Source organism: Carassius gibelio, chromosome A24, assembly GCF_023724105.1.
Source record: "Carassius gibelio isolate Cgi1373 ecotype wild population from Czech Republic chromosome A24, carGib1.2-hapl.c, whole genome shotgun sequence".
In the NCBI taxonomy this organism is placed as follows: domain Eukaryota; kingdom Metazoa; phylum Chordata; class Actinopteri; order Cypriniformes; family Cyprinidae; genus Carassius; species Carassius gibelio.
In genome coordinates, this window is record NC_068394.1 from 8,419,244 (window position 1) to 8,491,332 (window position 72,089).

General features: G+C 36.2%; 1 protein-coding gene and 1 long non-coding RNA gene across 2 annotated transcripts; one reads left to right on the top strand and one right to left on the bottom strand.

The window, feature by feature from the left end:
• Nucleotides 1-10,478: 10,478 nt before the first annotated feature.
• LOC127946443 (uncharacterized) lies at nucleotides 10,479-16,610 on the bottom strand. Its single transcript, XR_008151092.1, has 3 exons — nucleotides 16,539-16,610; nucleotides 16,335-16,460; nucleotides 10,479-10,498 (listed from the first exon to the last, which is right to left on the bottom strand). It is a non-coding gene; the product is annotated as an uncharacterized LOC127946443 (long non-coding RNA).
• A 9,484-nt stretch (nucleotides 16,611-26,094) lies between these two features.
• On the top strand, nucleotides 26,095-37,931 carry LOC127946104 (zinc finger C2HC domain-containing protein 1A-like). The gene is made up of 11 exons (XM_052542411.1): nucleotides 26,095-26,105; nucleotides 26,227-26,261; nucleotides 30,332-30,402; nucleotides 30,666-30,782; nucleotides 31,976-32,005; nucleotides 33,153-33,294; nucleotides 33,382-33,530; nucleotides 35,780-35,879; nucleotides 36,842-36,947; nucleotides 37,033-37,163; nucleotides 37,813-37,931. The coding sequence occupies exons 1-11, from the start codon at nucleotides 26,095-26,097 to the stop codon at nucleotides 37,929-37,931; spliced, it is 1,011 nt and encodes a 336-aa protein (XP_052398371.1).
• Nucleotides 37,932-72,089: the final 34,158 nt, after the last annotated feature.

The window sequence follows — 72,089 nt, forward strand, 5'->3', positions numbered from 1 at the left end:
CTACAGCAATATATCTGTTTCATAAGTCACCAGCTACCTCATATTACTGCACAGAGCTGCTCATAATTCAACATGGGAACATATTCTTCAGAGTTCTAAAGGAGGACCCCTGATATAATTGTTTATTTGTATGTTTTAAAAGCGGCCAAAGGCAACTGCACTGTGTTGTCTCTGTCAATAGAACCACATTTATTAGTGGATGTGTTACTGGCTGCAGTGAATAGACAGCTGGAGACAAGGTATAACATGCTTGTACATACAAGATCAGAAAGTCCCTTGGGGGATTTTTATTTTCTCACAAAGTAAAAACTATGAGATCGGATGGTGCTTGGTGAATAACCTAGATATTAGAATAAAGCTGGAGAAGCTGAGGATTGAACTAGTTCAGCCTTGTCTGTTATAATTTAGTGGGTGACTGAAACATTGCCCCATACATTTTTTTATTTGTATTTTTGTGTATACAGGTATGTATGACTGAAACATTGGCCAATATTTATTTATTCATTTATTCATTTGATTATTGTGTTTGCCTTCCGCACATATCTATATAATTTTTCAGGTTCATTGATTTATTGTTAATATTGAATATTATTCAAATTTATGATAATTAACTTGCCCTCATGTTATTCCAAACCTAAAAGGAGCAGTAAAGTTAATTATTATTATTATTAATTAAAAGAAAATATATATATATATGGCAGATACAACTATATTCCAAGTGTGCCACATTGACTTCCATGGTGGCACATTTGATTTAAAAGCAACAGCTGATATTTTTTACAAATAATGTTGTATTGTCTAATGGACCACTTTTATTGTGCTTTGTGTATGTGTGTGTGTGTGTGTGTGTGTGTGTGTGTGTGTGTGTGTGTGTGTGTGTGTTTTGTGTGCTTGATAGCTCTAGTCCCCATTCACTTTCATTATATGGCAAAGAGCAGCAGGATATTCTTTTAAAATTCTCTTTTTATGTTCCACTGAAAAAATCATATGAATTCAGTATGACGTACGGGTGGATAAGGGTAGGAATTTAATTTTGAGGGGTATTTTCTCACTAAGGAAATGGTGATGATAAATAAATAAACCATTAGTATAAAGGTAGTGAAGCTGAGAATTAGTGTGGAATGCAAACTAGTGAGGACAAATAGACTAAAAGTGATTTTTCTGCGTCTAAATTGATTCAATCTTGTCTTATTATTTAGTTGGTTTTGTTAAGTTTGATTGCTTTTTTTGTTGTCCCCAGATGCAAATTGCACTTATAATTCATGCAAGCCACATTAAAATTAGTAAGGATTTAAAGCATTGTTACTTTGAATCCACCGAATGCTGAAAGTGTACGACAACAGTCGATGCATTGGTCACTCGGAGACAATGTGGCACATAAACGCACGGAGACTGTGTGAGAATCATAAAAGTCTGCCGCCCTGTAAAATCTGACCCAATATGAGCAATATGCCTCACTGTAATTGTGTTTATTGGGAGAGGGCCCAGACACTGTGGTAATTACATATTGTTACAGTCTGCATCACTATATATCTGATTAATGTATTTTGGCTCCAGCTGACAGATAAATAAGAAAAATTGTTATATTAAGCGGTAATAAATATGAATCACTTCACAATCTACCAGGAAATAATATTGTAATCTGTGAGGTGGAAGGCCTGAACAATGTATGTATTTGTGTGAGTGTACAGCATGGTCTGGACTTTGAAGAGACTGATATATCACAGCCAGCTGAGACACACATTTAAGTCCTGTACAGTGTCTGCTCCTTAATACTGGCCATTATGTACAAGCTGAGGATAATTAAAGACACCGTTTTCATTGTTCATGGCTGATATATAGGAAATAGTGGGGTGCAATGTGCTACTTTTAACTAAAAGGGATTAATCGCACAAAAACAAAAATAAGACTATGTAATGAAAGTCAGTGGGGTCCAATGTTGTTTTCTATTATATTGAATATATTGAATTTCTTTTGTATTATGTAGAAGAAAGAAAGTCATAAAGGTTTAGAACAATATAAGGAAGAGCAAACTCAATTATATTTGGGTGAACTGTTCCTTTGAGTTGTTCTCCTATCCCTCTAAAAGTCTCCTATCCACAGAAATGAGAGTGCTGTAGTATTAGTTTGCTGTAACATGACAACTTAAAATATAACTAAAACATGACTCACACAATCCCATTTTAAAATCTTATTTCCCTGCACATTATTACCATTTGCATAAATCAGCCTGAATGTTTAATATTCATAAACATTTACATAATTTTATTTTAGCAGGCACTTTTATCCAAAGCGACTTGCGGTATGACAACAACAAGTGATTCATCATAAAGGGGCAATACACATGAGAAGTGCTAGTAATACAAAGTTTTAGACAGCATTTAGAATAGTAAACGAGGGAGGCATTAAAGAATAGTAAAAGGAGAGAAGAAGATTTATCTATTTTTGAATTATTTATTCGTTTTAATTTTTGGGGGGGTTGTGGTAAAGAAAACATTTTGTACCATTTGTAATGGTATTTGTTACAGGATTTCAGGATTTAAAAAGGGGAAAGATATCACTATTACTGTCTTACCATAATATGTTTATAGTAGCATATGAATACGCGAAGCATAATAAGTTTCCACAAAAAAAAAAAAAAAAAAAAATAACATACCTGTGCTGTGGCATTAGTTTGCTATAATATGCACATTTACAATCGGACTTAAATATTGTTAAAGTTGACTATTGAATTGATTAATTGGGGATTATGAAAACATTTAAAATAAACTTTATTTCCCTCATTTTTGTTAATTGAATTAAGAATTATTTCCCTCATTTTAGTAAATAGTGGCCGTGTTTTTCTAATTTGCTCCCTTGTTGTAGTAAATCTTGGCCATTTAATTTGTTTTAACTAAATCTAAGTTAAGTACAATAATAATAATAATAATAATAATAATAATAATAATAATAATAATAATAATAATAATAATATGTTCCCACGAATAAAAAAGTTGTTTAATGGGTTGTTTAATATTCCAAATTTGTATGCAGTACAGCCATTTTTGTTTTGTTGTATTTAACATTACTTTCTAAATTTAAATAGAAAGACGTTTATTTTTGTTGCTTACACATTTTTACCCGAAGAATGTGGCCCATTTTACCCCAAAGCTACTATTTGTAGAAAAAAAAGGCTACATTTAATAATTCACTGCCCATTTTTTTTTTTATAGTAGCATATAAATCTATGTGGAGCATGTTCCTTAATTTTCAGAGTGCTACGCCGTTAAAGCATGGCAAAGTTTTTCCGCCCTACTTCCAACCAATACTGTACCTCTTCGCCTCACACTCGTATGCACAGAGACAAGCAGTCAGTCCTGTCTGTCAGAGGCTGTAGCGTGGCAGAGTCAAGCTGTCTCCTCCTGAGCTTCTCTGTCCTCCTTTTGTTTAGCACTCTGTTCTCTATATAGATGTTGAGCATCAGCAAGACTCCAGCCTGACCTTTGCTGGTAATCCTTATAAAACATAATTGCATGATATCTCGGCTTCTCTCTCTCACTCCCTCTGTCTCCACATAAGACCACCCCATGGCCCTCATTACAAGCATCCCACTGCCAGCCGATGTCACTGTCTAATTACAATCACCCTTGATCTGCTAGATCATGACGTGAGACCTGCAGCTCGCTGGCGTGCAGTGCCGAGGGTCTTTTCCCCGCAGGCGGTGTGCTGAGACGGGCCGACAGGACTGATGAGGACGCCGCTTGCGGCTCTCCCTCCACGCTGCACTGCGAGCCGACAGGCGGAGGATCATTAGTGAACCAGCTGTTAACAAGCAGCGACAGGACAGCCAATATCACTTCCTGTGTGAGTGACACGCCGTGGGTGGCGACACGACGAGGCCAGGTGGGCACAAGTTCATCTGATTTAAAACATTAAATCACCTAGTTTGCGGAGTTTTTCAAAGAATCAATTAAGAATTAAGCAGCAAATGAACATATTTTCTTGGATTTGAGGGTGATGTCATGTCTTGTGAGCACACATGCTTTAAGCTTTCTTCAATAAGACTTTTAAAGAAATTGATCACCAAAATTATTATGAAATAAATTATTTAATATTTAATATTAAGATCATGCAACCCTCATGAAAATTGTGTTTGTCACCAAACCTTTTTTTTAATAAATTCACAAAAATTATAAGAATTTAAAATGGAGGGAAATATCATTATGAAATAAAGTTTTTTTTTTTCAAATACTCTTTGGACACAATTATTGGCACCCCTAGAAATTCTTATTAGTATAATATCTCTGAAGTATATTACCATTCATATTCACAATTTTGAGCACTCCAGCATGATTATGAACATGAAATTATCAAGCCATGGCTCCCTGTTTCACAGAAATATGAGGAAAAACAAAGCCCAAATTCCCTTAATCATCCATCAAAATGAGGAAAACCAAAGAATATATTTCTGATGTGCAGCAAAAGATAACTGAGCTTCACAAATTAGTGAAGTGGCTTTAAGAAAAGAGCTAGAGCAGTAAAATAAAATAAATCCCATTTCCAACATCAGGGCAATAATCAAGATTTTTCCAATCAACAGAAAATATTACGAATCTGCCTGGAAGAGGACGTGTGTCCATATCGTTCTAATTTGCGGTGAGAAGGAGAGTTTGAGTGGCTAAAGACTCTCTAAGGATCACAGATGGAGAATTGCATAAAATAATTAAACCCTTTTTAAAAATTGTCAAACATAACCTACACCAATACATGTTGTTTGGGAAGGTTTCAGGAAATATTCTCTTAGCTCATCCAAAAACAAACTAAAGCATATTCAGTTATTAGCCATGACTGGAACTTCATAGGGACTGGCTTCTATGGTCAGATGAAACTAAAAATTGAGCTTTTTAGCAGCAAACACTCAAGATGGGTTTGATGAACACAGAGATAAAAAGTATCCCATGTGTACAATTAAATATACTGCTGTACTTTTGATGTTGTGGGCCTGTATTTCTGCTGGAGGTCCTGGACATCTTGTTTAGATACATGGCATCATGGATTCTATCAAATACCAACAGATAAAAAATCAGTAAGTGACTGACTCTGTTAGAAATCTTATAATAGGCCATGTTTGGATCTAACAACTGTACAATAATCCATACACAAACCTCCAAAACAACACAGAAATGGGTCACTAATCACAAAACCAAGCTTCTGCTATGACCATTCCAGTCCTCTGACCTGAACCTAGAAAGTGAGTGGGGGGAACTGAAGAGAAGAAGCACCAACATGGAGCTGGGAATCCAAAGCGTCTGGAGTGATTCTGGATGAAGGAATTGTCTCTGATCTCTTGTTAGGTGCTCTCTAACCTCATCAGGCATTATAGGAGAAAATTTTGAGGTGTTAAACTGGTAAATGGAGGTTTCAAAAAGTATTGAATAAAAGGGTGCCATTAATTGCAGCCAATGTATATTAGAGAAAAACATTTATTTCATAATTATAATTCCCCCCATTTTAAATTCATATTATCCAATGAAAGGACACATTTCTGTGATTTTTTTTTTAAATAAAAGATAAAAGGATTAACAATGCAGAGTAATTTTCACAACCTTCTTTGATCACATTTACCAAGGGTGCCGATATTTTTGGCCATGACTGTACATTTATACACATATATATATATATATATATATATATATATATATATATATATATATATATATATATATATATATTTATTTTTTTATTATTATTATTGTTTTTTTTTACTTAGTATTTTAAATCCATACAATAGCTTTACATATATTCTAATGTCAGTGGTGCCACAAATCATTGGATCCCATGAGTCATGTGACCATAAGTCTATGACATCATTGGTGCCACATGCAAGATTTTTAGCAAATACATTCAATTTTTTTTTTCTTTTCTTTTTTTTTTTTTATGGCTTAAGAAAACTTTTAATATATTGCATGAGTCTACTGGACCACTTTCATTTTTATTTTCTTGTTATTTTTCCAGTCCCCATTCATCGTCATCACATGGAAAAGAGCAGCAGGATATATTTTTTTTAAAAGTTGTCGTGTTATGGTCCACATAAAATCATATGGTTTGACGAGAGAATTTTAATTTTTAGCTGAACTATCCATTTAAGTGTGCTGAATGCTGGTGTAGTTAGGTTTTCACAGATTAAGTAACCGTGTATTTGTGCATGAGTGTAAGCGTGAGTGTGTCTGTGTGTGCGAAAAGAAAGAGAGAGATTAGAAATGATGGTATGACACTCTCCCATCAGGACAAAATCCATCACTGTCAGATGTAGCAGACTAAGAGTAGCAGAGCTCCCAGACCAGATTCAATTTCACTCCCTCGAGCCGTTCAGCCCTGCCCACACGTTACAGACACCTTCCGTCTGAATAATAGCTCCGCATAGATTTGAATCTTCACTCTACACTCCAGAGCAAGGCCACAGTCCAAGTCTAACTTTAGGAGTTTTGTTCTTACACATCCCCCTTCTCTCACACCTATATATATATATATATATATATATATATATATATATATATATATATATGAAATGTAAACAGCTCATTTGTTACAGAGAGTTTTTGCAGGTTCATACAAGTTCAGCTGCAGTTGTAACCGCATGGAAAAGAGGTCTTCAAAATTCACGTTTAGGGTTCTCAATCACTGTAGACCAACACTGGATAGTTGTTATTTATGTTCTGTCATAAAATTATAATTTTCACAATATATGATATGATACTATGATATTAGAACTTACGCAGGCCCACGATTAGGTCCACAAATGCACCTTTGCTGCTTGGTTTCCAATCAAATGTCAACTACAGGGGCCACCAGATGCCACCTCTATGGAGTTTGATTGAGTGCAGACATGCTTGACAGATTTGAAATTACTACTGGAGTGTGTGATCCAAGTTTTAAGGCCGTGATCCCATCTGGCTTTAAACCACCTTATGTCTCTTGCTCATGCACAAGGGTCACAATTACATAACTGATCTCTCAGAAAAGCCACGTGGATTCAGTGGTTGTGAAAACTGATTGAGAACTGTGAACTCAAGTGTGGTGTGAGCCGATTAATGATTAATGTGTGGCTCTGCCACTTAAAAGGCAGAAAAGGTCAGCAGCTGTGCCAAAGTGTTCGGCACTCTCAAAATACTTAAAGAGAAATGACAGAAAATAATGAAGGAATGAAATGCTGGTTTTTCCACAGGTTTTCCCACTTGCAATTCATTTCTTCCGGTCATGTTTGAATAATCAAGAAAAGTAATTAAATTGCAAAACATTGAAATTAAATATATATATTCAAGATAAACACACACACACACACACACACACACACAACACTGGCATTTAAAAAGGAACGACTAATATTCCAAAATGGATGATGCGCACTGGCTTCGATCACTCATTAGGTGAAGCTGCGCTTGAAATAAAAGAGATTCGTGAGTGAACAGCGCCATCCAGTGGAATAACGCTGTCTCTGTCTTGATCACTGTCAGTACAAAGAATACTATGGCTGATGACTGATAAAATATTACATAGCAGCATAGCATATTTATCTGAAACCATAAATTAGTCAATACCATAATTATTAAAATACATTATAATTCACAATAAATATAAATGTATGCAAAAATGTAAAATTTAACAAATGTTTATATATAAAAACATTTGTTAATTTTTTAATTTTTGCATACATTTATTGTGAATTATAATGTATTTTATTTTATTTGTATATTTGTATACAACAGACTAAAAGCTATAATTAGGGTTAATAGGCAGTGTCAGTGAGACTTCAAATCATGCTATATATATATATATATATATATATATATATATATATATATATATATATATATATATATATATATATATGCGAATTTACTAAATATAAATAATATAATATACAATGTACACACACAGTGAGTATATGAAGAATCACCCCCCTTTAAAATGATCACAAGTTCTTGTTTTGCAGTCTGAAAGTTTTTGTTTTATCCAGCTATATTTGCTCAGTGTAATTTATAGCATCCAAGTGAAAGATAATAATAATTAAAAAATAATAATAAGAATCACTGAAGTGGAAAAAGGATCTCCCCTTTTTGTGTCATTATTTTGTTGAGCCACCTTTTGCCTTAATTATAGCTTTTAGTCTGTTGGGATATGTCTCTGTCTCTACTAACTTTGCACATCTAGACTTTGCAATATTTTCCTACTCTTGCTGAACTGCTCAAGTTCAGTTCAGTTTGATGGGGAGTGTTTGTGGACTGCAGTTTTTAAGTCATTCCACAGATTGTCAATGGAGTTTAAGTCTGGACTCTGACTAGGCCATGCGAGGACATTCATCTTTTTCTCCTTCAACCACTTTGTGCTCAGTTTTGCTGTGTGCTTTGGGTCATTGTCATGTTGGAAAGTAAACCTTCTTCCCATCGACAACTTTCCGGCAGAGGACAGCAGATTTTCCTCAAGAATTTGACGGGATTTTTCCACATCCATGTTTCCTTCTATCCTGACAAGTGCTGCAGTCCCTGCTGCAGAGAAACACTCCATAACAGGATCTTACCTCCTCTATGCTTTCGGGAATGCTGTTATTTGGATTTGTTTGGTGTTAAGGCTAAAAAATGTAATTTTAGTCTCATGTGCTCCAGAATCTTCAAAGTGTGTTTTGGCAAAGCTCAGTCGACTGCATGTGGCCTTTCCGGAGAAGTGGCTTTTTTCTTGCAGCCCTCCCATACAAGATACATTTGTGGAAAATTTGTGTCACAAATCCCTAAAACTACTTCAGAGTTCCTTTAGGCCTGTTAATGACAAGGTAATTTATTTTAAAGGACAGAGACAGAATATCAACCAAAAAATCCAGTGAAAAAATAAAAGCGAGTGAAATATGTATTTGATCCCCTACCAACCAACAAGAATTCTGGCTCCCACAGATTGTTTATGCCCATGTGAAACACAGATTAGTCCTTTCACTTTAAGAAGTTACTACTAATGTTAGCTTAGGTACCCAAAAATGAAAATATCATTATATATATTTATGCAAAAAATCCAGTCAATAATGACTGGAAGACAAAATATGGGCAGAGGTTTGGTAAGGCAAGCTCTATTGAACACATTTTCAAAAGGGTTAATAGGCAGTGTCAGTGTGAGACTTCAAATCATGCTAGATTTGATAATACAAAAAGAAGTTTTATCATAAACCAGTCGAGGAATTAGCATCACTACAAACTGCATATGTTCAGATCACAACTGATTCGTCCTTTTTGGGATGTGAACAGTTACACACAGGTTTTCTGTCAGAACTGTGCCATGCAAGACCATCACAGACAGTTTTATCTGATTTCAGTCAGTGTTTAACAAAAGTGAAACACTTACATTATGTAAATAACAACGTGATATCACAGACAGCACAATTTAATATCAAAATCTGATATTACTATTACAACACTACACGTATATATAAAATGACTGTATATTGAGTGTTTATTAGCAGTGCTACTCTGGCAGTGAATCTGAAATTATGAGTTCAGTGGGTGTTGTTCCAAATAAGATCCATGAGATCTCCAAGGAGCATCTTCGCCATTCAAATGTCATTACTTCCGACCTAAATTTCCACCATTCGCCAAACAACTACAGTGAATATCTAAGTAAAAAAGTAAAAACCTACATTAGCTAAAGTAGCATTTGCTGTCGAAAAACAGCAGTGCTGTGATTCTTAAGGCCCAGCCTTTCACAGTAACTTCCTCAAAGCAAAGTCTCCTCCATCCGGATCCTTAAGGGAGATGCTCTGCTTTTTTTAGTTTCAACTCCTCCAAGCTCACTTTTAAAATCAGCCACTAGAGGGAGCATTTCCGGATTCTGTCACTGAAGTCTTTTATGTACCTTCCCCTTTGCCTTCTTCCTGCTTTGGTTCAGAGCTTTTCTCTTCATCATTCCCGGCCTCTAAAAGTGAAAAATAGAGAGTTTTGTTAGTGAAAGCAAAAACAGAAACAAGAGAGAGATGGTTTTAATGAAAACTCGAGAGCTAAGAGTAAATACTCAAAGACTTACAGCACGGCAGGCTGTTTAGCAGTCGCTGCAATGCTTTTGTCACAGGGATGCCCTCAGCTAACAGGCCGATATTTAATAAAGCACATCTGTGTTTGTCTTGAGCTAAAAACTGGTGTGGGAAGCCACTAACATGCCGTCTAAACTCTCTAGTTGGCCAAAAGCAGACTTGTCTGATACATTATTCATGGCTAGCCTTCCTCTCAGTCCCATTATACATTAATGCAGTGTTTTGATGACACTGTATGTGCTTTCTGAAGAAGCAACACTCATTTTACTCACCTGCTTTGCTGATATTGAGCTCAGACAGAGTTTGGGACAGTCCGCTAGCGTCCAGGCCGCCGGAGGTTCCCAGGATGTTGTGTACAGCATTGCGTCTGCCGGTCCTTCCAGAGGCGATGAAGTCTTCATATGTCACCTCGACATCAGTCATATCTAATGCGTTTCAACATAGCAGTGCCTGTGACGGAGAGAGAATTTATTTATTTAGTTTCATTATTTTTTTTGCTGTGACATGCAGTTGGTTTCCAAGTCATTAAACATAAAAAAACTCTTGTGACTTTAAGAATATAAGCTCACTTTATACCTACTAAATGGAATCTAAACAGAAAGAACACAAACAGCACTCATGTTATTTTAATTACAATGCAATTATTAAAACATTCATATTCAAACAACAGCTATACATATACTGCTATTCATTGGCCCAATGGTTCTCAAAAACATTTGACATTTTTGCTATTCAGTCAAGATAGCATCTCCATTCTAATGTGCTCTGATGCAATGATCCATTATTTTAAGCAATTCATTTTTATATTTTATAAAGACACTATTTGAAATATTATAATACTATTTAACAATTATAACATTTGTAATTTTTTAATTTTTAAATATGTTTTATTCAGTGTTAATTTTTTACTCAGATTTCTTAAAAATAAGCAACAAGCTAGAAATTATACAACTGGAGTATAAACTACTGTTCAAAGGTATGGGGTCAGATTTTTTTTTTTCAACAAAACTTGATTAATTTGATCAAAGTTGACAGTAAATACTAGTGTTTTCACGATACCAAAATTTCAGTATTCGGTACCGATACCAGTGAAAATACACGTTCCTCGGTACCAGTTTCGGTATCAAAGCAAAACACAAAAATATGCTAATTAAAAAAAACACACTTTTTATCACTATAAATAAAACCAATGCCATTCTTTATACTTATTTACAATTGTTTTTAAAGTTTTTCTACAAGTAATATAATTATGAAAATGGTAAGTTTCAAGTTTAATTTGTCTTTTAATTAATGAAATTTAAACACATTTAATATTTTGGTACATAAAGGGGATTTGCCATTAAAATTAAAACATGGAAGAAATATTTTGTGATTTATTTCTTAAAAAAATAAAGTTTTATTATTTTTTTCAACAGTAGTAGCAGTATCCCATACATTCTACTAAATAATAGTAATATTTCTAGCACAATGCCTGTATGTAAAAATTAACTTATTTTGACGGGTTGCTGTGAATCCCTTTAAATTGAAATTTGTTTTACTCAAATGAAAAGGTAAAATGCTTGTGAAGTGACTGAGAACAGTTCTGGTGATGTTGTTTATGTATTTATGTCCTCATTACTGCAAGTGTCATGCGCTTCAGTCTAGGTAGTAAACAAACCCACACATTCATGCAAAACATGCAGGATTCATATTTCAACCAACTTTTGCGGCTAAACATTTGCAGATACTGGTCCATATGGAGATTTGATTTGATTAATTTATGCTAACTTTGACAAATTCCTTGACTGTTCATATTAAAATGTAAGTTTCATTTTCATGACTGGATTTTGAGATTCCGTCCATGTTTTCTGCTTTGCGGAAATCATAGCAATGTATGCGTCAAGAAACGGTTTGACCGAGTACTCTGTACCACCGGTACTTAAAGAAACCTGGTACCATCACATTTTCATTTTTTTAGCACCGACTTGGTACCGGAGTACCGGGTCTTTTGACAACATTTATAATGTTGCAAAAGATTGATATTTCAAAAGCTTTTTGTTCATTTTAACTTTTTATTCATCAAAGAATCTTTGAAAAAAGTATTTAAAAAATAGTATAACTGTTTTCGACAATCATAATGATGAGAAATGTTTCCTATTCACAAAATCAGCATTTGATTTCTTTTTTTTTTTTTTGTGACACTGAAGAGTAACGGCTGCTTAAAATACAGCTTTGCTATCACAGGAATAATATATATATATATATATATATATATATATATATATATACTTATAATTTTATATATATAACTAACTTCATAGTTCTTACTGAAAAAAATCTCCCAAATTTTTGAACAGTAGTGTAACTTTTTAGATTCATATATTTCAAACATTTTCAAAACGATTCCTTCACTGATCAACATTTGAACAAAGACTGTTCTAACCATTAGGAATCCTACGAATCCCATGCAAGTAACAATATAAAGATTACATAAACAGCCATAATCTGGCATAGATAAGAAGATACTATTGGATAAGGGATAGGGCTGGGACAACGCGTCGAGGTAATCGATGACGTCGACGCAAAAAATACGTCGACGCAAAATATGCGCATCGATTCGTCGACCTGTTTTTATTCCTTTGAAAAACGTTTGCAAAACGTTTACCTTATGTGCTCTGAATATACGCGATGGCCGGATCAACATTCTGTCCAACGTTATATAACCAATCCAGGGGTTTTTCTGCATTGATCTTTTTTTTTTTTTGGCGGCTGTCAAAGCCTTATTTGATCGCTGTGCCTGATAGGGCGCGTACAAGAGAGAGCCCCGCCTGCGCGCGCACACTCACAGTCTTCAAACAACACGAGCGCTTCTAGCTCTCTCGCTCCCTTGTACATATTAATCAAAATCATTAAACAAGATATAAAAAGGGCGACACACCAAAGTTTCACGTGCGCTCGCGCACTCACAGTAGACACGATAGAAAAAGGGCGGAATGCCAAAGACTCACGGTGAGCATTCAGAGATTTTTTTTTTCTTCATGGCAGACTGCTGGCTCCCACTGTTAATTTTTTTTTTTTTTTTTTTTTTTGGAAAAGCACTCTCTTTTTTATTGAATGGTAGACATCAAGTTGTTGTTATTTTCATCTGAAAGAACTTTTTTTCAGTAAGCTAGGCCCTATGTGTTCAGTAAGTTTGTTTCAGTAAGCTATGTGTTTTCAAGGCTTCAAGGTTTTATTGAATGCTATCTCTATACAACTGCAAAGTAATGCATTCTTAGTCAGTCTTTTATTTTGTAATTTTAAGAGCAATAAACATATATTGCAATGTTAAGCAATTCATGTTTTTTTCATTCAGATATGTAAATCAACATGTATAAATTGTTATTAGTCAATTAATGGGGAGATAATCGAAATCGAATCGGTCTGAAAAAATGAATCGTTAGATTAATCAATGCATCGAAAAAAATAATCGCTAGATTAATCGTTTAAAAAATAATCGTTTATCCCAGCCCTAATAAGGGACTTTTTATTCTGTGTCACACTCCTTATTGGAGATTCTCTTTTTGTTGTGTGAAAAAAATTATATATAAAATTTATATATATATATATATATATATATATACACACACACACACAAACATATAATAATCCTGATCAGATCATCTAAAAACAGATGTGGCACAACTCTGCAGCAAGATTAGAATTTTGTTGAACTAAATATCACTCATGAGATGTAAGGAGGACGGTCTTCCCTGAGAGCAGAGCTATATTTAGACAATGTTGTCATCTCAGCAAAGTCATTCTCAGCTGTTGCCTTCAAAATAGTGCCACTGTGTGGTGAAACACCCATAAGGAGGTCTTCATTAAAGGTCTGTTCACAATATTATTCTCACATACTTCATTTCTCCAACAAAAGTATTCAATTATTGTATTTTTTATTTTGGTTGATATATATATAATATATATATATATATATCTATATATATATATATATAGAGAGAGAGAGAGAGAGAGAGAGAGAGAGAACTATTATTTGTGTGTACTTTATTTAGTTATATGACATACATGAGCATGTGATCCACATGCAGGTCAAATTTATGCAGCAATACAGAAAATTCTGAAACTTTTATTCACCACTGTTCTTGATATAGCCTACTGTACCATAATATCACATTCTATTGAAAGGCACCTGACTGTAAACACTAAACGAATAAAGTGAATGTAAGCATGTAGGCATATATTATGTGCAAAAAAGGGTTGAAATCACATTAATTTGTAACATTGCAATCTAAAAACAAAAATAATCGTTTTACAGCAGGAGTTAAAGTTACTACACTAAAAATAAATAAATAAATAAAACTTAAAGACATATTGAAATAAAAAATTATATTTTGATTATCCCATTACACTTTACGGTTAGTGCTATCATACAAATACACTTATAGGTTTAAAATTCTACTTATGCCACATTTATTGTCCAACTACAAAAATTTTAGCAAAATTTATATTTTAGTCTGTCTGCTTGGCGTGCATATTATTTATTTTTCATATTTTTCAGTTTAATTGATTTTTATTTATAAAGTTGTATTTATTTTTTTACATGTATATTTAAGTTTACATTTATGTTCCAACAAACTTGAAAAATTCTGCTTGATAAATGCTATAAAACTGTTATGTAAATGATTGGCAGTTTTTAATTTATTTTATTTTATTTTATACTTGGTCAGTAAAATATTTTCTTTTAATAGTGTGCAGTGCACAAAAGTAAGATTCGAGAGTTAGTTCAAGTCAATACAGAGCGTATTTGTGAGCATACTTAGAACACACTGACTTGAACTAACTCTCGAATCTTAATTTTGATGTTAAGTTTAGAAATGTTGTGCATCCACGAATTATTAGTGTGGCATTTTAGCATGCAAATTAAGGGGAAAACTTCAAGATATGGGCCATAAAAATCGGCAGCACATATCGGCCATCGGCTGACCATGACCTCTAAACATCAGCATCGGTTATAGAAAAACCCATATCAGTCAATCTCTAGTTTAGAGTGACAAATATTTGAGCGTACTTTGACGGCATACTTTGAGGTCAAAATACATACAGGTTGACAGGTCTGTAAATTAATATATATATATATATATATATATATATATATATATATATATATATATATATATATATATATATATATATTTTATACATGGGAAAGAGACATAATCTAAAGCTCACTTAAGTCCAAAGAAATCAAAAGGACTTGAGTGAGCAGTCCCTCAAGGCAACATTAACAACTGTGCAGAAGAGTTGTCACAAAGGCTCACCCTGCCGATGTAGGTAGACCTCTGTGGAATCCACCAACACACCCACAGAGATCACATGCACAACATTTTGGACAAAACAGCCCTAACAAACTAAGAATTTAACAATATGTTTAACAATACAAATGTGAAGGTTCACATTTAACATAACAAAGAAGAAGGTAAGATTGCTGTAGAAAGAGTGCAGAGACTTTTTATAATGTGTATACCACTGATGTCTGAGTCCTGGGACAGAACCGGCTGCAACTTAGAAAAATAAAAGTTTATGTATAATAAATTATATATATATATATATATATATATATATATATATATATATATATATATATATTCAGTTGTGTAGGTGTAAAGGTGTAGGTGAAACTTGCTGTTTCTTCATCCATTTTTTCACTTAATATGGGTGTCAGTAAATCATATTAAAAAAAGAATATTACCTTATATTATAAATTATTTCATCAATATGTGATGGTAAAAGATACATTTGTATTCCAGTTTACTAATTTGAATCTAAATGTAGTATTGAGGTATATTCTACAAAAGACCTAGTGTTACTAATTAAAGATTTTATTCATTCATACTTACACTGCCCCAAACCCCAAGAAAAAATCACCTTATGCAAAAACAGAAACAATGCATATTGTTATGACATTATAGCTATATATATATATATATATATATATATATATACACACACACACACACACACACACACACACACACATATATATTTTTTTTTTTTTTTGCAAGAAACTGGCTGCTAACTCTCTTCCTTGGCATCTTGAGGGTACTCATTAATAATAGCATATCAAAATTCATATTCATGCGGAGTAATTATTTTATTTACAGCAAGCGTACAGCGTCTGGTCTTAGCTAAATGAAAGCAACGGGTTATGTAGATCTGACAGGCTATTCAAAGATGCTAATGAAACAGGCGCGCGAGCGACTCAACCATAGAATACAACTCAGAGGTCGAGCGAATTCGCAAATCGTACCTGTTTAAGGCTGGACGTTTCCCTAATGGTCAAGGCTTTGCAGCTTTGTCGCTCCAGTTAATACTTCAGTAGGATGCGTCGGTGTTGTCTGTGTCTGTGCTGGTGCTGCTGGTTCAGTCCATGAGTCTGCAACAGAAGAGGGAAGAGGGATGACGTATGAGGGTTGCTGAGTGCTGATGATATAATATGAGGATTATCCCAAACCATTCTATCTGTATCTGCTTATGCTACGTAACGGTGAGGCGTTTGATTCATCTCAGTGTGAATCGAGTCTTTTGAACCATTCATTGATTCTTTCTGTGACTTTGTTTTGTTTCAACCATAGACTGGACAACGTCTGTCAGAAGGTGGCGACAGTGAGGCGTTTTATTATAACTCATTCACTCGTATGATTCTTTGAAAAGACAGTTCAAATGTTGACGTTAGGTCATTATGATTTTTACACATTGTATTGTTTTCCCACCCACTTTCTCTCTTGTTGAATCCTACCGACTGATTCACTGATGTGATGAGAATGAGTTGACTAGTTTCGTTTGGTGCGAAAAAAAGTCTCTCAAGACTGATAGGGAAAAAAGTATTCACTGTATGCAAGTGAAAGAGAACGATTCATTCGCCTAAATTAAAACAATGGTTTCTCATTGACACACAATCGATTTCATTGAGTTTTTATTGTTTAATATTTTTCAAGTGAACACTCGAAAAACATTATTTAGGTAGCCTAGTACTTTACAATAAGCAGCACGTTAATACACTTTAATAAATTAACTAACATGAACTAATCGAACCTTATTGTAAAGTGTTACAATTATATATTAATAAAGTATATATATATATTATTATGTCTGTGTGTGTTCACAAAAACACTGTTAAATTAAACAGAAAAGCAAGCAGGTGTGCATGATTTGGCACGGTTGCAGGCAACACAAATAATAATCGTTTCCTTACCTAAATTTTGTTTTTGGACCAGATCGGTTGCAGAATCACATCAGTGCATTTGAACTATAGGCTCTGCGTCGTACGTGGCCATCACGCATGAAAGCACAAGTTTTACTTAAATTCTGAATATACCATCGTATACAGCATGCAAAGAGTGCTCTTTTAAAAACTGTCACTCACTCATCACGATCTAACAAAGTTCTAAAAAACAAAACAAAAAATGACTACACCGTGACTACACGATTAAGCTTTTTTTTTTAAATGTACGATGAAGCTTTTTTTAAATGTAATATATATATATATATATATATATATATATATATATATATATATATATATATATATATATATATATATATATATATATATATATATATATATATGCACATTCTGTTCGCCTCCTACGTCCCACCTTGCGGCCGGTTTCAGGTACTGCAGGGCAGTTATTTCTGCAGGGAATCGGGAAAAGGCCAATCAAAAATAAGGATACTAGCAGGTGGAGCGGCTTCCTAGAGGAAGCTTAGTTGCTACAGCATCATCCTTAGTGTCTTACCCTTCTTTTACTGCCTATGGTCAAGTCTTCTGGATTGATTTTTCCAACTTTGTTAAAAAATATTTATATCCAAACTTTTGTATAACCCCCAAAACTGCTCTTTGAATTTAGACCCTTCTCACTGTAAATTTATTATTAATTTGTTGCTTTATTGTGCTAAATTTTACATTAACAAGTGTAAATTTTCAAAGAAAACTCCCTACTTTTTTATTTTCAGGAAAGATTTTGATATGTATGTAAATTCCTTAAGAAGCTCTAATAATTCTATTGCATGTAAGACTCTTTCATGGTGTAAGTCTTATAAGCTAACATAGTCTGCTTATGGAGTATTATTTGTAACCCTCATTGTCTCTTGTTCTTACTTTGTCTTTGTAATTGTATTTGTTGTTGTTCTATTGCATAATAAAAAAAATAAAATAAAAAAAATACTGCCTATGGTCTTACCAGGCCAGAAAGATGGAGGAAATAGAAGGTAAGCCTGGAATCGATGTTGTTTGAGGTTATCACCATGGAAGAGAATGACGGCTTGTAGGAAAATAATGACATTTAACTGTTTTATATATATATTGATGGCTTGATAGCTAAAGTGATATTTTACTCTTGTGAATTAAGTTGCAGCAAAGCAAACTTAAATTACATTTCAATGATTTGTTCTGGTCTGTTTAAAATCAAAATCAAATGTCAAATCTTTTACATATCATTCAGAAAAGTTTTTTTTCTCCTACTGCCTTAAAGGGTTAGTTCACCGAAAAACGAAAATAATGTCATTAATGACTAGGGGTGTCACGATTTCGATTTTAAATCGAAATCGATCGAAATTAAGTCACAGTCTCAAACTTCGAATTAAAAAATGGAATCGTCGATGCTGCCACGCCCCCATGTTGTATGACGGCAAATCAATGACAAACATAACCGAGCATTCAACTAATGCTGGCGCGCGCGCTATATGGCTTCCGCGAGAGGAAAACTGAATCGGATGCGAAGAAACGGGAGCCCGCGAGCTCATTTCAAACTCTCGCGCGCGCGTGACATGTACTCTGCGCGCATATGGCAAGCCAAAAGGGTCAGAATTACGCCTAGATTAAACGCGTTTGCATACAAAACGCCGTTTTTTACGGCGTTTAAAACGGTATTAGCGCCGTCAAATACGCCGTCCTTATAGCAGACGCCGTAAAAAACGCGCGTAAACCGTAAAAAACGCCGCAAAAAACGGCGTTTTAGTGTTTGTAAAAAGCGCCGCTTTTAACGCCGTCGGCTTGCCACAGGACGCCGTAAAAAACGCCGTTCTGAATGCACAAAAGCGCGCGTTATTTACGGCGTTTTCCTTGTAGTATAATGAGCCACGCCCGCTGATTTCCACAGCCAGTAATAATGAACTGTTCTCACCCAATCAAAGACGAACAGAACCAGACCAGACTAATGTACCACAGATCGTTTAAGCGGAAGAAGTGCCTGTGAACTGATAGGAATATTAAGTAACTTTTTATATATTTTAATCGCTACAAACATTGAACATAGGCCGATTACACATCTTTATCCTACTTGAATGTAACTGTTAATTATTTAACAATTACAAACCCTAGTTTATATATCATTTACTACCCAAATACCTTTTATGTATATACATAAGTGCTGGTTCGAAATATTCAATTAGCTTTGAGTCATTTAATTTCCAATACAAGAAATCATACATGATAACGGAAGTCGACCAGAGAGTGTGCAAAAGCTGTGCAGCTACAGAAGTTGGAGGCAATGGTCCTAGTCTTTTTGACCACTATACACCGCTACAACCGCTGGTTCGAGCCCCGCTCCAAACTGATTCTGGTATACAGGGGAGTTTATTTGCTGTTTAACAAACAAATATACGTTGAGGCATTGCTTCCACACATATCATTTTTTTCCGCTCTCATGATAATAATGAGTTGTTTAGTTAAAACGGCATATTTTCTCGTAATAACGAGAAAATTTACGATATATTCTCGTAAATGTTACGTCCTTAAAACGACACATTTCTTTCTCAACAACATTTCATAAAAAACAGTATGATTTTCCAGTTATAGATTACATAATGTGAGCAAGCGAAGCGATTGTCCGAGCTGCTGTCGCCGTGGTCCTGACATAAAAGAGCATCTGCACGCTACTGAAATTCGAAGAATACACTGTTTTAAATGTATAGTAATATTTTTACTGTAACGTCATGCTTATTTGGATTAATCTCCAATCTTACTACAATATTCTATCCAATAACTGCATTCAGACCAAGAGGATATGACATGATCAAATCAAACCAGTTACAAAAAGAAAAAAAGAGGAGTGACAGTTTGATTCTATTATTATTACATCACTATTATTAATATTTCGTTCTGTCTGAAAAACGGAAAAACGAAAATGAAGCTATATTTTTCGTATTTTTTTGTTTGTGGATAAAAATGATCTTATGCATTTGTGCGTGAGCGGCCCTGAAACGCCACTTTTCAACTCAGCCTGTCTTCACTGTCTGTCCTAAAGCAGAATAAGAGTTCATCTGATACAGCTCTGCAATTTAGTCACATCGTTTCTTCATATTGTTTGGCTGTTGCGACTATATTTCTTGCAAATATAGATCTCATATAAAGAGCAACACTGCACTTCTAGGGTCGGTGGCGTCTGGGCTTCTTATCTGCATTGTCCTCGCCTCACACCCACGCTCAGCGCAGCCTATTCCTTAAAGCCTGGAATATACCCCATGCCCAAAGATTCGATGCGACGCACGGCTCGATTCAGGTAAAGATAGCAATGTATAGTCAATAATATATAATAATCGGACTAAAAATGGGCCTAACGCCGCCCACGCATGTGAAAGAAATATTAAAGAATAGTTTATTTGCTTATTTGTTTTTACCCACGAAAAAAACATCTAGCTTAATTTAATTTTTCCGTTTCTCAAACAAAACGAAATAACAACAACAATAATAATAGTCTAATAATTATAAAATCAAACCGTTTGTCACTCAAATAAATAAAATATAAAAAAAACATTTTTTTTAACAGCAGAGAGAAGTGCATGTGGGTGACATAAAACAATTGCATGTGCATGTCAGTGCTGCTATATTGTTAGCTAAAACTTTTTAAAGGCTCAAATGAAATAAAATAAAAATTTAAATAAAAATAAAACAAATCTATTAGATTAAAAACTTAAACTGAAAATAAAGATGCTGCCTCCACAACAAAATAAATTAAATAACTAAATTAAGTAAGTTCTAAACAACAACAAAAAATAAATAAATATTCTGTCAAATACAGAGTTTTAAACAGTATCTGCGCCGCAAAATACATCGTTGTGATAACAAACGCCGTAAAAAACGTGCGAAAATACGCCAGTGACGCCGTATTTGACGGCGTTTTAGTGTGTATGAAAACGCCGTTTTTTACGCCGTTCATGTTGCCATATGACGGCGTAAAAAACGTCGTTTTGGTTGCACAGAGAACGCGTTACGGCGTTTTGCTAATAGTATAATGAGCCACGCCCACTGATTCCTACAGCCAGTACGTATGAACGGTTTTCCAATCGGCCAATTGTAATGCTGCTCATTAAAACTGCTCGGTCGGTGCCACATTATTTTATATTTGCCCGTTACATTTTTATTTTGAGCAAATCTGAGTCGTGATACTCTGTTCGTGTTTTCTGGATAATCGCAAATGTCAGTACAATTTAAATGAATTAAAGATTGTTTAAAGCAGTGGTTCTCAAAGTGTGGTGCGAGTAGCACTAGTGGTACTCAGGCTCCCTCTAGTGCTACGAAGAGGAATCACTAAATGAAACATTAATGAACGTTAATAAATTTTAATTTGATCTTTATTTGAGTAAAGTTGTTTTTTTTGGTTGTGTTGTTGTTGTTTTACATCTAAGTACAGTACAGTTTTTATTTCACTTTTGGTACAACACATTTTAATTCAATCATTTTTTTTCATTTACCGGTATGTAAGCACAGTACAGTGTTAATGCTCAAACTGTGTATTTACAATGTTGAAGTGGCTGACAACAATAAATAAAACTGCCTCGTGTAAAACTGTGCAGAGCTGTAGCTGAATAGTTAGGCCTACGCTGCTGAAATGTAATGTTGCTCATTATGGTGCTGCTTGGAGAGCCAAATATTTTCTGAAGTGGTTGGTATAAAAAGTTTGAGAACCACTGGTTTAAAGAAATGGTATAAAATGAATTCATGCTTTTTAAGAACTTCTCAGTAAAACATTTATTCTTTCCCCTTGTAGAGTCATCAAGGATCCAACTTATTATGCAATAAATTATGCAAAAAATATTTGGCAGAAGAGCTGGGCCAACAGATGAAACTGGTTCACTTTCATTAAATGGACAAAACATAGACCTAACCTTTTCAAGTTTGTTTAGAGTATGTCCCGTTATACATTATTACTTTCATGTTTTTATTTCTTGACTCCAAAAAAAAAAAAAAAAACTGTCCCCAAAACATACACATTTTTTTTTGGGAAAGTTGGTCATGTTTTTACATTTTTATAGACCCAAATAAGTGCTGCTTGTGGCAATGACTTTAATAGTCATTATTTTAATATGTAAATATGTTAAGATGTTGTAGTAGTCATTTTAATTTTAGGTCATGTGAATCAATGTCTGTGTTTAGGTCTTCTGGAATGTTGGTGAAATAAAAGTGCCAAGTTTCCACACCAAATTTTTTTTCTGATTTATTATTTAACAGTCAAATACATTCAGATCTTGCCCCACAATTTTTAACAGAGCTGAAAGGAAACAAAAATAAAAGAAAAAAAAGGTGACGCTTATACCTTCCCAAATCCGAGAGATCCTTTTATTGCAAGGAGCATTAATTCCCTGAATTCCTCTTCTTCTGACACACCTCTTGGCAGGTAGAGAGTCAGGGCACAGGTTGAAGCATATGGAATCCTTCAGGTAGGCTCCTCTTGGTCATAACATTCCACTTGGCACTTTTGCTAAAAAGCAAATTATTAACCACCACCTCCCACAACTGGCCACAGGAGTTCAGCCCAGAAGTGAACTGCTGGATCATACTAGCCACTCAAAAAACAGTATCGAGATTACTCCAGTGAGTAATCACAAGGGTAATATACTAATATGAAAAAAAATGCTTCGTTAGTACAAAGAAGTACACAAGAGAAGTAAAAAGCATTATTTACATAATAAATAGGTATATAGTTTATCAACCAAATGTTACACTATGTCACGATTAACTCATGGAAATGAGAGGAGAAAGTTCAGATTTTAGTTTTGCTTTAAATAAGTTATAGGCTTAGCATTTAAAATAAATGTTGTTCGTAAATAATTGCAATATAATTTATTTTATGACATACAGTTAATTAAAACACGAGGAAGAGGGTTTTTCCTAATAGCAGGACCTTTGCAAATGTTTATTGAACTGAATCAATATAACAAGTACGGTATTTTGAGCGAGTTTACTATTAATAGTAACTAAAATTGTAACTATTTTCTCATTTTGCTCTATTTTGACAAAAAGAGTCCAAACAAAGCCACAGCAGAACAATGTCCTCTTCAAGCAACAGCAGCCTTTGGTATTAAATGATTCACTTTATTCCTCATTGAATGAATCAGCCATTTGAATTAATGATTTAATGTCTTACTCTAACCTCTCTTCTTTGAAAATTTACATTTGTGATTATAAAATTTGCCAAGGTAGTAGTAGCCTTAATTAAGAAGAAATTTAAAATGAGAAGAGTCTAACTTCAAATAGTCGCTAAAGAACATTTTTTGACTTACACAGAACTTTAAGGATAGATACATTTTAACAAAGACTGAAGTCAATCCAGAATAGTAGCTATGTAATATACACAAATTTAAACTAATTTAAACTGCCTAACTAAATTAAAATCCTTGCCCTAAAAGGATCTCTTGGCTTTGGGAAGGTGTAGACTAAGTGTTCTAAAACTTAATTAACATTTTAAAGTCACTAAGCCAGGGCTGTCCAATCCTGCTCCTGGAGGGACAGTGTCCTGAGAGTTTAGCTCCAACCCCAATTAAACACACCTGATCCAACTAATCAAGGTTTTTAGACCTACAGGAAATTTCCAGGCAGTTGTGTTGTGGTAAGTTGGAGGTAAACTCTGCAGAACAGTGGCTATCCAGGACAGAGTTTGGACACCCCTGCACTAATTTTGTCATATTCAATAATCCTGAATGATTAAAGGGATGGTTTACCCAAAAATGAAAAATTCTCACATCATTTATTCTAAACCCTTCTATACAGGTTTTTATAGACCTGTATAAATTCCTTTGTTCTGCTCAACACAAGACATTTGAAATAATGTCATTTAACAAACAGATCTCATCCCCCTTTGACTGCCATAGTAGGAAACATAAGTACTATGGAGGAATAAGATCTGTTTAGTTTGGTTTCTGACATTTTCAAATGTGTTGTGTTCAGCAGAACAAAGGAATTTTATGAGGGTTGAGAGTAAATGAGAGAATTTTCATTTTTGGACAAACTATACCTTTAAGTAAAATGTTACTGTTCATATCTTTGTAAACAAATCACTGAGTATTTAATGTGATTGACAGATGAAATAGAGGCGTTTAAACCCACCTGCCCAGCCCCTGCACCAAGGAATGCAAGAACTACAGAAGATGAGAGGAATGTTGGCTTTAATAACTCAAGTATACCTTTAGTATTTTATATAAAATGGATGTTCTTATGAAGTATAAAAAATAATTTTTAATAATCCAAAAAAGTATTTTTACATTTTTAAATGACAATTCCGGTAAATATTTTCTGGTGATGTACAAGTAAATCAGAGGACACTTAATGTGGGAAATAGAAACTTTTATTTTCAAGTTTCAAATGGTGAACATGCTATTAGTGATGTTTCTTTAAAATTTCACGCCATCCTAAATGGTTAGTTCACCCAAAAATGAAATTTCTGTCATTAATTACTCACCCTCATAAATGTACCAAACCTGTAAGACTTTCGTTAGTCCTCAGAACACAAATGATAGATATTTTAGATGAAATATGAGATTAATTCTAAACAAGATTCATAAAGAATTGAAGCTTCGTGAATTATTGTTCAGAGATCGTCCTTCACTAGATAGTTGAAAAAGTTGTTTTGTTTTTGCGCACCAAAACTATTCACGTCACTTTATAATATTAATGTTGAAACACTATCAATGGCTTTTAATACCCTTCTGGACCTCAAAAGATGCAGTACCGTTGCTGCTTATGTGGATCATCCTTGGATTTTACCAGAAATGTCTTAATTTGTGTTCTGAGGACAAACAAAGGTCTTACAGGTTTGGGGCAACATGAGGGTGAGTAATTAATGACAAATTTCATTTTTGGGTGAGCTAACCCTTTAACCATACTTAAATATTGTAACAGCTACTCAAAATATAACTTCAAGTGGATCTATCCACACCCACGACAAACCTCAGTGGTTGGCTCACCAAAAATTCATTGTCCATATAATTAGTCAGTGGTGACCATAATCTGTGATTACAGAAATAACCATTTATTTTTCTTTAATGTTGGGGATTCAGAGACATCAAAAGAGATTAAATGTTTTGAAGGACATCCACTCCGAGTTGTCCCCTTGAACCACCAAGTGGATTAATTTGTGCAACAAGTTGCTCTAAGGCAGCACTCTCCAATGTGAAGTCACTTTGAGGAACAGCTACTCCCTCTGGCCAGTCAAACACTGGTGCCTCCTGCAAGCTTGATTCTGCTGCCGGTGCCTGAAGAACAGGTTCATCTGCTGGTCCAGCTGTTCTGCCAAAGATCTCTTCCATTGCAGTGGTTCGCTGTCCTTGTTGTTCCAGGCAGCCTCGAACAAATATCTGCATGGGTGTCTGGTGTTGTTCTGTTCTCAGCCCATGGTTGTTCCACTGTTGAGTAAAGGCTGATAAACACCTGTTGATCCTCGGCACATAGACAAAGTGAAGAGCCCCATATGTGCATTTCTTTGTCTATGTCAGAGATACCTTCAGCCTCCAGGAAGTGAAAGAGATTGTAATATACGTTAGTCAATCCCCGCCACATGTCACCCCAGAGCCTCTCAATTCTTTAGTTGTGAACGCTCCTGCCTCTTCTCTCTGAGAAAATGTTCAACATCACACAGACATCATGGTTTTCTCCTCCATGGTCTGTTCTGACCCTAGAAGGCATTACAGTGCTGCTGTGGATGTTGTTTGAGGCATGCAGAAAGACTATGAGATGACTGTAGCCATCTATAACACCATGAATGACAATTCTCCATCTAAAACATAAGAGAAAAATGGCTTTTAAGTAAATAAATAAATATAAAAGAGACATTAAAAGACAAGTCAACTTTCAAAGTTCATAGTATTTATACTATGGAAGTCAATGGCTACCAGCATTCTTTTTAGTGTATTCTTTTGTGATCAAGGGAAGAAACTCATACAAGTGTTGAACAAATTAAGGGTGAGTAAATGTGACGAATTTCATTTGAGTGAACAATCCCTTTAACATTTGATTGTCATTTGCTGCAAAAACAGCCAAATCCAAACATTTTTTTTTCCAGAAACTCTTTAGTTTATGCAGTACTCACAAAACCCTGTCATTGCCACTGCAATGCTTTTCCTTAGCCTTAGAAGGGGCAGAATCATGAGGTTAATGTATCCCTTTTGCCAGTGACAATCTATGACGGGTTCATCCGTTCAATCATACACAATTTTATTTAGTTAAAAATCTCTTTGAAAGGATAAAAACTAGGGGTGTGCAATATTGACAAAATTACATCAATACTTTCTGAGGTTTTATTGTTAATGATAATTAGAGGATATCTTGCTGTGCGTGTTATTGTGCTGGTACCTTAACAAATAATATTTTCCATTTTCTTAAATTTAATTTGATTCAATTAGTCATAATAGGGTTGTTACCACGTGAATAAAAAAAAAAAAAAAAAAAAATCTGATATCTACCTTATCAATTTGTGGTTGCCATCTAGGTGCCACAGGGAGTTTGGACCAGCAACACTGTACAACCTTCTGTGTGGTCTTTGTGACATGTCCCGTAGTGCTGCTGCAATTGGGTTAATTTGAACCAAGCTCCTGCGTACTCTGTGTCTTTGTACACGATTTCCACCTGCCCGTAACTGTGCCCTGACAGCCTCCGATCCCAGCTGGTCATTTCCATCCACAATGTCTGTGATCTACATCGGTTATTTCAGATTAAGTCAGAGAGCGATTCAAATGGAATCTCCTGGAACAAACATGTAAACATAAGTATTATTGCTTAAACTAATTTTGAACAATTCATTCTAAATGCTCTTTTCATGCATGACAAGTCATAAAAAGCTAATTCTAAAACCAAACTTACTTCCATGCGGCGTTTGACGGTAGCCAGAGACACTTGCAGAATCTCTGCTATTGAAGGAAGACTAAAACCACATGTCCTCAGAAAGGAAAGTTGCTCTCTGGTGATGCTGTAATGGGGTGCACCTCGATCAGAGTGGAGCCTGATAACTGGAACTGGCTGCAACAATAAATTATTGTAAATCTATGATCTGCTTTAGGCCACAATAGTTTATACAATATTAGGCCAAAAGAAAAAAAAAGGATTTTAAAATGTACTAAGATTTTTAAAGTGATGAGACAATCTCATCAGAGATAATCTATTCAGAATGGCTAATGTAATAAATTCAGTTCACCATTTCAATTAATCTTCACTAAAAGTTAATATTGGATCTTTTATACTTAGAACCTGCTAGACAGACAATTTGAAAGCTATAGCTAGAAGGTTTAAAGAGAAGACAAATAGTTTAGAAATTACTTACCTTGTTGTCCATGCTGCCTATGCTTTTGTACCTCTGCTATATATTCATTGAGATCTTGGAGTAACTCGTCTGCTTCTGGTGCAGTGATCAGCCTTCCTCTCGCCCATTCAATGCTTCTCTACATTGTTTCTAGCCTTAAAAAAAAAAGAAAGCCACTTATAAGTACTGAATTTTCAGGATGCAAAATGTTCAGCAATATAATAAAAGAGATAATTAAGAATAGAATAAGAACATTCAACTTAGTGCTAAAGACAGCACACAAATCCAAGGTTCAGAAACAGGGGTGTCTTAACTCAGTCGTAGAAGATCACTGTCCTGCAGAGTTTAGCTCAACTTGCAATACACCGGACTAGAAGTTTCCAGTATGCCGTTGAGGGCTTGATTAGCTGAATCAGGTGTGTTTAATTGCGGTTGGAGAAAAATGGTTGCAGGACAGCGCCCATGTTTTATATAATCTGAAACAAAGCAATCCTTACCTCACTAAAGTTGATTGTAGTACACCAGAATCTTCTGTCAGCTGTCGAGTGCAATTGTTCAGCTTCTGCTGACAACGCAAAATAAAGATTCTCCTGGCCATCTTCATATCAACCAACCAACCAATCGAGTGATTAAAATAACAATCGAACTCGGATGTAAACTAGTCTGGTCTGAGTCAGGTCATCATTGATTGGGTGAGAACAGTTCATTATTACTGGCTGTGGAAATCAGCGGGCGTGGCTCATTATACTACAAGGAAAACGCCGTAAATAACGCGCGCTTTTGTGCATTCAGAACGGCGTTTTTTACGGCGTCCTGTGGCAAGCCGACGGCGTTAAAAGCGGCGCTTTTTACAAACACTAAAACGCCGTTTTTTGCGGCGTTTTTTACGGTTTACGCGCGTTTTTTACGGCGTCTGCTATAAGGACGGCGTATTTGACGGCGCTAATACCGTTTTAAACGCCGTAAAAAACGGCGTTTTGTATGCAAACGCATTTAATCTAGGCGTAATTCTGACCCTTTTGGCTTGCAATACGCGCAATACAAGCCCTCGCGCGCGCATTCATTCCCCACATCCTCGCGCTCGATCATCTCACTTCTGCTCGCGCGAACAATTTTATTTTTGTCAGTCGTGGGGCGGGGCTTGCTGTTTTAGTTGTTATGTCAAATGTCATTGGTTATTCCCCTTTTCCTAAAGTCAGTATTCGACGCCTGTTAGAAAATGATTAATAATTCACTTGACTTGACCCATGACTTCATCAGTGGACCAGATACATGTGAGTAATCATTTCTTTTGCTTGTTTAATTTTTTTTGTCTTTAATGTAATTTAATGCATTGTTTATAGAGTAGGTCTTTTGTAGATACTTGATTAACTGGAATTCTTCTGATTGCTAGTGATTGCAGTCTTGTAATAAGAGATACACATATTTTACAGACTGTAATGATGCACACACACACACACACACATACATACATATATATAAATCTAAATCTAAATGAATGACAGTGAAGTGTTTAACAAGTGTTTTATGTTTAATCTTTTAAATAGATACATTGTAATATCTTTTGTGGAGAAGACTGCACTTACAAAAGAGAAACTGGATGGCAGTTTATTTTAAGTTTTCAATTGACTAAAGATATAAGTTATTGTTACATTATGTTGTTAATAAAAGTTTTAAATTTGACAATGTAGTGTGGTACATTGCAAACAAAGGTCAAATATTATATTGCATAAAAGTCTAGTTTGAAAAATGACAATCTGTGCTTTAAAAAGAATAAATGTAAAAATCGAGAATCGAATCGAGGATTTGGAGAATCGTGACACCCCTATTAATGACTGACTAAATTAAAACAAACCAATATCCCGGAGTTATTCATTTACTCAAACAGTACACTGACTGAACTGCTGTGAAGAGAGAATTGAATAGTAACACCGAGCTGAGCCAGATAACAAACAAACGATTGACTCGTTCGGTCTAACCCTAACCCTAACTCTGGGATATTGGTTTATTTGAACTCCGATGGAGTGTCAGCCACGTTAAAAAAAACACTTAACAGCTTAAGTCATTTGTGGATTAATGCTTATTGGAGACGCGAACCGTTTCAAACGATTCAGTTCGATTTGGTGAACTTGTTCAAGAAGATCCGGTTACATCGAGTGATTCATTCGTGAACCGGATATCACTAAACTGCAGTGTTGAACTCACTCACAACAGACCCGGAAGAGAAGGCACTGCTGAATAAAGTCATAGTTTTTGCTATTTTTGGACCAAAATGTATTTCCGATGCTTCAAAAAATTCTAACTGACCCTCTGATGTCACATGGACTACTTTGAAGATTTTATTACCTTTCTAACCATGAACAGTATACCGTACATACATTTTCAATGGAGGGACAGAAAGCTCTCGGACTAAATCAAAAATATCTGAACGGAGGTCTAATGGGTTTGAAACGACATGAGGGTGAGTAATAAATGACATAATTAAAATTTTTGGATGAACTATCCCTTTAAGTCCGTCCCTAAGTTATTTTGCATGGACTGGCTGGAGTGACCTATTTACACATACTTCCGCTTGATCTGTTCTCATTTGTTTCGTTTATCTAAAGCCACTGTATCTGAGTGAACTGGTAGGCACACCCAAATAGACAGAACTATTGATCTTTATCACTTGTGTGTTTGTGCTTCTTCTTATCCAGTTTATCATGTTGATCTGTTACTATTTGTGTTTTGTATACAGAATCTCCTCCTGTTTCTGAAGACCTGCTGCCCTGCAAAATATGTCTAAGACATTTTTTTTCAAGGGTTCTTGTAAGCATTTCTGAATGGATGATGAACTGACAGCTGGTTGTTGATATAAATCGTCTTGCCATTCATATGTGTGCACAAACATAAAAATTACAATCCCAGTGTGACATTCTAAATTAAACATAACTATATAAATGATCATTTTTACTTTGTTAGTAAGCAAGTTGCAGTAAACACAAAACCTGGTATTATTACTCAGTCAACACAGTGCTGTCATAGTGATTTGATACCTGCCCTCCTTATTACTGCCTTATTACCTGTTGTAGAAAAAGCATGTGCCAATCTGCCAGAAGACAGCAGCAAAGAAAAGGAGGGTGTTTGACTCCAGCAGGCAAAGGGCAGAGGGGACCGATATTTCAACAGTCAAACCCATAAAACCAAAGGTGAGGAAACAACCCCATTTAAGCATTACAGTGGCACCTTAATACTAGTTGTTTGGGCCTGAATATAGTTTACCTTGAACTGCATATGTTCCCTTCCTGTTCACAGTTGATGGGAAGTGAACCGTGAGTGATTACCTCCAGTTTATTGTTCAGACTGCTATAAAATCCTTCTGCAGTGTCACAGCATACATTGGCAGAAGTGTGGTTCACCAACTTCATCTTAGTAGTAACAGAGAGAAATGAGTATAAAGGCAAAGAATCCGTTTGACTGGCTTTTAAATCTCATTGCCTAGTAACACTGTTAACAATTTCTATTTATGTTTAGCTAATAATAATGATACAGTTAATAAAGATATTTTGTAAGGCTAAGGTTTACACTGCCTCAACATGCTAACATCCAATAGGCATCTGCATTAAAATTCTCAGAATAAATACCTCAATGCTAATCTGTGGTAATTACAAATAATTTCCCCCTCAATTTATGGATTACAATTAAATAATGCTCTTTGACAGAATAGTTCTAAGTTTCACTTTGAATAAATGCAGTTAATATTAAACTGAACTGTTAAATAGGATGCTCTTATTCAAAATGACTGCCAGTAATTTCAATATATATATATATGCACATACACACACACACACAAATATATGTATACATTACATTTACATTTGTCAATTTTGACCATGACCTTAAACCTCAATGTTTGAATCTCTTGTTCTCCATGAATTACTCCTTAATTGTTTAATTATTTACTTTTTGGTTGCACATTCCTTGTTGCTTACTTTAGACGATGTGTGTTCCTGTGAAACCAAGCCCATGACCTCTCCCTTGTTCGTGCAATTCTTTATCAGTTAGTATAAAGGAATATCATGCTTGGCTTCCCTCACAACCTCATGCTTTTTGGTGCAGTGTGAACATTACAGTAGTTTCTCAACTTTCTGAATACACCAGACAACTTGTTTGAAACTTCAGAATTTATGTGTTTGGCGAGGCAGTGTCAACTCACCTGTTGACATGGCTTTTATTCAAAATAGCCAAACTCTGATTTGGCTTCAAGTAAGTATACCAGATGTGAAAAATACCTCAGTCACAAACAGAGCCCACTATTCAGGGCTGTTATATTTCATGGCTACCGTCATATATTACCACAATGTCCTGAAATATTCTAAAAACGCTTTTGGTTATGTTTCAGTTGCAGAGTTCTTCCATCAGCTCTAATAAAGTAAGTTGAATGCTTGATTTTGTTCTTTTTTTTTCTGCATCACCGAATTGTTCATCTCATCTGGTAACTTATCATTTGAAGCCTCAGTGTTTGATATTTGCTTGCTTAAAAAATAAAAAAAAAGAGTTACAAGTCCACCAAGGAAACCCACCTTAATTTTAGTCATTTCTGTAAGATGAGAGCATTATGATGCATGCATGAAGTCTCCAAAATATTAGATCAGGAAAGTAATGGACCATAATGAATATCTGTACTTCTGTCAGGCTTTCTTATCCTCAAAGAAGAGCTGTTTTATTTATTTATATTCCAAGTTCACTTACTTTCACAAAAGTTCACAAAAATTCAAGTTTACATACTGGGATCAGTAAACAATATTTATCTACCTGTGCTGACCAACAAAACACAGATATTATTGTTAAAACAGTGATTCTCAACTGTTATCTAATGCAATATTCATGACATCTCCTATTTCCTCTATTATTTCTGCTGTAATGATGGTTAAGTTTGCTTTCAAACTTTTTTTAATAGATTAAAATAAAACATGATTAATTTTGTAATTCCAGTACCAAGAACTGCATGTTATTATTTATTTATGTATTTGTATTTTTTGGTGCGTGTGGGTGGGGGTAAAATCAACAGTTGTTGATTGGAAAAATAAATAGAATTTTTTTTTAGGTAAATTAGATTATATTATTATTCAACATTTTTAACACTTAAAACACTTATAATAACACAATCACAAAATGTAAATCAAGTTTTCATACTGTGCATTGTAATATTGTGGTGTCTAAATTCACTTGTAGTCTTTAAAGGTATAGTTCACCCAAAATTGATGCCCTGAGGGTAAGCAGATAAACATCAAATTTTCATTTTTTGGTAAACTATCCATTTAATATGATTTATTTTAGGTTTCTTTGTTTTTTAAAGACAAAATGTTATAGAATTTTATAATTTCTGGTTATAACATTAAAATTATCGGAATTTTAATAATGTTTCCTCGAAGAAAAAAAAACAACTCATCTTATTCTCCCTTTGAAGGTTATGTAGTAAGTGATTTAGGAAATGTATATTATCCTGCTTTCCTGTCTGATTTCATAAAAGTTGCGCTTATTTGCCTGCTGTTAAACTAAATGTTTGTTTTAAACAGCCTGAACCACCGAAGAAACAGTCCAATTGGCGCCGAAAGCATGAAGAATTCATTGCCACCATCCGCGCTGCTAAAGGTTTAAATCAGGTCATGAAAGATGGTGGACCCCTTCCTCCACCCCCTCCACCATCTTATGATCCAGGTAAAAAAAAAAAAAAAAAAACTTATTGACGCTTGGTATAGTTAGACTAAGATCAGTAAATACGTTAACAGCAATTTACTTTTCCAGATTATATCCAGTGTCCCTTTTGCCAGCGACGCTTCATTGAGAATGCAGCAGATCGCCACATTAAGTTCTGTAAAGAGCAAGCGTCTAGAATCTCCAACAAGGCCAAGTTTCCTGGAAGTGATAAAGCAAAACCGCCAACCAGGACTCAGGTGAGGGTTCAGTGAAGATTACTTGGGATCAACAAGGTGTTTTTTTTTTTCTTTTTTCAGTAACTTAGATCCATATACTATTTTAATGTGATAGACAAATACGAAAACGCAAATGTCTCTTATCACGTTAATTTATGATACGCATATTTTTGATTTCATCAAACATTGAGTAGTTTGCATCACTATAGATGCTGTGGGTGTGTTCAGCAGGGCCATGGCCAATTTGGTGGCGCTGGAGTGCCACTTAACCCTCTGGAGTTGATCCCCACGTATCCCTGCTTTATGAGGCATTTTATCCTGATAATGCAGAAGAGAGCTTAAATTACACTTTCAGTTTTGATCGTACAGATAAGAGCAATACATCAATCGAATCTGTAAAGGGTCTACTTTTATTTGTATACATACATAAAAACAACAAAACTTTGTGCATTTATAAAATAAAGAAAACAAACATGGTGTGTTGTCTGCAACCTTGTTCTGCGGTGATCTTCATTTAAAAATGCGTCATTAAATGAACTGTAACTCAGTGAAAACTCAACGAAGAGACATGAGAGATATACTGTATCTATACAAAGCTTGACATGTCTACTTTTAAACTAAGCAAGTGCTACCGAAAACAAATATTCTGTGATAAAGTAAGTCTTTATTTATTCATTTATTTATATACTAGTATTAGGTTTCACATTTTACTAGTTAGACTTTTTCTAAACTATAATTATTGACTAAATGCATAATCAAGTGAAAAATTATGAAGTTTCATTCACATAATCTAAATGTTCTACTGTACTACTAGTATCAGTGACCATCACAATAATGTTAATAATGTAGTTTATCATTTAGTTTATTTGAAAGCACATAAACAATATACACTTTCTATTTGAAAATATTTTACAGTTTTATTTATTCCTGTCATCAAAGTTACATTTTCAGCTTCATTACTCCAGTCTTACTCCAAGTGTAGCAATATACACTCTTACCGTTCAAAACACGTGATAATAAATAAAAACGATTGTACTACGATAAATGTTACAATTCTGTTTTTTCAATTTATCAAAAAAAAAAAAAAAAAAAAAAAAATATATATATATATATATATATATATATATTCTCAGCTCTTTTCAGCATTAATAATAATAATAATAATAATAATAATACAAATATTTTTTGAGTAGAAAATCTGAATATTAGAAGGATTTATGAAGGATTGTATGACTGGATTAATGATGCAAAAATTCAGCTTTGAAAGTCAGCTTTGATTGTTCCTAATAAACTGTTTAACTGCACTCGAATTATATTTTAATTATATATAATTTTATTTGTGACATTGTCTTTTATAACAGTAGCTGGCATACAGCCAAGCACTTCAATAGGTGAGCAGGAGTAAGTAACTCATCGTGCGGTCGTTGGCTGCGGGTGTGTGCTCGTGAATTTCTCTTCGTACACATATCAAGGCAGAACTGAGACGGATGCTCCCGTATCCACGGTTAGCTTCACAGTTGCAAAGGAATTTGGCATTTGAATGCCCACAGCACACTGAATATTATTTAGTGTGCTGGATTCTTGGATTAACAGTAAGACAACTTCTCTAACGGTGTGTGTAAGAGTCAAACAACACATGTGTGCAAAGTGTCCTTTCTTTTTACAGTTCTAACACACTGCTCTTGTTGCTGGGCACTCCATTGCATTAGCCAAGTGTCCACTAGAACCACAACGAAAACATGAGCGTGCATGAGGTTTTGACATCATCCATTGCAACGAGGTCAACTCAGCACTTTTTCTTAGCTTAACTGTTCCCCATTCTTAGTAAGAATTTACAGCACCTATTTAAATAGCTTTTAAGAGGGACACTACCTATAACCATTTACTTCTATTTAGGAGAACTCTTAGTGTTGAACTCTTAGTGTTTTTTTTTTTTTTTTTTTTTTGTGAATACAGCCCTGATTTGCTGCCTGTGGGCTGCCCACAACAACCATATTTGTAATTTAAACTATTTACCCACGAAAAAAGAACTATGTATAATGCCAAATAAGGGATCACAAATGAATCTAGACCGTAAGCTCAACTGCTTGAGTAGGCAGCACCGAGTGGGCAGCACTAAAGTGTATGCATGCATGCCTAAATATTGCTCTGTAGAATGTGTGTAGAAATTGATACCTCATGTTGCTTTAATAATATTCCCATCAACTGCATCATTTGTTTAGAGTGTTTTAGCGGATTGATATAAACAATGGATATTTCTGTGTTTGTAGTATAAACGTCCTCCACCAAAAGTGGCAAACTTTCCCACTGTATCCACAGTGTCTTCTCGTCTACCTCAGCGCTCAGCCTATGGGCAGAGTGCTGGCACAGGTATGGACTCGTTTTAATCAGTTAATTACCTCTTTAATCAATTATTTCCTTTGTTATTTTATCAAGAAACACTTTTGTGAAACTTGACACAACCAGTATATATAAACATTGCTATTTTTAATATTTTTGAAAGAAGTTTCTTCTGTTCGTCAAGCCTGCATTTATTTGATCAAAAATACAGAAAAAACAGTAATATTGTGAAATATTATTACAACTTAAAATAATAGTTTTCTATGTGAATATACTTAAAAAAAATAATTTATTCCTGTGGTGCAAAGCTGAATTCTCAGCACATTACTCTCCAGCCTTCAGTGTCACATGTAACATCCAGTTTATCACATGATCATTTAGAAAACATTCTAATATTCTGATTTATTATGAGTGTTGGAAACAGTTCTGCTGTCTAATATATTTGATGAATAAAAGGTTAAAAAGAACTGTATTTATTAAAAAAAAAATTCTAATAATATATTTTCTTTACTATCACTTTTTATCAATTAAACAGATCCTTGCTGAATAAAAGTATTGATTTTATTTTAAAAAAAAAGAAAGAAAAAAAATTACTGACCAGTAGTGTATATTGTTATTACAAAATATTTATATTTTAAAAACATAGCTTTTTTTTTTTTTTACTTTTTATTCATCAAAGTATCCCAAAAAAGTATCACATGTTCTGAAAAAATATTAAGCAGCAGAACTGTTTCCAATTTTGATTATGAATCATCATATTAGAATGATTTCTAAAGGATCATGTGATAATTATCCTAAAAATTCAGCTTTGAATCACAGAAATAAATGATAATTTAAAGTATAATACATTTAAAAACAATTATTTTACATTGTAATAATATATCACAATATTAAAAAAAATTCTGTATTTTTGATCAAATAAATGCAGGCTTGATGAGCAGAACAAGGCTCTGTCAATTCTTTGAAAAGCTCTCTCCCCTCCCCCTCCACAGGTATTCCTAGCACCAAAACCTCATTCACTGGCTCAGTGAGGAGCATATCATCAGGCTACTCTCCATTACGCAACACCTCCTCTGTCTTGACCAGCCCTCCCTCTGAGTAAGACACCAGCTCACTGACTTAATCTGATATTTGACATTTTTCTTCAGGCTTTTAAAGTGATCTTTATGTTTTGTGTTTACAGAGGGAACATGAAACCCAAAGGCATGGTTTCAGAAAGCTTGCTGAGAAACCCACCTTCTGGTAGAGGGATGAACAAGAAGAAGGTCCAAAATGCAGACAACTGTATTTCAAGGTATGAAGGTGCAAGTACTGGTGTACGATTAACCTGGTACCTGTCACCCCGTCCTGTATACGGGACGCCAACTTTACTATATTACAATTAAATCCTAATCTAATCATGACCAACTATATATCTAAGACTTCTAAATAGATATTTTACCAATCTTTTTTGTTAAAAATTATGTAGGAAAAGTAATACTCAGAAACCAACATCATAACTAACCGGAGTTCTGACCTTTGAAAAAAAAATCTTCTTTGTTGCCTTAATCTCTATCACACTTTGAAACCCATTTTAAAATCAGACATTGCATTACCATGAAAATGGTACATCAAATTCATGTTACAAAATGTTTTCAGTCATAAATAATAAAAATTTAGGTTCGGATCGTGCACTTTCAAGTCTATGTTCAAAAATGTGAGTGACAGTTAACAGATGAATTGTGAGGGATTTCTTCTGTCTTGTGATGACGAATGTTAATGAAATGGACAAAGGAATAAATGCTCCTATTCAATCCCTTTTTGTTTTCTTTGTCTTTTCTAACACACAACATCGGTTACAAAGGGTCTTTTACTCAGCTGTCATGTGTCTTTAGGCCAGTTTTTTCTAACCTAACCTCTGGGTTGCAGTGTTGTTTTAAATCATCCAAAATGACTCACTCACATCTTGAACTTCTCTTGTTAGGAATGATATTAACTTTTTCCACACCTGGCACCAAGTTTTGCCATGAGTGTGGGACCAAGTACCCTGTGAACTGGGCCAAGTTCTGCTGCGAGTGCGGAGTGAAACAAATATGCATTTAAAAGCACATATAACCGTAAGTGTGACTCACTGTATCCTGACAAAACACTTATTCCTTTCCAACCCACTAGTGTACTTGGAAAATCCTTGTGCTGTACAAATATTTCACTTGTAATATGATTTTTGTTTTGTATTATGAAAGTGCAATATGATCGTTTACTGCTACAAAAGAAGTAGTATTATCACTGTTATAGTTCTGATTAAAATATTTATGCTTAATTGACTTAAATTGATCTAGGCTTTACAGTGGGACCATATCACACACAATGCAACTATTCTAATGTTAACAGGTCAATAGTGTGTAATTTTGAGGGAGTTCAAATGCTATTGATGTTTTAATAATATATATATATATATATATATATATATATATATATATATATATATATATGTTTTAACAATTTATTCATGATTAACTTGGAAGTTGGAACAAAGAAATAAAATATGTCCTCTGTAACGTCATAACATTTCAGCACTCTAAATAGGGCTATGCATAGGCTCATTTAGCTAAATAGGCCAACGCACCAATAAAAACAAGTCTTTCTTAAATTAAATTAAATTAAGATGAATTCTATATTAGGATGGGTTTTTGGTAATAACCAAATTAAGATAAAGGCTCCGCTGGATTTGCTTCGCCACTGGCAGCTGAAATTTAATAAAAAATAATGCCAACATTAGCTTATACTCTGTCTACCCTCTGCATTTAAGACTCAATATTAAGTTATAATTTGAAAAACCTTTACTCACCCAGATTAGGCTAGGCTTTATTTGTTTGTTTTTGGGGAGGAAAATTATTGAATCCACTTTAGAGGGCTTTTAGCGCGTTTCAGCGCTTTCCTGAGCTCACTGATGGTGCGTCAATATTCACTCATTATTCTCATTATAAACATGGTCAGAACTTTTCCACACCTCAGACTTTGCTGTAGTTGCTGGTGCAACCAAAACGTAATCGCCAGAGGCAAGACTCCGTTTCACCTACTCAGCATCTATTTTCGCATCTTTCTAATGGAAACACATCACATGACCGCTCATTTACCTCACAAACCTGAGAGAGAGCACAAGCCCGAGCCTGGCCCGAGCCCATGTAAAATGATTATCAATTAGGCTCTAGACCGGCGGCTTCAGTATCACTTGTGCTCGCACATGCAGCCATCTCGCTGTTTGCTGCTTGCGTGAGGCATAGACAGTAAAAGAAATGGACACAGCGACCCCATTGGAACTCAATTGAGACAAGTGAAGCCCATTTTTAGCGTTTTTTAGCACTTCCGTTTCTGACGCGCAGACTCAAACGAAGCTTGACGACGTCAGCAACCTGTCTGACAGATGTAAATCTTCTAAGTGGCTGTGCGTGCAAACTGCCATCGTTAATCTTGCAGAGACGACGAGCTTGAGCGGGGAGTTCTTTGGTGTGAGTGAGCAGGAGTAAGTATTCTGATTAATTATTTTGTATAGTATTTTAAAATGTAACGCCAGTACGCCATATTAAGTTAATTGCCTGCGAGCTTCTCCTCCTGTCTGTATGGTAATGCGACAGAGAGACGAGTGGTTATGACCAAATCGTTAGCCTATTTTTTACAAAAACTGTTTATACGGGGCCATAATGTAACATAGAAGGTAATGGAGCCCTTTATACATTGTCGTGTATCTTTAGAAATAAATAAGGGACAAACGGAGTCTTTAAACGCCTCAGATGTAAAGTTATTCGCTGTCAAAGTGACGCCAAAATGAATGGGAGTCAATGGGAATGCTAACGCAAGTGAAGTTCTGCTAAAAGATGGCAGCCCCCACCCGACTTCAACTTCCAGTCGAGTTCCTTGCCCCCTGGCGTGAGGACAAAAAAAAACACAGACAGACGTCCTAAGGAAGGCACTGGAAGCACACACCAACATGAGATACGTGTCTTACAAATCTGGAACGCGGTCATTCTTTAAAGTATCGATACTATTAAATTTAGGAGTCATGACGTTTTTAATTTCCGAAAATCGTGACACTTTTGAAGTATCGTTGCACCGTGCTACCATAGTATATAAATAATAATAATTATTATTATTATTATTATTATGTTTAATGCATTGACATCAGTTTTTTCACTGAGCAATCTGCTTTTGTATAATTTTTTTTTATAAGTTCTTTATTTGTGTGTGTGTGTGTGTGTGTGTGTGTGTTTGTTTAACAGTATTGAACATGATATGACTTGTAGAAATCGTTGTTGTATATTTATTAGAGATATAAACCATTACAATCTGTTCAGCCTTGGCTGATAGTTTGTCCAACATATTTACACGTCATCACATCATTCAAAACTTAAAGGCAACTGAAAAGTCATGTACAATCTTCGAGAGCATTCACCATATTACAATCTTACAAAAAATAGCTTTACAATGGTATTTTATTGCTTCAGAGCATTAAGCTTTATATTATGCTGATCCAGGGTGAGAGAGGTCGAGGTATTGGTCTGTTTGTGCCAATCTCAAGCTCAGATGCATTTCAAAGCATCACTCTGCACCTTTTTAGTCTTGCTGCTCTGGCAGCAAATATAGCTTATCAATACCTGCTATATGGATTATGACAGACATTTTTGACTTTAAAGGATTGAATGGTTAAAATGGATTGAACTGATCCTACAGAAATAAAGTGGAAAAGAGAACTCCGGTTGTGTCCTGTTTGATGCATTTATTTATTTATTTATTTATGGCTGCCAATTTAACACATTAAATTAGTATAATAATTTATTTATCTATAAAAATTATAAGCATTTTATCACTGACCGACTTTTTTCATAATGCCTATTCAGTGATTTACTCACAATATTCATTGAATTAATTATCTTCATTTAGGGGCTAATTTTTCTTAACAAGTATTGATAAGTATTGACTGTATGCTATTTATGTACTTATTCATTAAAACTCTGTTTCATATTTTAGTTTCTCTTTATGTACCTAATATTTCCCTTGGAACTACTGACATGAAATTACACAGAAAATACAAAATGAACCTCGAATTTTGATGTTAATATAATATATTTTTTTAAAACACCATTACTGTCGAGTGTTTAGGGGAAAAAAAATTGAGTTCTGTACCATTATATATAAAAGCATTTATATATATTTGTGTAAAAAAAAAAAATATATATATATATATATATATGTATATATATATATATATATATATATATATATAATATATAAAAAAAAGACATAAATTATAGACAGCTTGTTTTAATGCAAATGTCTGTCAGTCGATGTAGAAGTTTCATTTTAAAAAATCTGTATAAAGGCAGTTTTTACTGACACAAACTTTTAAATAAAGTAAATAAAAAGTATTGAGCCTCTGTAGTTTGTGTGGAATGTAGAGTTTTGCTCATAAAGATAGATGTGGTAGAAAGAAAACAGTAAAAACTAGTTAGTCATATTAAATGGAACCGTTTGGGTCAAAGAGAAAGTTTAATGTATTGTCAATTATTATTATACATAAATATGATTATTTTCAAAAGTTGTTATAAGGAATGGTTCTATTGATCACCCACAAAATATAAAAAGCATTAACTAAATTTAATGGATTTGGAGCACATCCAGTTCATTAACTTTGCCTACTTACAATATTTGTTGTTGTTTGTTGGGTAAAAAAAACAAAAAAACCACAAGGAAATAAAAGGCAAGACTTGCTATCGCAAAAGGGGGATGGAATGTGATCCAGATTACCGTGGGACCGTATTAATGGTTTTATATTGGGCACAGCTATTGCTACTGTTGCTGTGCCTCCAGAAACTGGAAATGCTGGCCTCAAAATAAAGGAAGGTTCACAAACATGCTGCATTGTCAAAAAAAAAAAACATTAACAGTGAAAAAGTGGGTCCTAATGGATGATCAACCAAAGAAAAGAGAAATCTTCTGACTTTCTTAATAACAGGGTTTCTAAAGAATAAAAGTGTCACATAAAACATTTCTGGTTATTGTTAAATAGTTGCTGAAAATCCACATTCAAATATTTGCGTTTTAATAAGCAAGGCGGATGAATGAAAAATGCATCAAAACGGAAGTGTTTGTTTAATAAACTGTATTAAAAATGGTGGGTTTACAGAATTTAGAACATATGATATGAGGATTTGAATTATATATGTGTATTTATACGCCCATTCCAGAGGTTTGCAATTAAATAAAGAAATTAGATTTTGTGTTAGAAACAAGTGTGTCAATATTTGGCTTTCTTAGAAGGATTTAAAAAAAATTAACAAAAAAAAACATTTAAGACTTGGAATTGCATGAGCTGAATAGAGTCGCATCCCCAAATAAGAAGCATGTGTAGACCATAAACTTGATGGCCAAAGAATTAGGCTTTCAAGCCAATTTTGTGTCACTTACAGCAATGTAGTTAAACTCTGTAAGTTTCATTTCTGCAACCTCCATACTCGTTCAGCAATCAATGTCAAAGGTAACAATATAAAGTACAAAGTTTTCAAACATTTTCATGCATAGAAGTATTTTTCATGTTTATGTTTTGCATACATTTTCCAATAAAAAGCATTGTTCGTCTTCAGACAAATACTGAATAGTGTGAAAGGCACATGGCTAGTCCAGTTACTTCATATTCTGTACATCCATTTGTTGTAATGGAGTTGGATGGAGGCCAAGTATTATATACCGGTTTGCTCTGAAGTCTTCCCACGCTCTGTAAGGTCTGTGCTGAAGGACTGATATACATTGTATTGTTCAAATAGTCTCTGTAAGTTGGCAAGAATGCTTTTCACTTTGCAAATCTTCAACTTTCGTCTTTTTGTCCCCTCCCTCTGTTCATCCACAAAAATTAAACAAAAAGGAGGTTTAAATCAATGAAAACAACATAAAAAATAAAAAACTGAATGTGAGAAAACAGGTTGTTTCGGTTACCTTCTGATGGCACCAACATCTCAAGGACGCATTTATTTCATCCCCAAGTTTGTGTATAGCATGTTTCAGCTCTCCATTGACATTCTCTGATCCCCTCCCAATTCTCCTCAGTTTTCCATTAACCCTGCAGATTTTTCTGTGGATGGACTGTTGTGCCTGTAAACACATCAGAAACAAACCAGCAGATGAGTGACCAGAATAGAAGAGAAACTTGTCATCAAATAGGGTTGTTAAACTAACAAGTTGCATCTGTGTCTATGTGCTGTAAACAGCAGTCAGCTCTCCCTGAATTTCATATGGATACGCTCTGTAACGAGTGACAAGGGCAGGCCAAAACAATTACTTATCAAATCTTAGGAACTACTTTTGCTCTTTCAGTTCGAGGGAAAGACATTACTAACATATGAGTAACCTTGAACAAATGTTTAATAGATAAGTATAGACATTGTCTTACATTTTTTGGCTCCTTCCACATGCTGCCATATTTTATTGTGCAGTTTGAATTAAGTTGATCAATAATGGCCTCCTGAAAAGTACAAATGCAATTTAGTTGTCACATTTATTATCTTTTTTGTTATTGTTTAAAACATTTTATTTTGTGGCTAATGTAGCCTATGTTGATTAACCATGGTTCATAAAAAAAAAAAAAAAAAAAAAAAGTCCGTTTATCGTCTATCATGTGGCCTATTTTATTACCCATATATAATCATGCCTGGAACATAACCATTTTTATTTTATTTTTTTACAGATAACTCCTGCCAGGTCTATGGTTAATTTTATATATTTATATACATGTTATTTTTTTTATATAATTTTTTTTTTTTTTTTTTTTTACACGTTTGAAGAGGCCACTATGAGATAAACTGTTGGAATACAGTCACTTACATGGTACACATGTAATTTTGATACTTACAACGTGCTTTAGCTGAATCCTAATGATACTGCGGTAACTCTCGGTGATCTGCATTTTATCGTCCCCACTTTCACAGGAAAACGCAAGAGGTAGTATAATAAGCATCAAAACCGAAGCACCAAGACGATGCTGCGGATAAAAAAACACACATGCACACGTGTTACCATTAAAAGTTACAGTGCTGAACACACGGTTTCATTCAGTGCTATGCAGGATTTACGCGCACCACTCAATACTTTGCCATTCAAAAGGATCAAGTTTTCTGAGCTTTCATTCCATATGAATAAAACCCAGTGAACATTCACTTTCATAATAAACACTTTTTTTTTGTAAATCACGAGTTTCGTTTTGATTGTTACTTTACAATCACCGGGAATCCCCAAGTAACAATAGCTATAAATACAAGCCTCTCCTGTGGCTGGGCTCAAACTACGCTGAGCTCGTAAAGGTAAGACTAGCCTGGTGCATTAATTCAGCTCGTTTCCTTGTGCAACACTGGCAACTTACCATTTGTCATTTTTGAGCCATATTCACATGCAGACCGAAGCCGTCACTGCAAACTCGTTTCAAGATGGACAGATGGAAATGCATGCTTTCCTGCTGATTTTCCACGTGAGGCAGTTGTTTTATTGACTCGAAGGCTTTCCTCGTCTTTTAAGACATTGAAACGCTCAAAGTCCACTGAAATTAAACTTCCGTCACTGCTGGATCTCATCGCTTTCGTTTTGCCTCTGCAAGACTGGGGCTATATCGCTCCGTGTGAGTTCGAATCAAACGGAGAGCACAAGTTACCAAAAGGAGGGGCCTTCCCGGTTTCCACATGACAGCTGGTGACAGCTGTAGTCAGTCTGGTTTGATCGCATTATATCATCGAAGAACATCAAGTGCGTGACTAACTGTAGGCTTTAGCGATTCTCGTTCAGTGTCTGTGTCAACGACCCATTAAAAGTTGGTTTTAATGTTTGGTTCATTTAAGGAATTCCCCCAAAAGTGTTATCCAAATAGTACGATGAATCAATCACCTGAAGTGGAACAGATTCCACTGAATCTTATCACAATAAATGTCAAGTGCAGTATGACGGTGCATTTTTTTGTTTTGTTTGTTTTTTCCGTTTATCTTCTGCATCAGATTCTGGCGATGTCGAGATTGACACTTGGGATTCTTAATCATTTGATATATATATATATATATATATATATATATTTTTTTTAACCCTTGTGTGGTGTTCATATTTTTGTTTCTCAGCTGGTGTTCGTGGCCGTGGGTCTGGTAGAACCGCTGCAGTTTGGGGTTTTAATTCAACACAATAAAAAATGATAGGTTAAAATACTCAACAGATGTTTACGTCAACGCAATTTCAAGCCATATAAATTGCATGTATGGTCAATTTGCCCTTTATTTTTATTAGATCACATTTATGAATTAGAGTGCTACAACCTTGTGCTGGAATGGTAGGGACAGAAACACAAAACTCACACTCTTACAGACTCTCTCTCACACACACACACACACATACACGGCCCCATACTTTTTTTTTTTTTGGAATAAAAGTGAAAACGAGTCCAGACCCGAACACCATACAAGGGTTAATAGGCTACATGGTGAACTTTATTGAGGGCCATGGGAAAAACGTCAAGATTGCATTATATCCAGCTATTTTATATTAAAATGTTTTTATAATAATAAAAAAAAAGATTAAATAATTAAAATTATTAAATGTACGTTTTAAATTATTAAATTATTTAGTGTTTTTTGTTGTTGTTTTACATGTAAAAAAACGAATACAAGTTGTTTTATACATTTAATGCACAACTACAACAAATTTTTTGTGTAAACTAATAGATATATAATTGCATTTTGTTCCTATTGCATGTTTTATTTTATTTTTTATTTATTTTTTTGGCACCTTGACACCAACTTTGGCACCTTAGCCCTTGGTTTGATCATATCAATATATTAAGTAAATCGCAAATATAAACTATTAGGACCTTCAAGACCTTCACTCTAAAGCACATTCACAGGACATTTTGCACAACTATAGACCTATTTAAAGAAATACAGAATTCCGAAACAGCTACTTGATACATGATGAAACAGAAAAAATATATAGTTTAATAGTTCATGGCAGTTCAGTTATATGGAAGCATATGGGTAGCATTATTCAATTTGGGATGTAATATGCAAAATGACAATGCAATATGTCAAATGGCAATGCATTTCTGTATTTACATTTACATTTTCCAATACATTTGTGCAACGTTTGGTGCAAAATGAAAATGAAAATTAAATTACATAAGTTTAATTTGCCATTTCCTAACACCAGTTTTAATATGTAAAATGAATACTAATTTTAACGCTTTATAAGTTGCAAAATGAAAATGAAAATGTATTACAGAAATGATTAGATATGTCTAACACGTTCAAGCAAAAACTGTGGCAAAATGATCATTTAAATGCTATTTTTCTTAAATGCATTAACACTCACAGTCAAGACACTTACGATTGCATTTTCATTCAGTGTCCCGCAATGAATGTAGCAAAATTCAAAGTGCACATTGAAAATGCATTTCGAGCCGATCACATCTCCGCCCCCTCCCGCCCTGTCAATCACTGCGTGAACAAGGCGGGGCTTACAGAAGGTCAAGAGACTCAAGTGAGAGAAAATGGACAAGACAGATGGTCCGTGTACGTTTTGATCATTTCGGTTTATGGCTTCAATATTTCATTCGCACTTGTGGGCGGAGCTGAAACGCTGCTTTCATCTGATTGGTCGAATCGCTCCGCTTTCAGCTTGGTCTTTTTATTCTTTCAGACAAGAATAAGAATCAGTGCGAGTGAAGCACTGTAATGTCTGAAACCACCGCTCACTGTTAATTAGCATAATATTTTAATCAGATGTAGCTGGGCACATAATTTGTGCTGCTGAGACCTGCAAGAGACCCCGTTAAATTATTGTGTGAATATTTTCCCACTGATAAATACAGTGCAAATAGTTCTGTCTCCTTGGATAACAGTGAAGTGGAAATAAATATAGTTAAATATATGAAATAAAATTAAATAGGATTTTTTTGGGAAGGTAAGTCTGGCCAGTTATACAAGCAACACGAGTCGGAAGAGTCTGAAGATCTGAGCTGAATTGGGTGAAACATTTTAAGTTCTAGTCTGTGTCAATTACTCTCATAATAAATAATAATAATAATGTTAACTGTATTTTTCGGTATAAGTTACATCAGTCCAAAAATACGCCATGACGAGGAAAAAAACATATATAAGTCGCACTGGACTATAAGTTGCATTTACTCAGGACCAAGAGAAACATTACCGTCTACAGCCGCGAGAGGGCGCTCTGGGGTAGGCTACAGGAGCACTGAGCAGCATGAGCACTGATCAGCATTGAGCTAATTTTACTATTTTTATTTAGAAATTTAACTATATTAATTTTTACAATTATTTATTAATGTCACACACACACATACCTAGTGCCTTATGACTTAAAAGATGAGAGTGGTAAATGTTACAGACATGGAACTGTTCAGTCTATTATTGATTTTTATTTCCACAAGTTTATCCAAAGAGACAGAACTATTTGCACTGTATTTACCAGTGGGACATTATTCATACAATACTACAACCTAGAAATAATTTGCAGGTCTCAGCAGCACGAATTATGTGCCCAGCTACATCTGATTCAAACATTATGCTAATTAACAGTGAGTGTAGTTTCAGACATTTCAGTGCTTCACTCGCACTGACTCTTATTCTGCCTGAAAGAATAAAAAGACCGAGCTGAAGGCGGAGCGATTCGACCAATCAGATAAAAGCAGCGTTTCAGCTCCGCCCACAAGCGCGAATGAAATATTGAAGCCATAAACCGAAATCATCAAAAACATACACGGACCAACTGTCTTGTCCATGTTCTCTCACTTGAATCCTCTTCTTGAGATGTGAGTCTCTGACCTTCTGTAAGCCCCGCCTTGTTCACGCAGTGATTGACAGGGCGGGAGGGGGCGGAGATGTGATCGGCTCGAAATGCATTTTCAATGTGCACTTTGAATTTTGCTACATTCATTGCGGGACATTGAATGAAAATGCAATCGTAAGTGTCTTGACTGTGAGTGTTAATGCATTTAAGAAAAATAGCATTTAAAGGATCATTTTGCCACAGTTTTTGCTTGAACATGTTAGAGATATATAATCATTTCTGTAATACATTTTCATTTTAATTTTGCAACTTATAAAGCGTTAAAATTAATATTCATTTTACATTAAAACTGGTGTAGGAAATGGCAAATGAAAATTATGTAATTTAATTTTCGTTTTCATTTTGCACCAAACGTTGCACAAATGTATTGGAAAATGTAAATGTAAATACAGAAATGCATTGCCATTTTACATATTACATTGTCATTTTGCATATTACATCCCAAATTGAATAATGCTACCCATATGCTTCCATACAGTTAGTCCATGGCACAAAAATCTGAGTTTATTTTAACTAATTTAAAGATCTAAACTGTTAAAGGGGGGTACAATGGTGTTTCGTGTATTCAGAGTTGTTCATAGTGTTAAAGAGAAGGATTCTCATGCTAAACAGCGCCAAAGTTTAAAAAAATAATTTAGAAGAATGACTGAGAATTTCTTTGCCGAAAATCTTTTGGCTCTTTTTTTTTTTTTTTTTTTTTTGATCGTGGATCTAATGACGTGGACGAGAGCGGTACTCCTTATATGAGCATTCCTCTCGGAAAAGTGCGCCCGCGCACTCGTTGATCAGAGGAGAGCCAGACTCTGAAAATCGTCGGAAGCTCTGCATATGACTTGTATGAGAATGTCTCCAAATAACTGCATTTTTGGATGTGAGGGAAAGTTTACTGTGTTCAGTTTCCCAAAGAACCCAGCGTTACATGATCAGTGGATGCAGTTTGTTTTTCCGGGGCAGCAACAGAGTGTAGCAAGTGCGTTTGTGTGTTCTCGTCATTCAGTGACGAAGGTTTTATAAACAAGGACCAAGTCAACACTTAGTTTGCACATCGTTTGCTATTAAAACATGGAGCGGTCCTTGCGATAAAAGACCCCGGAGAGAATCGTAAAGCTGTTTTTTTCTTTTATAAATATATTAAAACTAAAGACATTTTGGATATATGAAGGATGCAGTACTACTTTATAAGTACTCAAGATTAACATGAGATTAGGTGAAACTGTGCATGGTATGTACCCTTTAAGCATTGTATATGTGTCATTGTGTACGAGAACAACATAATGAAACTACACAAAAGTGATTGCTTTGCATGAACTGCATTGAATGAATATGAATATTATTTAAGTTATGTGATGTTTGCACAGTAGATCTAGGCCTTATGTATTTACTTCTCAAAACTTTGGCTAATGATCTGGAAACTTATGAACCAACATTCATCTAGTAACGTTATATAATATTTGTTCAGAGTTATTTGGTTTTAATAATGTTCTCAAAACCTAGTTTTAGTTGGACATTCACCTAAAAATGTTTGAATGCTACTATTTACAACAGAATGTTCACAGAACATTCAAAAGTAACATTCATATAATACAAAATGACCAAATGGAATGTTACCTTAACGTTTGCACCAAAAAAAAAAAAAAAAAAAAAAAAAACTTTTTTGAACCATATAAAACAACTGACTGTTAAGAGAACAATTATACATAACATTTTTTTAAAATGGGAAAATATTATTATAAGCTCTAATGGAGGATTACTCAATGAAACAAAAGTTGGCTTCCTGTGTGTTCTGGTTAATCAGCTTTTAACTCTAGTGATGACAAATGTTGAATGCAGTCACATTTGGCAGCAAAATCTCAAACAAGTCCAGTCAACTTTATTCATATGCTTCTCTTAATGTATTCAGCAAATTATACTTCAGAAGTCTAAATCTATAACTAATAATTTTTCATGACTTTCTGAGATGAAAATACTACATTTTTCTAGAATTCCTAATATGCATTTGAGAAATAAGAACAGATACAAAATGAACACAAATAAAGTTTTAGTAGCATCTGAGAAGTGTCTTATATGAAAGCAAACTTGAGTCACAAGCAGGAAACAAAGATGCTGCGTAATGAAAAACATCTGTTACAAGCTCTGTGTGCTTTTAGCTGGGTACCTAGATGACTTATCAGACAGGATTGTACTTGCTTCCAAAACACAATGTGATTCACTTACAAACTATTTCTCCACCTTTGCAGAAACTATGCAGTTTCTTGGAAGACTGCAATAAAAAAAAGGAAAACTCACATTTGAAGATAGTGAAAACACTGTATTTCTTTATATTGTATATACTGTATATTTTTGATAAAAATGTAATAATAAAATAAATAAATATATATATATATATATATATATATATTAGGGGTGTAACGATACGCGTATTCGTATTGAACCGTTCGGTACGACGCTTTCGGTTCGGTACGCGGTACGCATTATGTATACCGAACGGTTCGTTGGAGTAATTAATTATATTTGAAAAAAAAAAAAAAAGAGAGAGAGAGAAATATAATGATATGCGTTCAACAAGGTAGCCCAATAACCCAAACAACGTAACAGGCAACGCCCCTGACACTCCCGAAGAAGAAAAAAACACCATCTTATATGTTTATGTTAGGCTACTCAGCAGGCGCTCGCTCACTCAGTACGCGCTGAAGGCTCGTTGCAAAATAGCCAATGCGTTTAACAGACTAGAAATGAGAAGATCCTCCAATAACCAACAGGTCTGGTGTTTGGGTGCACTTTGGATTCCCTTTAAGCTATAATGGTGATGGCAAGAGAGTGGTGGATAAAAAAACAACGGTATGTCGCATCTGCAACATGACAGGGTACACCAGCGGGAATAAAAAAAAAAAAAAAAAAAAACACCAGCGGGAATATCTGGGATATATGCGTCAGTACTATCTGGGAAAAGACGAAAAAAAGGAGAAACATGCACGCAGCAAACTATCCCTGCAGCATTTAGAAACTATAGCTTACAGGGAATCCAACCCAAACACCAGACCTGTTGGTTATTTTAGGATCTTATATTTCTGGTCTGTTAAAGGCATTCGACATTTTGCAACGAGCCTTCAGCGCGTGCTGAGTGAGCGAGCGCCTTAGGGGCCGTTCACATATCGTGCCTAAAAACGCATGGAAAACGCTAAGCGCGTCTTTCTCCTCCTTTCCAAAGCGCTTGGGCAGAAGCGCTCATGAGGCGTCTGTCTTTGCTAAGCAACAATGACGTGCTCTCTCCATGAGACGCGGAAATTTCAGCGAAGGATAAATGGATTTGCAGCTCTAAAAATCGCTTGCAGTAGCTCTGCTACTAAATTTATTTCAAAATTGCAATCCATATACAACTATGATCAGCTGTTCCTTCATCTTGGCTGAGCTCTCAACGTTGTTACGGGAAAGGATGAAGCTGATTGGTTAGTTCTTGTCACATGACCCGCGGTGCGCTTGCGGCATTCTGAAAAGTTGAGATGTTTTTACATTTTGCTGTATCTAAAACGTATCGAACCGAACCGAACCGAACCGTGACATCAGTGTATCGTATCGAACCGAACCGTGAATTTTGTGAACCGTTACACCCCTAATATATATATATATATATATATATATATATATATATATATATATTTTTTTTTTTTTTATATACGTTTGTAAAAAAATATTACTTCCATGTTTACTCCTCTGACACAGATGAAGTGTGTGTGTGTGTGTGTGTGTGTGTGTGTGTATGTATATATATATATATATATATACTCACCTAAAGTATTATTAGGAACACCATACTAATACTGTGTTTGACCCCCTTTCGCCTTCAGAACTGCCTTAACTCTACATTGATTCAACAAAGTGCTGAATGCATTCTTTAGAAATGTTGGCCCATATTGATAGGATCGCATCTTGCAGTTGATGGAGATTTGTGGGATGCACATCCAGGGCACGAAGCTCCCGTTCCACCACATCCCAAAGATGCTCTATTGGGTTGAGATCTGGTGACTGTGGGGGCCATTTTAGTAAAGTGAACTCATTGTCATGTTCAAGAAACCAATTTGAAATGATTCGAGCTTTGTGACATGGTGCATTATCCTGCTGGAAGTAGCCATCAGAGGATGGGTACATGGTGGTCATAAAGGGATGGACATGGTCAGAAACAATGCTCAGGTAGGCCAATTGGCTCTAAGGGTCCTAAAGTGTGCCAAGAAAACATCCCCCACACAATTACACCACCACCACCAGCCTGCACAGTGGTAACAAGGCATGATGGATCCATGTTCTCATTCTGTTTACGCCAAATTCTGACTCAACAGAAATCCAGACTCATCAGACCAGGCAACAGTTTTCCAGTCTTCAACTGGCCAATTTTGATGAGCTCATGCAAATTGTAGTCTCTTTTTCCTATTTGTAGTGGAGATGAGTGGTACCCGGAGGGGTCTTCTGCTGTTGTAGCCCATCCGCCTCAAGGTTGTGTGTGTTGTGGCTTCACAAATGCTTAGCTGCATACCTCGGTTGTTACGAGTGGTTATTTCAGTCAAAGTTGTTGTTCTATCAGCTTGAATCATCAACAAGGCATTTTCGTCCACAGGACTGCCGCATACTGGATGTTTTTCCTCTTTTCACACCATTCTTTGTAAACCCTAGAAATAGTTGTTCTTGAAAATCCCTGTCACTGAGCAGATTGGGAAATACTCACAATCAGACTCCCGTCTGGCACCAACAACCATGCCACGCTCAAAAAAAAAAAAAAATAAATAAATAAAAATTTGGTCAAAATGTTTACTTTCATGTTTACTCCTCTGACACAGATAAAATGTGACGTCAGAAGTTTATTTTATCATTTTGATATTGTTAATTTATTATAATATTATAATGTTAATTAATTATAAAGATTTTTGCCAATTAATCAATGGTAGCAATTCATTGTGGGTTTAGTAAATCACAGCGAAGGCTTTTCATTACTTATTCCATTTAAAATATGTTATCTTTTCATGAATTGCTTTTTAAAATTTTCTTTGCTTTTTATTACCATTCTGATGCATGGGAAGAGTACAATGGTTTCCCATGACTTATGAGATGGCATTCACACTTTTATGAGAAAAATAATTATGCAAAATATTAATTCAGCTGCCAACAACTGACTCCCAAAAGGCATATATTAAATGTGTGCAAATAAATATTGTTTATGGTCCACAATATATAATTACATACATTCAACCTTTTTAAAACATATGTGGCAGTGAAAATTTTTTGTATATTCTGCATGCACAACAAATAAAATATTGCATAAAGCACACCACATCAAAGTCCTGTTATAGCTAAATAAAACTTGAAATAAAATAAACTTTCACCAAAAAAAAAACACACAAAAAAAACACATAAATAACTTATTTTATTCACATTTCTCATTTTCATCTTGTTGACTGAATTAAAACTGAAATAAAAATTAATGAAAACTATAGACATAATAAATATATAGACATGGTGTTATGACTAAAACTTTAATTAATACAGAAAATATAAAATCAAAACTAATTTAAAATATTAATAAAAAACGTCTCGGTTACGTCTGTAACCTCGGTTCCCCGAGAAGGGAACGAGACGATGCGTCGATAACACTTTGGGAACGCATTCTGCGTGAGTGCGTCTGAAGCATCCATGTCAACTAGTCCAATGGCGAGAGTGAGCGTCAGGAGTGACGTCACGACCAGGAATTGATAAAAACCCCAACCGGAGCAACCGGTGTTAGCTTCGACAGTGCCGAAGCAAGTCGATCACAGGAACGAAGGAAGTATGGCAGGGAGACGCATCGTCTTGTTCCCTTCTCGGGGAACCGAGGTTACAGACGTAACCGAGACGTTCCCCATCGAGGGAGAGACGATGCGTCGATAACGCTTTGGGAACGAGAATACCCAAACCGCCATATTACAAGTGCCTGAGTGTCAGACAGAAAACCCAACGCCTCTAGAATTAAAAACCTGAGACCCGGGAGTAGCGTCCAGGTCTAGGCTATAAAACCTGACGAATGTGAGTGGCGAGGACCAGCCTGCCGCATCACAAACATCCTGAAGAGAGGCCCCAGATAATAAGGCTCTAGAGGCCACCATACTCCTAGTAGAATGAGCTCTGACCCCCAAAGGGCACTGTAGGTCAGTAGACTCATAGGCAAGAAGGATAGCCCCAACTATCCACTTACTAAGTGTCTGTTTAGTGGCAGGAAGACCTATCTTAGGTGACCCGAAACAAACAAACAGCTGATCGGATTTCCGAAAAGAAGAAGTCCGATGAACATAAGTGTCCAATGCTCGCACCGGGCACAAGAGGTTAGACTTTTCCTGGTCCGATGATGCAAACGGGGGAGGACAGAAAGCCTGCAGAACAATAGGTCTCGGAACAACGGTCGGTACCTTAGGGATGTATCCCTGCTTCGGGTAGAGAAATGCTTTGACCATCCCAGGTGCAAATTCAAGGCAGGTGGGAGAAACCGAGAGAGCCTGAAGGTCTCCGACTCTTTTAAGGGACGAAATAGCAAGGAGAAAAGTAGTCTTAAACGAAAGAAACTTCTCAGAGACCGAATCTAGGGGTTCAAACGGAGCCCTAGAAAGGCCTTCTAAAACTATAGCCAGGTCCCAGGCCGGCACTCTAGAACGAGTTGCAGGTCTCAGCCTCAAGGTGCCACGAAGGAAACGAGAGATAAGAGGGTCTCGACCCAGAGATGCACCACCCACTGGGGCGTGGAAAGCCGAGATGGCCGCCACGTAAACTTTTAAGGTGGATGGACATAGACCAGAAGCGAAGCGGTCTTGTAAAAACTCAAGAACTGAGCCAACAGAGCAGTGGACGGGGTCACACTGATATTGGTAACACCAAGAAGAAAAAACATTCCATTTGAGTCTATAAAGTTTCCTCGTAGCTGGAGCTCTGGAGCTAAGAATGGTCTCCACAACCTCAGTTGAGAGACCACTCTCTATGAGTTGCGCCCCCTCAGAGGCCACACCCAAAGCTTCCAAATCTCTGGCCGGGGGTGAAATATAGTGCCCCCGGCCTGAGATAGAAGGTCTTTCCTGATCGGGATCTCCAAGGGAGAACCGTCGAGGAGATGAATCAGGTCCGCAAACCAGATTCGACTCGGCCAGTGTGGAGCTACGAGAAGTAGACTTACTCCGTCCTGGCGGACTCTCTCCAGAACTCCTGGGAGCAGAGCAACAGGGGGAAAGGCGTACAGACGTAGCCTCGGCCACGTCTGTACCATAGCGTCCAACCCCAGGGGGGCTGGATGAGTAAGGGAGAACCATAGTGGACAGTGCGTCGTGTACTGAGAAGCAAACAGATCCACTTCTGCTTGGCCATAACATTCCCATATGAGCTCCACCACCTCCGGGTGAAGCCTCCATTCCCCTGGCCTCAGCACCTGCCTCGACAGGGTGTCTGCTCCAATATTCTGAGTCCCTGGTATATACATCGCCCTCAGAGAGCGTAATTTCCCCAGAGACCACAGGAGGATCTGGTGCGCTAATTTGCAAAGTGGGCGCGAGCGCAGACCCCCCTGACGGTTGATGTAAGAGACCACCGATGTATTGTCTGTGCGGACCAGCACATGATGGTCCCTCAGGTCTGGCAGGAAGTGCCTCAAAGCTTTGAAGACAGCCATCATCTCCAGGCAGTTGATGTGCCAAGAGTGATGATGGCTCTCCCACAGACCCTGAGCTGAGCGGCCTTCCATTACCGCTCCCCAGCCGGTAAGGGAAGCATCTGTCGAGATGGTAACCCGATGACAAAGAGCTCCCAATACCGGACCCTGGGACAGGAACCAGTGTTCTCTCCACATGACCAAGGCGCGGAGACACCGCCGCGTGATCTTGATCGTACGAAGTGGGTTTCCCCTCGGGGAGAACCCTCTGGTCCTGAGCCACCACTGTAAAGGTCTCATGCCCAGCAGGCCAAAGGGGATCACATTGGACGCTGCTGCCATGAGACCCAACAATCTCTCGAACTGTTTTACAGTGCGTGACTGGCCTAGCTTTAGCTCCGAAGTGGCTGCGAGGATGTTGGCTACACGAGCGGGCGAAAGAGAGGCTCGCATCGTGACCGAATCCCATACCACCCCAAGAAAAGTGGTCCTCTGTAATGGAGATAGCACACCCTTCTTGGTATTGAGCCTCATACCCAACTTTTGCATATGAGCGAGGACGACATCTCGATGCCGAACCGCCAACTGTTCTGATTCTGCTAAAATCAACCAGTCGTCCAGGTAATTCAGAATACGTATGCCCTGCAGCCTGAGCGGGGCCAGAGCTGCATCTACGCATTTCGTGAATGTGCGGGGTGAGAGAGCTAGACCGAAGGGAAGTACCCGATACTGGTATTCTTTGCCCCCGAAAGAAAACCTTAGGAACTTCCTGTGCTGAGGGAGGATGGAGATATGGAAGTACGCATCTTTTAGGTCTATTGTGACGAACCAGTCCTCGGATCTGATTTGAGTCACGATCTGTTTGAGTGTCAGCATCTTGAATTTTAATTTCTGAACTGTACGATTCAACAGACGAAGATCTAAAATGGGACGCAGCCCTCCATCCTTTTTTGGAACAATGAAATAACGGCTGTAAAAACCCGATGCCCTGTCGGGAGGATACACCTGCTCTATAGCATTTTTCGCTAAAAGAGATTTCACTTCTTGCTCCATGACCAGAGCCTGCTCGGGATGCACTACTGTGAGCAACACCCGTTGTAGCGTGGGGGACGAGAACCGAACTGGATTCTGTAACCCCTCTCTACTATCTGCAGGACCCATTGAGATATATTCGGCAGACTTTTCCATTCTGTCAGACATTCTACTAAGGGAACCAGCCTCTCGAGGCTGGCCTCTGGTGTAATTTGAACAGCTAGTTCGGGGACCTGAAGCCGAAGCGCAGGAACCACCCGAGCTAACTGCTCTTGGACCCCCCTCAGAGGGAGCGAGCCTGACGCAGCGTCTGGGAGACACAGCGCCAGAGACCCGCTGGAGACCGCTGCGCCCCGAGGCACCAAGGGTGGCGGGGTTGGCAGGACGGCCCCGTGAGAGCACCGAGACCGGACGGGCACCGTATACTGAGGTGTACACCGCACCGTCTTGATTGGGGCTGCCCTCACAGGTCTGACCCATTTGGCGTCAGGACCTTTTCTTCTGAGCCGAAGCTTTCTTAGCGAGAAGAACGGTCCTCAGATCCGGCTTCTGCTTTGGCTGTGAGTGCTGGCTCGGTCCCCATGATTTTTGAGGAGGAGCGCGAGACGCAACACTCTCTTTTTGAAAAACACGATATGAGGAGCATGATGGCTGGGGCTGCCTTGCACGCCCAGCAGCATCAGGATTAGAACGGCGAGGGAGAAAACTTTTAAAAGCTTCAGATTGCTTTTTATTTTCTTGAAATCTTTCAACCACTTCATTCACAGCATCACCAAACAGACCTTCATGAGAAATGGGAGCGTCTAAAAGAAAAGATCTATCTTTATCTTTAATATCTGAAAGATTAAGCCAAAGGTGTCTTTCTGTAGAAACCAAAGCAGCCATAGATCTACCAATAGCACGTGCTGTTTCTTTAGTCGCCCTGAGAGATAAATCCGTAGCCCGACGAAGTTCGCGAATTTCGTCACGGCTGACTCCCTCACTGTTATCTAACTCCCCCAGCAGCTCAGCCTGATAAGCCTGAAGCAAAGCCATCGAGTGAAGGCAAGCTCCAGCCTGACCTGCTGCTGTGTAAGCTTTACCCACTAAATTAGAGGTGATCTTTAAAGGCTTCGTGGGCAAAGTCGGGTTCTTAATAGATGACGCTGAACCAGGGGAAAGATAGCTCGCGAGCGTCTGCTCCGCCCGGGGCATCGCTTCATAACCATTTTCTTTCAGCCCTCTTATATCAGAATAAATGCGCACTTGAGGGCTGAAAAGACGTGATGAATATGGCTTATTCCACGATCTAGACAGCTCACTGTGAAGATCAGGGAAAAAAGGGAGACCCCGTGATGTAGGCGATGTTTTAGAAGACAGAAAACGCTCGTCTAATTTGCTTTTAGGACGAGCGCTCTGTTTATCAGATGGCCAAGATATATGTAATTTATCTACAGCTCGTGTTAATACATCAACCAACTCCTCATATGCTGGGGAAAGAGATGGCGAATCCTCTTCCCCCCTGATTGTGTCACCTTCACTGCCCGTTACATCTAACTCCTCGGAGCTAGAGCAACGAAGCAATGGGCTCTCCCCCCGGGCGGAAGAAGCCGCGGGGCGGGCTTCCGACACCGGAGTTTGAGCTATGGATCTCCCAGGTAAGGGAGGAGAAAGAGCCCTCGGACCCGTCTCCAACCCCGCTGAGAGATCCATTTGCGAACCCCAGGAATGCATTCTCCGTTCTGCCTCCGCAGAAGCGGGTCCTGCACCCTGAGGAGCGCGAGGCTCACCGCTCTTCTCATCAAAGAGTGACAAGCGGGAGCGGAGCATGCGAAGCGAAAGCTTCTCACAATGCGGGCAATCAGTCTCCTCGAAGGCTGATAACGCATGCTCCACTCCCAAACAAACTACACAAAGCTCGTGTGTATCCCCACCCGTTAAATAACGCGGGCAGGGAGAAGCACACGGTTTGAATAGTTGCTTAGCCATAGTATATAAACTTTGCACAAGACAACAGTAAAAATGACAGACAGGTTTGACACAGATCGCTTGCTGAGGCACAGAAAGCTAACACCGGTTGCTCCGGTTGGGGTTTTTATCAATTCCTGGTCGTGACGTCACTCCTGACGCTCACTCTCGCCATTGGACTAGTTGACATGGATGCTTCAGACGCACTCACGCAGAATGCGTTCCCAAAGCGTTATCGACGCATCGTCTCTCCCTCGATGGGGAACTATATCTCAGTGATACTGTAAGGTGAATAAGTATCAGAATCAGAGAATCAGTATCAGAAGGAGCTTTATTACCTTGTATGTTTTCACACACAAGGAATGTGACTTGGCGACAGGAGCTTCCACTGCAGACGAACACACATAGTGCAAATATACATAATAGTGCAGACATACATAGAATTACACAGTAAAGATTAAAAAACACAATATAAGAAAAACACAAAAATGTTTGTATGTATGTCTGCACTATCATGTACTACATATGTGTGTACTTTTTTCTTCACTGGAAGCTCCTGTCGGCAAGTCAAATTCCTTGTGTGTGTAAAGATACTTGATAATAAAGCTCCTTCTGATTCTCTGATTCTGATACTATAATAACCCTGCCACATAACAGAACACATTAATTTACTTGAATTAGCCATTTGTTCACGCAAAATAGCCTGTAAAAAAAAAAAAACACACACACACATTGGAAGGACCAACGGGTTCACAAACTGAAATCTTTCTAACCAAATATTTAAATGGCACCTGAGTCAGCAACATACCAGAGGTTAATGAAGACCTTGTGTGTGATTCTGCTGATGTTAGTTGTGGCCCCTTTTAATGCAAGATCTCTTTCAAACAAGTATGTTATTTTGAATTATTTTTTCCCTCCCATATGACTTGGATTTTCTATTTATTACTGAGATTTGGCTCAACATTGGTGATAATGGCTACTTTTTCTGAACTTTCTCCTCCAGACGGTTCTTTCAGCTAAGAGTGTTGTGTTAATGGCTCAAATATAAATCACAAGTTTCATATGAATCTTTGAGAGACTGTTTCATGACGTTTAAAAAAGCTGTTAAATTAGATATAGTTTAAACTGTTTTTCTGACATTATTTCAAAGAATTGTTATAATTCAAAAATACTCTTCTCTACTATTAATGCAGTACTTCAACCTGTTATCTTTCCTTCCATTTCTTTTTCTGTGGACTCTTGTGAATTGTTTTTTTAATTTTTTTTACTGACAAGTTTGCTGGAAATCGCTCTCAGATTTTATCCTGCTACTTTTGCTGCTATTTGAAAAAATTTACCAGTTTTGTTAATTTAATTCAGTTTGGGAACCCTCTTCCTCTGTTGTACCGTTGGCATGTGGGGTTCCTCAGGGCTCGATTTTGGGAACCCTTTTATTTTCCCTTTATTTGCTTCCACTGGGAAAGGTTTTTGTACGGTTTTGTATGGTTTGCACGATATAAATTATCATCTGTATGCTGATGATTCTCAAATTTATTTCCCTTTAAAACGTGGGAAGCAATTTTCTCTTGAGTCTTTGAATAAGTGTTTGGCTGATGTGAAGTGTTGGATGTCAAGCAACCCCTGTTATTGCTCCCTGGAAAAAAAAATATGTTCCTCTGTGAAAAGTCTTGGCTTTATTTTTGATTCTGAGCTTAGATTTGATCGCCAAATTAATGCTTTTGTTAAAACTAGTATATTTTATTTTAGATATATAGCTAAGTTGAAGTCTTTCCTATATTTTTGTGATTTGGAGAAGGTTGTTCATGCCTTTGTGTCTTGTCGTCTGGATTATTGCAATGCTTTGTATCTGGGTGTGAGTCGGGCTTCTCTCTCGCCTGCAGCTGGTTCAGAACTCAGCCAGTAGGCTTTTAACTGGTACCAAAAAGATAGACCATATTACCCCTGTTCTGAGTAATTGCATCTGTATGCTGATGATTCTCAGATTTATTTCCTTTAAAATTTTGGGAGCAATTTTCTCTTGAGTCTTTGTGTAACTGTTTGGCTGATGTGAAGTGTTGGTCTTTGTGTAACTGTTTGGCTGATGTGAAGTGTTGGTTGGCAAGCAACTTTTTCCAATCAAATAAGGACAATCACAGTTTATTGTTTTTGGTCAGAAAGGATGTGGTACAGATTCTAATGACAATTTGTAATATTACCCACAAACCATTGAGCTTTGATGAATGATTTGATTGAGAACTACAGACATGAATAAAAAAAAAAAAAATTCCCCGCATACAGCAATATGGCTGCCCAAGCAAGCAGAGAGACCCATAAATGTATTTTTTTATATATAAGCATATATAAGGCATATATAAGAATTTTAATGACAAATAATCATTATTTGTTGCATTCCATTTTGTGTTCATATGTATGATTATGTTCTTCAAAGTAATGTTTGCAAAAAAAATGCATGATGTGACAACAAAAATACTAGTCCATGGCAGGTAACTTATCCTTTAACGCACATCTGAATAATGCATAGTTTTTAGGGGAATATTTTCAGCCCTACCCCTTAACACTGTGTTTTAAGGTACAGGGGTAAGTATGGGGTAGAGGAAGGGGAAGGGGTATAAAATAGAATAGGGATCGGATCTAACTAGAGTTGCAATAAAGGGATTCGAATTACTAATAATCAACATTGAACCTGGTAAAAAAGTATTTATTTAATGTTATCTGTGTTATATTTCATCTGCAAGAGCAATGTTAACTTTTTATAAACATTAGTTTGGTCGTTAACTTTTAAATTCATAATTATGCATAAAATATGAGCAGAGTTCTCCAGAGTCATGTGATTTCAGTAAATGAGGCTTTGTTTACGTTTTGTTACGTGAAAGTTCACTGAGATCTCCAGTCATTACTTTTGTTTTCTTTGCGCACAAAAAGTATTCTCGTAGCTGCATAAAATTATGGTCCATTTTAACGATGGCCTTACTACGTTTCTGTGCTTGATGATGGTAGACCCTTGCAGTCTATGGAAGGTCAGAGAGATCTTGTATTTCATCAAAAAAAAAATATTTTGTGTTCTGGAGATGAAAAAAAGGTCTTACGTCTTTGGAACAACATGAGGGTGAGTAATTAATGACAGAATTACAATGTTTGTGTAAACTATCAACCCTCTACATTGCGAGTAAATAACTCCCATATGTGACTGCATATTTTCACTCTGGCACTAAATATTGTCTATCATTAGTAATTGGCTAATGTGTGTTTGGTTAAGCCAGGCAAATGACAATATTAGGACAGATATAGGGTGCTTTTCAATATCACTCCTCGTTTTTTTTCACTCCACCGTCCTCCATCCTATGACCCAGAAACCAATTGACCTCAGACATCTTTTAAGACATTCTCTAATTCGCATTCTCTAATTGCACCATGGGGAGTCGAGGATTAAAGAGTGAGGAGGCTTCCTGAGGAGCTATGAGCGATGATACACGACTGTATGCTTTGCACAAATGCTTTTTCGAAAAACCTGACGCACTTATAAATTCTTGTTTCGAACAGGGAATCTTGCTTCATTAAAATGTGTTATGAATGTCTTAAATAACAAACTTTAACAACATAAGGGCAGATCCCTGAGCTGATTCTCAGGAAGTTACCAGACAAGCCGGTTCAAAAAAATCTGAATCTAACTTTTAGTTCCGGTTTGATGACGCAAGACGCAGAGCCGAAGCAGCACGTCTGACTCAAAAAGAATCAAATTAGCCAGTGTTTTTTTCGGTTTCTGAGCTTCAGAGTTTCGGTGGGTGGAGCATACATGAATATTCATGAGTTTCCCGGATATGCACATGGAACTGAGAATTTTAGGCTCTATTTATACTGCATGGTAATCCACAGATCTGATCTTTTGACCTTATACGTTTTTTTTTACGTCAGTTAACATTCAGTTTAGAGAGAGCGAGTGTGAAGTTTGCAAACAAGTGAAAGTTATCATCTTATAACTAAGAAATTATGAAGCTTTTAGTAGAAAAACTGTCGTATTTATAAAATTCACAGGATGTGAATGGGCAATTTTTTTGTAAGTTTCCATCTCAAAATGTAAGCAAATACACGGCACACCTGCATTAGAACTTTTATGGACAAACGTGTCACCCTCGCTTTGGGATTTCTGTGGGGAATCAAAATCTGTGTATCCGATTAAAATCCACATTTGGAAGTGGCTCAGATCGGATGTGAAAAAATCTGATCTTGTGTGGATTTTTGTGTTTAAACTTGTGCAACAAATTCCAATCCGTGTCAAATGTGAGCAAAAAATCAGATTTTTTGTGCCTGTGAAAATGCAGCCTCAGGGTGAAAGCTGGTGGCAGTGGGCCTCGCCCCCATAAATTCACAAACAGTGCTACTCCAAGTCCTCAAACACGTGCCGGCAAGTACACACAGAGCATGCAGTCAGAGTTAGAGAACATAGCCTTAGCATGAAATCGTGCGTCGACCAGGAATGTTTAGTGCAAGCGTGAGTGCAAGCCAGTGGGAGAGGAGGGACACTCACGTTTGGGCTCGATTCAAGGCACCTGCCTAGTGTGAGTACACCCTTCTAACTTGCAAGTGGCAGACCACTGATTCATCAAACCTGCTTTTTTGCAGCGGTGTTCTTCTGACTTTATATTAAATTAAGTAATGAATATGCTTTGGGGAAATTTATCAGAGTAAAAGTGTACATTTTAATTACAGATGTAGTGGAGCAAAAGTGAAAATTTACAGAAATATAAAAATTTACAAAAATATAAAAAAGTAAAGTACAGATTCTCCCCCCAAAAATACTTAAAATGAAATGCACCTAACACCTCAGAAAGGAAGAACAGGCCCTGGTTCAATAGCAACCAATGCTGATATCACTGGATTTGTTGCCCAAAGGTATGCGGGCAGAGCACAACTCACAATTAATTTACCCTTAAGAAAGACACACAATGACTCAACTCTTCTTGTATATTGTCTTTTGGTATTGTAAACTGTTTTATGTATGCTTATGCTAGAATGTAATCTTACTTATCATGGTAAGATTCTGTGAATTCATCTTCTGATGATCTAAATGAGAGTGTACATTATATGTTGGTACATAGGCAATATATTAGTATTCTAAGAATCTTTAGTAATTTTGTACTCAACACTCAATAGTGTTCCATATGCAAATTATCATGTCCTCACACAAAGGGTTGTAAAATTTTCCCATTTTTCCAACATCCCGTTTGGAATTTCAGCCTTTGTCATTGGACAAGCCCATCCTGAGATCTTCCCAGAACTTAAAAGGCTCACGCATTGTTCCGCCCAAGTCTTCCTTCTTCTACTAAGTCTTCTGCTAAAATCTGATTATGGTCTCACCCAGTCTGCAGTTCTTTTAAATCCTAAAAGGATGAGGAGGATGGGTACTCTTGGACCCCTAAGCATGTGCCAGGCCTTCAGCCTTGACTTTCCATTTACAAAAGATCCTAGGATCTCAGCTGATGTCTCTTTTAGCTCTTTTTCACTTTCCACTGGGAAGTAACTCCACTCCCATTCACCATCAAGTAAGAACATCTTTGGAATTCACCACTCTTCAATCTCAGAAAAAGGTGATCGTGACTCCTACACCACCAAACCTCCAAACCAGGGGTGTAGATTACGTAGGGGAAATTTTCCCCACTTTTTAAATAAATTAAATTTGTCCCCCTCATTTTTTTATTGGAGAGTTGTGTTCACGACATGTTGAGGTTTTAATGGAGCAATGCATATAAATATGTATGTAATGCAGAATGATTTAAAATTCAAAGAGAAATGATAGTCTATACACAACGTTCACGCTTCCATGGCAATCAGTTCACTCACTTGTCACGTCATCAGACACCCTACCTCGCATCCACAGTCCAAAATCACCTGCGGGTGGCAGATCCTTTTCCTATTTAGTGCCTAAACTCTGGAATAACCTACCTAACATTGTTCGGGAGGCAGACACACTCTTGCAATCTAGATTAAAGACCCATCTCTTAACCTGGCTTACACACATTAATACTGAGCCTGGTATCTCCATCCTATCACCGATGGAGTTTTGGTTTCTTGTCGCTGTTGCCTCTGGCTTGCTTAGTTGTGTAATTTTTGTTTAAAACGCTATATAAATAAAGGTGTCTTGACTTGACTTGACCTTGTGACTGATAAGATACCATTTGATTTATGAAACGTCCCGAGCATCGACAATATCTGATTGGTTGAGACAACATTTAGGAGGTGTCCCACAGCCCAGTTTAAATACTCAGGACACCATAAGATTTAGCTTTTAGCTTTTTAGCCACTGGTTTTTGGTCATGCCTGCTTTTTAGGTTTTTCTCTGTGCCTTTTTGCCACCACGTATTGATGCTGCTTTTCAGCGTTTTTTTGAGCGTGCTCATGCCAGCTCCTTTAAAACCATGAGGAGAAACACCACCTAGTCTCGCCAAACTTTATTACTATTCTTTTACTTTAGTTTATTTACTGTTCCATCGGGAATTTCATGTTCTGAGTTAGGTTTTGTAATGCCGTGTCTCAGAGTCCAACCTCAATTCTGAGCTGAACTGGTGCGTTTAATATAATTTTAACCTCATTGAGGAACTCAATGTGAGCGTAAATTAAGTGACTGATGGTTGTTCATGCAATTTAACGTATTTCTATAAACTTGGTATTTCACATTTCATTCCCTTAAACTCATTCTTTCCTCATTTTATCCCTGCAACTTGTATGGATGTGTGAATGTGTGTGTTCATGTGTTAGATTAGTATATATGTCTTAGATTTATCCAATAAAGCCTTATTTATATTTAAAAAGAGAAGTATCTTGTTTTGTGCTTACAAGTTAATGTCTTAAACTGCCAATCGTGTTACTGTGCTAATTAATAGTGTTTTCACTATATGTAAGATTTTAATATCCATTGCAGAATTGATGTTATTCAGCTCATTCAGTTAATTGCTGGCTGACTCAGTGATCAGCTGTAAAACAGTTATTCTGTCCAAATTCCATATGAAATCTTAAATGATTCCCTTTGAGCTAAGTTCACCCGTTTCCCTTAAAAATGTCTTCATTCATCCACTTTGCTCTCTTTTTGTATGTAGACGTGCGTGTATGTATGTTTGTTTGTTTGTTAGAATAGTTTGTGTTAGTGTTTAGTTAATAAAACTCTTGTGCACAAATTGTCCCTTTACGATTGGATCCTTGCTACATGCTCTAATGCATTATTAGGGGACTAAGAAGGTTGTCTTCTGTGGCCACGAAAATATTGTTTCATAGAGTTTACATGAAATTATTTAACGTTTTCTGGATGAACAGATTACTTGATGGCAATTTAATTCTGCTACAGTTACTACTGGTGTAAAGTTTGAGCCGATGAGCGATGAGGTGAGTGGATCCAAGTGCAAGCTTTTTTTTTTTTTCCAGACATGGTCAAAAACACAGGCAGGGTCGAAACACTGTCAAACAGGTATGGTATGGGTGAGAGTAGAGAATAATTCAAAAACAGGAGTGGTCGATCTCCAGCAAACTGATCTCCAGACAGGGTCAACCAAATACAAAAGCAAGAATCAAAAACCAGGTATACAATCCAACAACAAAACACAAAGGCAAGTCGAAGCAGGAAACAAGACACCATGAGCTAAATCAATACTTCGCAGTGAATGGTGGTGTGAGACTTAACGAAGAGGGAGGAGCTAATCAAATATTATAGAAAGAACAATAGAACACATAAACAATGGGGAACAAGAACATTTCAAAATAAGAGTCCACAAAACCAAGCCAGGGGAACATAGACTGGGATCCTGACAACTGACAGCTCATAAAAGTAATTAAAATTAAACAGAATTATTTGTAATCATTTATATACATTTGCCTTTTGAGCTTAAAGGGACAATAAGTAACTTTTTAGGTATTTTATTATCTAAAATCAATATTTTTATTCATAAATATGCCCTCAATGGTGTACAAATACCTATGCCAATGTTTAAACTAATCCTTGTAAATGAAGAATTTATTATCTTTATATACATGGGACGGGTAGGTCGACGGAGGCTTCCATGTAGTTCCGCCATCTTGCAAAACTATAATAGCTGAGAGGGACAAAAAGTACTAAGCCAACGCGTTTCCACAGCGCGTTTTCGGTCAGAGCCAGAAACGCAGATGCAGAGCAGTGAGAGGCACTTGAAACTGCACCGGCAAGTTTAAAAGTCTGGATTGCATTCTTATTATGGACCATACATATGCCGCGCCACAGGAGAAGAAAACATAGTCGCCAAAACAGTCAAAAATAGAACGTAAAAGGAAACGTGACCGTAGATTACAGAAAACAAGAGTTAATGTCGGGGAAGCTTTTTCTAGGTGGAAAGAGCTAATGCTTGATAAAGATTTCAAAAGAGACACTGAAGTGGCCAGTTTTCTTCTCGACAGGTAAGTCAGTGTTACAATCTATATTATAATCTTTTTTTTTATACCTAACAATGCATATAATTCAGAAAATATAACGAATAAAGAAGACATAACTACTAATTACAATATTTCATGTTTTCCACAGTCAGTAATTCATACTGTAACATTCGTTTGAAATAACACACCTGTTCACCTGAAGGAAAACTCGACGAAGTGCTATTAGAAGACATCCTGTCAAAGCTTTTTGGTACATATCGCCTACCGTAGATGCAACGCGCATTTGAAAAAGCAAGGCGCTGGAGAGCAAAATTAGTTTGAATGCAAAATACAATTTCACCACTAGATGGGAGTAATTCCTACTTAGTGTCCCTTTAATTTACTACACAGCCTATTTCCCTTTCTCTTTGATTGCATTGCCTTAAAATCTAGAACAGTGAATGTGGAAATTTAACACCTGCAGTCAATAATTATAATTTAATATGAACATTTAATCTAATTCCTTTCAGCACAAGACCTCTTTAGAAATTAAAAAAATGCTTATTTATGACAAAAAAAAGGTCAACAGGACCCTCAAGTGTATTAACTGCAAACATGTATGATTAATCATTGTGTTTAAATCACTTTGTCTCAAATATACAGGATAATAACTTACTATCATTACACTTATACACATCACATGTGACACATTGATTTGCAGGCTACTATTTTCATGAGTGCACTGAAACCAGATGGTAACAGGGGACATAAGAATGGCAGTATATTTACCCATCCACTCAATTTTGAATATCTGCATGAACAAATTAATAAATGCACCTTTGTCTTACTGTCAACATAACTATTATTATTATTATTAAATTCATTTTACATCTGTAATGTCACATTTTTAGATCAAACAAGATATTAAGAGATAAAAAAAAAAAAATCAAGGAGGACTGGTTTTAGCCATCAGAAATTGATTTAACTATTAATGTTCAATCCTCAAATAGAGCCCGGTGGTTGGAATGAAGATTTGAAATGCAAGCAATGTATCCTGTTAACAAATTCCACCTGCCTATTACAGGGTTTGGCACTTCCTTAAGTACCTGAGGTGTAAGTCATAGGTTTGTTTTGGCATCACAAACAGGTACATATTAATTTTCATAATTGTCTCTGAAAGGCATTTTAGCCTTTCTAGCATACATGGGCTTACCTTACATGACCTTACTGTTGTTAGACTGTATTACTTTACTGGAATTTTGGTTTCACTGATGAGTGTGAAGGTGTCACTGTTACTCACTAATTTGGGGTTTTTAAAACTAATTTAACTGTGACTATGGGAATGGCTTCCAGTAATTTTAGTTCCTCCTCCATATTCTATTATATAATTAGACATGAACCCTTCATTTAAGATATGTAAAGAAAATTTTAGTGAACTCAACATTTGTTTACTCTGAACAGCCTGTTTAGGCAAAAAGCTGAAATTTGTAAAAAAAAAATTATACATTTGAAGTCACAACAAGTTCATAAACTTTTGAAACATTTCCAGTAAAATATTTACAGACTATACTGTACAATTCAGTAGTTACTCAAGTACAGAGAACTCCTTCTAGATTTTGTACTTGACAGTCAAACCACTAATTCCCCTTCATTTTCAGTTAGATTGCATTTAAATCAACAACACTTAATGTGCAAATTGAACACCTTTAGTCAATAATTATAATTTAAATCAAATAGACCTGCACTAAAGTAAAAAAAAAAAAAATAGATTCAAACAATAAGGCACTGTGTTTTAATATGAATTATTTTTGCTGTATTGATTTTCACATTTTACTATTTTGAACTATGCATAGCATTTTATTGTTTTTAGGGTTGAAGGAAATGTCAGTCATGTAATGTGTAATGAGTGTTCAGGTATATCCTACAATATGGGGACAACATTTTCCCACAATATGCAAAATCTTTGTCCTTGTGGGGATATTTTTTGGTACCCATGAGAGAACTGAAAGGATATCCCCTTACATTGCACAAAAGGAAGGAAGCCAAGGAAGTATCGCCACTCTTGTTCTTCTTAGCGACCTTGCTAACTAGATTTGGAAACCCAAACATAGTGATAAGATATACAGTACTTTCTCACAGTCAGAGGGACAAACTATTTTCTTATTTAGTCTCTGAGGAGGATGAGAAGTTAATGTTTAAAGCTATGGACTGGTTAGCCAGTGATTGTGACTGGTCAGCTGGAGGGTTAAAATATATGCTGTGTTGCAAGAAATAAGGACCAAAGAGAAACATCAAATAAAAAAAAAGTGCACAAAAATGTCTTGTAATGCCAAACCTGCTCCATTATCATAAAACTAACAGGATAAATAATGATTGATAACTGATCCAAACCATGCAAAGGGATATAATGATTGTACGTGGAGCTCCAGAATCCACTCCAAAGACCAGTTTTAGACCAAAGTGCAAGCAGATACAAGCACCAGTGAACAATCATCCATATATAAGGTTTTGAGGATCAATCCCAACAATCCCCTGACTGCATTTAGCACATATTTTACAGTTCCCATGACTACTGCTTCAAGGGCCTCAACAAACTCTTTTCCTCTACAAATTCTTCTACACATTTGGTGAAAAAAATAACCTATGGTTGTAGCAGGAACAGTTAGTTAAATTTGAATGTTACTTCATTTTATTTTGCTATTGTTCATGTTTCATTAATAACTGTACTCTTTGTTTTATCTTGTCTAAAGCTTGATGTCAAAAGTCAAGATTTATTTCTATGAAGACAATTGAGTCCTTTTATTGCGTACTGAAATAAAATAATAGTTTTATCCATGTCTCTGCCCACCTATCGTGGAAACAAACTTGAGAGCTTTCCCCAACAACAGTAATTTCAGTATGTGTTTTAAGAGGCATATTGGGCAGCTTTTTTCTTCTCCGTAGTACTGTTCCACTCCTTTCATACTGTGATTTATGTTTAGGCCACACAAACATCCAGGCTAAAGCTGGAGCAGATGGTTCTTCAGAGTCACGCATAAACGGTGAATCATTAGATTGGATCCACACAGAGTTAAGTGATCATGTGTCAAATATTCATAGCATGCAAATACATCTTAAGGTTTAAGGAAATGTCTGTAAACATAATGGAGAAGGTTATGGTGATTTTATGGCATGACGATGTTGTTGTTTTTTAAGTATGATGGTTTATTCTTACAGTGTGAGCTGTAAAAATGTAATGTAACACTGGATTAGGCAGATAAATAGTATGTGGAAACTGTAGTTAGGTCCCACAAGTTAATGATTCTGACTGGTCAGTCATGATTCTGTGGTCAGATATTTTTGTATTATGACTGCTAACATGTATAATTTATCATTGTCCTGGATAAAAGGTTTCTTTCTTGGATGATCTGGTTTAATTTGTAAAATACGGTCTTATCTAATAAAATAATAGCACAAATCAGGACAAATCACTATTTCATATATGTATTCCTTCATATCTGTATTGTTTTATTTTGTTTATTTTATTTTATTTTTTAAGGTTACTACAAATGTAAGTATGATATTAAATGACCAAAAAGTGCATATATTTAAAGATGAAAATGTCAGTCTTCTCTCAATGGAACATTGGAAACTTCCTATCTTCTTCTGCTGGTTAAATCAAGATTAAAAAAGTCTCCACACCCTTTTGGTGATTTACATAAGACACATGCACACACCCATCCCCTCGCACAGATAACACAATTCAGTCATATGGCAGTTCTTATGTTTTAACAGTATCTTTTTTTGTGGTTTGTGGTTTGCAAATCATTGCACATAATTAAGGGTGTAGTCAACTAGTATCACTTTTCTAAATTGTACACGTTGTGTTAATCTACTTTAAATCATTACAAAATTTTGGTCAGCACATTTTCTGATACAGTGAAGCAACTTTTGCTGTTACGATATCACGCAAATACTTAAACCATGAAAAGAAAGCTTTCATATGATGAATGCTGAATACCCTCCCATGACATTCTGAGGCCAATATAAATTCCGTCAGCTCAAATTCCCAGCCAAATAGACACAAGCGTGAAAGAACCTCCATGTAATTCTGTCAACCAAATCTGCAACTCCTGTCCAGACAAGTGTGAAAAAGCGGAGGGTTGGTAAAAGAGAAACCAAACCAATTCCTGCAATCTCAGCCATGAGAACGATCTATATCATATTTATTTAATATCTTTAACAAGAAAAAAACTTATGTGATGTTTCTTTATTTGTACTCAATTTTGTAATGGATCAGTACAAAAATAAGAATTCAAAATATTTTTAATAAATAAAAAAATAAATTCAGGTGTTCTGCACAATTCTGTAGGATTATATATATATATATATATATATATATATATATATATATATATAAACTTTTACATTTTGAATACAATCTGAACATTACATTATCTAATTTAGAGACTGAGCAAAAGTAAGCGAAAAAGAGGCTTATAGTTGCCTTAAATATGTTGGGAATCTAATTAAGATCTTTCGTATTTTCAGTTACTTTGGTATTTTGCCTCATAAGCAAATATTTATCAAGTTGCTCCATGATTTTGACATTTAGTGCTGCATAGTGATGTCTGTTTAAAAACGCAGTGTTCAGCAGAATTTATGACTTATTTACATTTTTGGATACAGCTTTGGAAATGTTATGCCAATGTATGATTTGATGTGAAATACAGGTGCATCACAATAAATTAGAATGTCATGGAAAAGTTTATTTATTTCAGTAATTCAACTCAAATTGCGAAACCTGTGCATTTCACACAATTTTAATGCAGACGCACTGAAGTAGTATAAATCTTTGTTGTTGTTGTTTTTTTATTTGATTTTGGCTTACATTTAACAAAAACCCACCAATTCACTCAACAAATTAGAATACTGCATAAAAAACACACTTTCAGTGAATTGTTGGCCTTCTGGAAAGTATGTTAATTTACTGTACATGTACTCAGTGGTCTCTATGGGGTTCAGGTCTGGTGAGTTTGCTGACCAGTAAAGCACACCAACACCATGGTCATTTAACCAATCTTTGGGCAGTGGACAGATGCCAAATCCTTTCTGGAAAATGAAATCAGCATCTTCAAAAAGCTGGTCAGCAGAAGGAAGCATGAAGTGCTCTAAAATTTCTTGGTAAATGGGTGCAGTGACTTTTCAATTACATACTATGGAAACTTAACACTGGATTTCAAGCAACTTGAGCTATGACCTTCTCCACCCTTACTTTGGACCACTGGGCAACAGTCCAGTTCTTCTTCTCCTTAGCCCAGGTAAGACGCCACTGACATTGTCTGTGGTTCAGGAGTTGCTTAACAAGAGGAATATGACAACTGTAGCCAAATTCCTTG

Bases quoted from the DNA above. Each gene is read 5' to 3' on its own strand.
- LOC127946104 (XM_052542411.1), top strand. The intron at 36,948-37,032 runs GTAAGACACCAG...TTGTGTTTACAG, and splicing joins TTGACCAGCCCTCCCTCTGA to AGGGAACATGAAACCCAAAG. The intron at 37,164-37,812 runs GTGTACGATTAA...TTCTCTTGTTAG, and splicing joins GTATGAAGGTGCAAGTACTG to GAATGATATTAACTTTTTCC.